This window comes from Staurois parvus, unplaced genomic scaffold (genome assembly GCF_062004578.1).
Source record: "Staurois parvus isolate SC_StPar_1 unplaced genomic scaffold, SC_StPar_1.0 ptg000409l, whole genome shotgun sequence".
Lineage (NCBI taxonomy): Eukaryota > Metazoa > Chordata > Amphibia > Anura > Ranidae > Staurois > Staurois parvus.
In genome coordinates this window covers 97,841-169,929 of record NW_028318205.1, presented here as the reverse complement: position 1 = coordinate 169,929, position 72,089 = coordinate 97,841, and the positions used below count along the sequence as shown (strand labels likewise).

Genomic DNA, 72,089 nt, shown 5'->3' with positions numbered 1-72,089 from the left:
TAATGCTCGTTCAGCAATCTTGGTCAAATGATCGGCCTATTTCTTTGTGAACCTCAAAAGTTTGACTAAAACTCTGGCCACTAGACTGAATGCGTTAATCCCTACTTTGACTGATAAAGATCAAGTACGTTTCGTACCTGGATGCCAGGCGGCTGATAATATCCGCTGCTCTGTTTTAATCAGTCACTTCGCTCGGATGCGATCCCGTGATCTTATGTTTTTGTCCTTGGACATGACTAAAGCCTTTGACACTCTTTCTTGGAATTATTTGCAGATTTCCTTGCGGAGATGGGGTGTAGAAGTTTATTTTCTTCGGTGGATTTATAGACTTTATAGTACTCCGTTCGCTACAGTTCGCTATCATGGGGTTGAATCCTCTCGGTTTCAAATTAGGGGTGGTACGCCTCAGGGTTGTCCCTTGTCTCCTCTTCTTTTTATCATGGCCCTAGATCCCCTAACTGTTCGTATTCGTCTTCATGCGGACATTTCGGGTCTTGTGTTGGTGTGGGTACATCATACGATTGTGCCTTTTGCGGACGATATCCTGATGTATCTCTCTTCAACATTTGTTTCTCTCCCTAATCTCCTTTTGCTTCTTACTTATTTTGCTCATCTCTCGGGTTTACATGTAAATCCTATGAAGTCAATGACTATGAATATTTCCCTTCTTCAATGGGCTGTGGCGCATCTTCAATCCCAATTTCCATTTCAATGGACCTCCGCTCTTCCTTATTGGGAAGTTAAATTTACACCTTCTTATGATTTGTTATACCCGGCAAATATTCCTCCCCTACTTTCTCAGCTTACCAAGTTGATCTCTTCTTGGCAATCCATGACCTTATCATGGTTCAGTAGGGCTCATGCGATTAAAATGACCTACCTTCTGAAATTATTGTATCCTTTTCAAGTGTTCCCTGTTCGGGTTCCACCTCATACACTCCGTATTTTACTACACCAAATTTTGCCTTTTGTTTGGGCTTCGGCACTATTCCTCCCACTGACACCAATGATGGGGCACTATTCTTCCCACTGACACCAATGATGGGGCACTATTCCTCCCACTGACACCAATGATGGGGCACTATTCTTCCCACTGACACCAATGATGGGGCACTATTCCTCCCACTGATACCAATGATGGGGCACTAGTCCTCCCTCTGACACCAATGATGGGACCCTATTCCTCCCACTGACACCAATGATGGGGCACTATTCCTCTCACTCTCTGGTCATCCCCTTTACTGTGTCCGCAGTCTCTGGTCATCCCATGTACTGTGTCCGCAGTCTCTGGTCATCTCCTGTACTATGTCCGCAGTCTCTGGACATCTCCTGTATTGTGTCCGCAGTCTCTGGCCATCTCCTGTACTGTGTCCGCAGTCTCTGGTCATCTCCTGTACTGTGTCCGCAGTCTCTGGTCATCTCCTGTACTGTGTCCGCAGTCTCTGGTCATCTCCTGTACTATGTCCGCAGTCTCTGGTCATCTCCTGTACTGTGTCCGCATTTGTTCATAGTTTTTTTTTTAAACTATAGTCCGGCACTCCAACGGTCTGAGGGACAGTGAACTGGCCCCCAGTTTAAAAAGTTGAGGACCCCTGGCCTAAACCATTGAAACCTGTTATGGCTCATTCTTTGAAAATCTGGGACTCATGTAAGTATTCGGCGGGACTACTCTCCCCACATTTACCTCTTCTACAGTTATTCAACTGTCCGCTTTTTCCCCCGGGGAATTCTGATGAGATGGCATTTCTTTGGTAAATAATCCATTGCTTTACATCTGATCACTCATTGGTCGGGGTCTGCATACATTCGCGCAACTTCCAGAGTCATGCTATTCCTCCCTCAGAGATATTTCCATATTTGGAAATATGTCATTTTCTTGCACCCTTGATTCGCAGACGGGATTCCCCCCGAACTTTATCTGGTTTTGAATCGCTTTGTAAGGCGTCGACTTCCACTAAAGGTGCCCTCTCTCATGTTTATTTATCAATCCAGAATCATATGGCTGAACCTTTACCTACCAATTGCGTACAATGGATTGTGGAGCTTCAGATGGAAATCTGCTGAGGATTGGGGGCCTATGTGACAAGCGGTTTCTCGATGCTCTCGGAATATACCGGCGTTAGAGAATTCCTTTAAGGTGATCTCGGGATGGTATTTTACCCCATCTCGATTAGCTAAATTTATACCAGATCATGACTCGCAGTGTTTTCATGGCTGTTCTCTAGAGGGTACGATGCTCCATATTTGGTGGACCTGTCCAGTGGCCCGCCGATTATGGACTAGGGTTTACAATCTCATATATTCAGCTACGTCTATTAATCTAAAAAAAGACCCTATTGAAGCGTTGCTTTTTAAGCCACTCCATGGCCTACCTCGTTGACCCTCTCGCTTGTCAACTTTTGTTTTGTTTATGGCCACTAAGCAGACTATTGCCAGCTCTTGGAAGTCCCCCACTTTACAATTTGAGGAGGTCAGGTCTAGGATCCAAGGCGTCTTTATTAATGAAAAATTGATGGCAGTTTTGGAGCATAATCATGATAGGTTTCTTTCAGCTTGGCAACCTTGGGTGGACTACCACCCAATTTCTCCTTTTAACACGAAGCTTACTAATCTTTGATGTGTTGGGATTTTCCCCTTCAATCCCCCTATGTGGGGGTCGTGTCTCCCGGCCCTCCCGTCAGACAAACTTCTTTTCTTTTGCTGGTCTGTTTCTTTCTTCCCTTTGTTCTTTTCCTCCTTTTTTTTCCTGTCTTTTCTGGAGTGGGGGGGTCTGGGGTTCCTGAATCCTTGGTCCTCTTTGGATTTTCTCTCACTTTTTTTCTTTCTTCCTTCTTCCACATGGTTTGTTCCAAATAGACCAATTGCTTGTCATTTGTTGTTGTTATCTGATAGTTCTATGATTCTCAGGGAAAATATTTCTTCAAGAGGACGAGGCTCTCTCTGTGTTTTTGATGCTTTTCTCGAAGGTATCTTATGTATTTTATAACGTGATTGTGGGCTTCGTAGCCCCCTGTCTTATAATGTGTCATCTGGATCCCTGTGTGGGCCTTATATGTCTATTCCTGTGTTTCTGTGTGGTGTTTCCTTGTCCTCTGTTGTCTGGTGCTGCTTTCTATCATATGATTTGTCATGATTTGTATGTTTCTTTCACTCTGTTCAATAAAACGTTTAGTACAAGAAATAATGCTCGTAATAGTGTATTAGCAGACGTTTTTTTAGGCAGAGAGTAGACGCTCTGCTCTTGGAGGTATAGGGTGATGACTAGCATCGTGTAGGTTAGCGTAGTGTAGTTCAGTGTAGGTCCTGCCCTGAAAGAGTCTACCTTGTCGTGGTGGGCAGGCTTGTCATCTTTTGGTTAAAAATGTCAAAACTGGAGAAAGAATGTATTGTCTCTGGGCAGTTTCATTTTTGACCATGAGATTCAACTAAAAGACTCCTAGATTTCATATAGACAGACCAGAAAAAAATAGTTATATCTCTATATAGAAAAAAAGATGCAGACAGTAATCTGTACAAACTATTTTAAAGTGGCTTTGTATGTTATCAGCATTTTTAATGCTACACGTTTATTCCTTCCATTTCATGCCGGCAACATTTCTCTGATCTAATGTTTACAGGGGTATACTCTCTGGCCACGACACGACTCTGGAGATTTCTCTGCTGACCCACGGATGTTGATCAGGTGTCCAGGTAGGGTGGCGGCTTTCTCTTTGGGTCCTCATGCTGTTAGGTCTGCTGTCATAGGACTGCCTTGGTCATTCTTCTCCTCTGATCAGTCCTCAGTGTTGCCAATATAGAAATAATGCTCGTTCAGCAATCTTGGTCAAATGATCGGCCTATTTCTTTGTGAACCTCAAAAGTTTGACTAAAACTCTGGCCACTAGACTGAATGCGTTAATCCCTACTTTGACTGATAAAGATCAAGTACGTTTCGTACCTGGATGCCAGGCGGCTGATAATATCCGCTGCTCTGTTTTAATCAGTCACTTCGCTCGGATGCGATCCCGTGATCTTATGTTTTTGTCCTTGGACATGACTAAAGCCTTTGACACTCTTTCTTGGAATTATTTGCAGATTTCCTTGCGGAGATGGGGTGTAAAAGTTTATTTTCTTCGGTGGATTTATAGACTTTATAGTACTCCGTTCGCTACAGTTCGCTATCATGGGGTTGAATCCTCTCGGTTTCAAATTAGGGGTGGTACGCCTCAGGGTTGTCCCTTGTCTCCTCTTCTTTTTATCATGGCCCTAGATCCCCTAACTGTTCGTATTCGGCTTCATGCGGACATTTCGGGTCTTGTGTTGGTGTGGGTACATCATACGATTGTGCCTTTTGCGGACGATATCCTGATGTATCTCTCTTCAACATTTGTTTCTCTCCCTAATCTCCTTTTGCTTCTTACTTATTTTGCTCATCTCTCGGGTTTACATGTAAATCCTATGAAGTCAATGACTATGAATATTTCCCTTCTTCAATGGGCTGTGGCGCATCTTCAATCCCAATTTCCATTTCAATGGACCTCCGCTCTTCCTTATTGGGAAGTTAAATTTACACCTTCTTATGATTTGTTATACCCGGCAAATATTCCTCCCCTACTTTCTCAGCTTACCAAGTTGATCTCTTCTTGGCAATCCATGACCTTATCATGGTTCAGTAGGGCTCATGCGATTAAAATGACCTACCTTCTGAAATTATTGTATCCTTTTCAAGTGTTCCCTGTTCGGGTTCCACCTCATACACTCCGTATTTTACTACACCAAATTTTGCCTTTTGTTTGGGCTTCGGCACTATTCCTCCCACTGACACCAATGATGGGGCACTATTCTTCCCACTGACACCAATGATGGGGCACTATTCCTCCCACTGACACCAATGATGGGGCACTATTCTTCCCACTGACACCAATGATGGGGCACTATTCCTCCCACTGATACCAATGATGGGGCACTAGTCCTCCCTCTGACACCAATGATGGGACCCTATTCCTCCCACTGACACCAATGATGGGGCACTATTCCTCTCACTCTCTGGTCATCCCCTTTACTGTGTCCGCAGTCTCTGGTCATCCCATGTACTGTGTCCGCAGTCTCTGGTCATCTCCTGTACTATGTCCGCAGTCTCTGGACATCTCCTGTATTGTGTCCGCAGTCTCTGGCCATCTCCTGTACTGTGTCCGCAGTCTCTGGTCATCTCCTGTACTGTGTCCGCAGTCTCTGGTCATCTCCTGTACTGTGTCCGCAGTCTCTGGTCATCTCCTGTACTATGTCCGCAGTCTCTGGTCATCTCCTGTACTGTGTCCGCATTTGTTCATAGTTTTTTTTTTAAACTATAGTCCGGCACTCCAACGGTCTGAGGGACAGTGAACTGGCCCCCAGTTTAAAAAGTTGAGGACCCCTGGCCTAAACCATTGAAACCTGTTATGGCTCATTCTTTGAAAATCTGGGACTCATGTAAGTATTCGGCGGGACTACTCTCCCCACATTTACCTCTTCTACAGTTATTCAACTGTCCGCTTTTTCCCCCGGGGAATTCTGATGAGATGGCATTTCTTTGGTAAATAATCTATTGCTTTACATCTGATCACTCATTGGTCGGGGTCTGCATACATTCGCGCAACTTCCAGAGTCATGCTATTCCTCCCTCAGAGATATTTCCATATTTGGAAATATGTCATTTTCTTGCACCCTTGATTCGCAGACGGGATTCCCCCCGAACTTTATCTGGTTTTGAATCGCTTTGTAAGGCGTCGACTTCCACTAAAGGTGCCCTCTCTCATGTTTATTTATCAATCCAGAATCATATGGCTGAACCTTTACCTACCAATTGCGTACAATGGATTGTGGAGCTTCAGATGGAAATCTGCTGAGGATTGGGGGCCTATGTGACAAGCGGTTTCTCGATGCTCTCGGAATATACCGGCGTTAGAGAATTCCTTTAAGGTGATCTCGGGATGGTATTTTACCCCATCTCGATTAGCTAAATTTATACCAGATCATGACTCGCAGTGTTTTCATGGCTGTTCTCTAGAGGGTACGATGCTCCATATTTGGTGGACCTGTCCAGTGGCCCGCCAATTATGGACTAGGGTTTACAATCTCATATATTCAGCTACGTCTATTAATCTAAAAAAAGACCCTATTGAAGCGTTGCTTTTTAAGCCACTCCATGGCCTACCTCGTTGACCCTCTCGCTTGTCAACTTTTGTTTTGTTTATGGCCACTAAGCAGACTATTGCCAGCTCTTGGAAGTCCCCCACTTTACAATTTGAGGAGGTCAGGTCTAGGATCCAAGGCGTCTTTATTAATGAAAAATTGATGGCAGTTTTGGAGCATAATCATGATAGGTTTCTTTCAGCTTGGCAACCTTGGGTGGACTACCACCCAATTTCTCCTTTTAACACGAAGCTTACTAATCTTTGATGTGTTGGGATTTTCCCCTTCAATCCCCCTATGTGGGGGTCGTGTCTCCCGGCCCTCCCGTCAGACAAACTTCTTTTCTTTTGCTGGTCTGTTTCTTTCTTCCCTTTGTTCTTTTCCTCCTTTTTTTTCCTGTCTTTTCTGGAGTGGGGGGGTCTGGGGTTCCTGAATCCTTGGTCCTCTTTGGATTTTCTCTCACTTTTTTTCTTTCTTCCTTCTTCCACATGGTTTGTTCCAAATAGACCAATTGCTTGTCATTTGTTGTTGTTATCTGATAGTTCTATGATTCTCAGGGAAAATATTTCTTCAAGAGGACGAGGCTCTCTCTGTGTTTTTGATGCTTTTCTCGAAGGTATCTTATGTATTTTATAACGTGATTGTGGGCTTCGTAGCCCCCTGTCTTATAATGTGTCATCTGGATCCCTGTGTGGGCCTTATATGTCTATTCCTGTGTTTCTGTGTGGTGTTTCCTTGTCCTCTGTTGTCTGGTGCTGCTTTCTATCATATGATTTGTCATGATTTGTATGTTTCTTTCACTCTGTTCAATAAAACGTTTAGTACAAGAAATAATGCTCGTAATAGTGTATTAGCAGACGTTTTTTTAGGCAGAGAGTAGACGCTCTGCTCTTGGAGGTATAGGGTGATGACTAGCATCGTGTAGGTTAGCGTAGTGTAGTTCAGTGTAGGTCCTGCCCTGAAAGAGTCTACCTTGTCGTGGTGGGCAGGCTTGTCATCTTTTGGTTAAAAATGTCAAAACTGGAGAAAGAATGTATTGTCTCTGGGCAGTTTCATTTTTGACCATGAGATTCAACTAAAAGACTCCTAGATTTCATATAGACAGACCAGAAAAAAATAGTTATATCTCTATATAGAAAAAAAGATGCAGACAGTAATCTGTACAAACTATTTTAAAGTGGCTTTGTATGTTATCAGCATTTTTAATGCTACACGTTTATTCCTTCCATTTCATGCCGGCAACATTTCTCTGATCTAATGTTTACAGGGGTATACTCTCTGGCCACGACACGACTCTGGAGATTTCTCTGCTGACCCACGGATGTTGATCAGGTGTCCAGGTAGGGTGGCGGCTTTCTCTTTGGGTCCTCATGCTGTTAGGTCTGCTGTCATAGGACTGCCTTGGTCATTCTTCTCCTCTGATCAGTCCTCAGTGTTGCCAATATAGAAATAATGCTCGTTCAGCAATCTTGGTCAAATGATCGGCCTATTTCTTTGTGAACCTCAAAAGTTTGACTAAAACTCTGGCCACTAGACTGAATGCGTTAATCCCTACTTTGACTGATAAAGATCAAGTACGTTTCGTACCTGGATGCCAGGCGGCTGATAATATCCGCTGCTCTGTTTTAATCAGTCACTTCGCTCGGATGCGATCCCGTGATCTTATGTTTTTGTCCTTGGACATGACTAAAGCCTTTGACACTCTTTCTTGGAATTATTTGCAGATTTCCTTGCGGAGATGGGGTGTAAAAGTTTATTTTCTTCGGTGGATTTATAGACTTTATAGTACTCCGTTCGCTACAGTTCGCTATCATGGGGTTGAATCCTCTCGGTTTCAAATTAGGGGTGGTACGCCTCAGGGTTGTCCCTTGTCTCCTCTTCTTTTTATCATGGCCCTAGATCCCCTAACTGTTCGTATTCGGCTTCATGCGGACATTTCGGGTCTTGTGTTGGTGTGGGTACATCATACGATTGTGCCTTTTGCGGACGATATCCTGATGTATCTCTCTTCAACATTCGTTTCTCTCCCTAATCTCCTTTTGCTTCTTACTTATTTTGCTCATCTCTCGGGTTTACATGTAAATCCTATGAAGTCAATGACTATGAATATTTCCCTTCTTCAATGGGCTGTGGCGCATCTTCAATCCCAATTTCCATTTCAATGGACCTCCGCTCTTCCTTATTGGGAAGTTAAATTTACACCTTCTTATGATTTGTTATACCCGGCAAATATTCCTCCCCTACTTTCTCAGCTTACCAAGTTGATCTCTTCTTGGCAATCCATGACCTTATCATGGTTCAGTAGGGCTCATGCGATTAAAATGACCTACCTTCTGAAATTATTGTATCCTTTTCAAGTGTTCCCTGTTCGGGTTCCACCTCATACACTCCGTATTTTACTACACCAAATTTTGCCTTTTGTTTGGGCTTCGGCACTATTCCTCCCACTGACACCAATGATGGGGCACTATTCTTCCCACTGACACCAATGATGGGGCACTATTCCTCCCACTGACACCAATGATGGGGCACTATTCTTCCCACTGACACCAATGATGGGGCACTATTCCTCCCACTGATACCAATGATGGGGCACTAGTCCTCCCTCTGACACCAATGATGGGACCCTATTCCTCCCACTGACACCAATGATGGGGCACTATTCCTCTCACTCTCTGGTCATCCCCTTTACTGTGTCCGCAGTCTCTGGTCATCCCATGTACTGTGTCCGCAGTCTCTGGTCATCTCCTGTACTATGTCCGCAGTCTCTGGACATCTCCTGTATTGTGTCCGCAGTCTCTGGCCATCTCCTGTACTGTGTCCGCAGTCTCTGGTCATCTCCTGTACTGTGTCCGCAGTCTCTGGTCATCTCCTGTACTGTGTCCGCAGTCTCTGGTCATCTCCTGTACTATGTCCGCAGTCTCTGGTCATCTCCTGTACTGTGTCCGCATTTGTTCATAGTTTTTTTTTTAAACTATAGTCCGGCACTCCAACGGTCTGAGGGACAGTGAACTGGCCCCCAGTTTAAAAAGTTGAGGACCCCTGGCCTAAACCATTGAAACCTGTTATGGCTCATTCTTTGAAAATCTGGGACTCATGTAAGTATTCGGCGGGACTACTCTCCCCACATTTACCTCTTCTACAGTTATTCAACTGTCCGCTTTTTCCCCCGGGGAATTCTGATGAGATGGCATTTCTTTGGTAAATAATCCATTGCTTTACATCTGATCACTCATTGGTCGGGGTCTGCATACATTCGCGCAACTTCCAGAGTCATGCTATTCCTCCCTCAGAGATATTTCCATATTTGGAAATATGTCATTTTCTTGCACCCTTGATTCGCAGACGGGATTCCCCCCGAACTTTATCTGGTTTTGAATCGCTTTGTAAGGCGTCGACTTCCACTAAAGGTGCCCTCTCTCATGTTTATTTATCAATCCAGAATCATATGGCTGAACCTTTACCTACCAATTGCGTACAATGGATTGTGGAGCTTCAGATGGAAATCTGCTGAGGATTGGGGGCCTATGTGACAAGCGGTTTCTCGATGCTCTCGGAATATACCGGCGTTAGAGAATTCCTTTAAGGTGATCTCGGGATGGTATTTTACCCCATCTCGATTAGCTAAATTTATACCAGATCATGACTCGCAGTGTTTTCATGGCTGTTCTCTAGAGGGTACGATGCTCCATATTTGGTGGACCTGTCCAGTGGCCCACCGATTATGGACTAGGGTTTACAATCTCATATATTCAGTTACGTCTATTAATCTAAAAAAAGACCCTATTGAAGCGTTGCTTTTTAAGCCACTCCATGGCCTACCTCGTTGACCCTCTCGCTTGTCAACTTTTGTTTTGTTTATGGCCACTAAGCAGACTATTGCCAGCTCTTGGAAGTCCCCCACTTTACAATTTGAGGAGGTCAGGTCTAGGATCCAAGGCGTCTTTATTAATGAAAAATTGATGGCAGTTTTGGGGCATAATCATGATAGGTTTCTTTCAGCTTGGCAACCTTGGGTGGACTACCACCCAATTTCTCCTTTTAACACGAAGCTTACTAATCTTTGATGTGTTGGGATTTTCCCCTTCAATCCCCCTATGTGGGGGTCGTGTCTCCCGGCCCTCCCGTCAGACAAACTTCTTTTCTTTTGCTGGTCTGTTTCTTTCTTCCCTTTGTTCTTTTCCTCCTTTTTTTTCCTGTCTTTTCTGGAGTGGGGGGGTCTGGGGTTCCTGAATCCTTGGTCCTCTTTGGATTTTCTCTCACTTTTTTTCTTTCTTCCTTCTTCCACATGGTTTGTTCCAAATAGACCAATTGCTTGTCATTTGTTGTTGTTATCTGATAGTTCTATGATTCTCAGGGAAAATATTTCTTCAAGAGGACGAGGCTCTCTCTGTGTTTTTGATGCTTTTCTCGAAGGTATCTTATGTATTTTATAACGTGATTGTGGGCTTCGTAGCCCCCTGTCTTATAATGTGTCATCTGGATCCCTGTGTGGGCCTTATATGTCTATTCCTGTGTTTCTGTGTGGTGTTTCCTTGTCCTCTGTTGTCTGGTGCTGCTTTCTATCATATGATTTGTCATGATTTGTATGTTTCTTTCACTCTGTTCAATAAAACGTTTAGTACAAGAAATAATGCTCGTAATAGTGTATTAGCAGAAGTTTTTTTAGGCGGAGAGTAGACGCTCTGCTCTTGGAGGTATAGGGTGATGACTAGCATCGTGTAGGTTAGCGTAGTGTAGTTCAGTGTAGGTCCTGCCCTGAAAGAGTCTACCTTGTCGTGGTGGGCAGGCTTGTCATCTTTTGGTTAAAAATGTCAAAACTGGAGAAAGAATGTATTGTCTCTGGGCAGTTTCATTTTTGACCATGAGATTCAACTAAAAGACTCCTAGATTTCATATAGACAGACCAGAAAAAAATAGTTATATCTCTATATAGAAAAAAAGATGCAGACAGTAATCTGTACAAACTATTTTAAAGTGGCTTTGTATGTTATCAGCATTTTTAATGCTACACGTTTATTCCTTCCATTTCATGCCGGCAACATTTCTCTGATCTAATGTTTACAGGGGTATACTCTCTGGCCACGACACGACTCTGGAGATTTCTCTGCTGACCCACGGATGTTGATCAGGTGTCCAGGTAGGGTGGCGGCTTTCTCTTTGGGTCCTCATGCTGTTAGGTCTGCTGTCATAGGACTGCCTTGGTCATTCTTCTCCTCTGATCAGTCCTCAGTGTTGCCAATATAGAAATAATGCTCGTTCAGCAATGTTGGTCAAATGATCGGCCTATTTCTTTGTGAACCTCAAAAGTTTGACTAAAACTCTGGCCACTAGACTGAATGCGTTAATCCCTACTTTGACTGATAAAGATCAAGTACGTTTCGTACCTGGATGCCAGGCGGCTGATAATATCCGCTGCTCTGTTTTAATCAGTCACTTCGCTCGGATGCGATCCCGTGATCCTATGTTTTTGTCCTTGGACATGACTAAAGCCTTTGACACTCTTTCTTGGAATTATTTGCAGATTTCCTTGCGGAGATGGGGTGTAGAAGTTTATTTTCTTCGGTGGATTTATAGACTTTATAGTACTCCGTTCGCTACAGTTCGCTATCATGGGGTTGAATCCTCTCGGTTTCAAATTAGGGGTGGTACGCCTCAGGGTTGTCCCTTGTCTCCTCTTCTTTTTATCATGGCCCTAGATCCCCTAACTGTTCGTATTCGGCTTCATGGGGACATTTTGGGTCTTGTGTTGATGTGGGTACATCATACGATTGTGCCTTTTGCGGACGATATCCTGATGTATCTCTCTTCAACATTTGTTTCTCTCCCTAATCTCCTTTCGCTTCTTACTTATTTTGCTCATCTCTCGGGTTTACATGTGAATCCTATGAAGTCAATGACTATGAATATTTCCCTTCTTCAATGGGCTGTGGCGCATCTTCAATCCCAATTTCAATTTCAATGGACCTCCGCTCTTCCTTATTGGGAAGTTAAACTTACACCTTCTTATGATTTGTTATACCCGGCAAATATTCCTCCCCTACTTTCTCAGCTTACCAAGTTGATCTCTTCTTGGCAATCCATGACCTTATCATGGTTCAGTAGGGCTCATGCGATTAAAATGACCTACCTTCTGAAATTATTGTATCCTTTTCAAGTGTTCCCTGTTCGGGTTCCACCTCATACACTCCGTATTTTACTACACCAAATTTTGCCTTTTGTTTGGGCTTTGGCACTATTCCTCCCACTGACACCAATGATGGGGCACTATTCTTCCCACTGACACCAATGATGGGGCACTATTCCTCCCACTGACACCAATGATGGGGCACTATTCTTCCCACTGACACCAATGATGGGGCACTATTCCTCCCACTGATACCAATGATGGGGCACTAGTCCTCCCTCTGACACCAATGATGGGACCCTATTCCTCCCACTGACACCAATGATGGGGCACTATTCCTCTCACTCTCTGGTCATCCCCTTTACTGTGTCCGCAGTCTCTGGTCATCCCATGTACTGTGTCCGCAGTCTCTGGTCATCTCCTGTACTATGTCCGCAGTCTCTGGACATCTCCTGTATTGTGTCCGCAGTCTCTGGCCATCTCCTGTACTGTGTCCGCAGTCTCTGGTCATCTCCTGTACTGTGTCCGCAGTCTCTGGTCATCTCCTGTACTGTGTCCGCAGTCTCTGGTCATCTCCTGTACTATGTCCGCAGTCTCTGGTCATCTCCTGTACTGTGTCCGCATTTGTTCATAGTTTTTTTTTTAAACTATAGTCCGGCACTCCAACGGTCTGAGGGACAGTGAACTGGCCCCCAGTTTAAAAAGTTGAGGACCCCTGGCCTAAACCATTGAAACCTGTTATGGCTCATTCTTTGAAAATCTGGGACTCATGTAAGTATTCGGCGGGACTACTCTCCCCACATTTACCTCTTCTACAGTTATTCAACTGTCCGCTTTTTCCCCCGGGGAATTCTGATGAGATGGCATTTCTTTGGTAAATAATCCATTGCTTTACATCTGATCACTCATTGGTTGGGGTCTGCATACATTCGCGCAACTTCGAGAGTCATGCTATTCCTCCCTCAGAGATATTTCCATATTTGGAAATATGTCATTTTGTTGCACCCTTGATTCGCAGACGGGATTCCCCCCGAACTTTATCTGGTTTTGAATCGCTTTGTAAGGCGTCGACTTCCACTAAAGGTGCCCTCTCTCATGTTTATTTATCAATCCAGAATCATATGGCTGAACCTTTACCTACCAATTGCGTACAATGGATTGTGGAGCTTCAGATGGAAATCTGCTGAGGATTGGGGGCCTATGTGACAAGCGGTTTCTCGATGCTCTCGGAATATACCGGCGTTAGAGAATCCCTTTAAGGTGATCTCGGGATGGTATTTTACCCCATCTCGATTAGCTAAATTTATACCAGATCATGACTCGCAGTGTTTTCATGGCTGTTCTCTAGAGGGTACGATGCTCCATATTTGGTGGACCTGTCCAGTGGCCCACCGATTATGGACTAGGGTTTACAATCTCATATATTCAGTTACGTCTATTAATCTAAAAAAAGACCCTATTGAAGCGTTGCTTTTTAAGCCACTCCATGGCCTACCTCGTTGACCCTCTCGCTTGTCAACTTTTGTTTTGTTTATGGCCACTAAGCAGACTATTGCCAGCTCTTGGAAGTCCCCCACTTTACAATTTGAGGAGGTCAAGTCTAGGATCCAAGGCGTCTTTATTAATGAAAAATTGATGGCAGTTTTTGAGCATAATCATGATAGGTTTCTTTCAGCTTGGCAACCTTGGGTGGACTACCACCCAATTTCTCCTTTTAACACGAAGCTTACTAATCTTTGATGTGTTGGGATTTTCCCCTTCAATCCCCCTATGTGGGGGTCGTGTCTCCCGGCCCTCCCGTCAGACAAACTTCTTTTCTTTTGCTGGTCTGTTTCTTTCTTCCCTTTGTTCTTTTCCTCCTTTTTTTTCCTGTCTTTTCTGGAGTGGGGGGGTCTGGGGTTCCTGAATCCTTGGTCCTCTTTGGATTTTCTCTCACTTTTTTTCTTTCTTCCTTCTTCCACATGGTTTGTTCCAAATAGACCAATTGCTTGTCATTTGTTGTTGTTATCTGATAGTTCTATGATTCTCAGGGAAAATATTTCTTCAAGAGGACGAGGCTCTCTCTGTGTTTTTGATGCTTTTCTCGAAGGTATCTTATGTATTTTATAACGTGATTGTGGGCTTCGTAGCCCCCTGTCTTATAATGTGTCATCTGGATCCCTGTGTGGGCCTTATATGTCTATTCCTGTGTTTCTGTGTGGTGTTTCCTTGTCCTCTGTTGTCTGGTGCTGCTTTCTATCATATGATTTGTCATGATTTGTATGTTTCTTTCACTCTGTTCAATAAAACGTTTAGTACAAGAAATAATGCTCGTAATAGTGTATTAGCAGAAGTTTTTTTAGGCGGAGAGTAGACGCTCTGCTCTTGGAGGTATAGGGTGATGACTAGCATCGAGTAGGTTAGCGTAGTGTAGTTCAGTGTAGGTCCTGCCCTGAAAGAGTCTACCTTGTCGTGGTGGGCAGGCTTGTCATCTTTTGGTTAAAAATGTTCAAACTGGAGAAAGAATGTATTGTCTCTGGGCAGTTTCATTTTTGACCATGAGATTCAACTAAAAGACTCCTAGATTTCATATAGACAGACCAGAAAAAAATAGTTATATCTCTATAATAGAAAAAAAGATGCAGACAGTAATCTGTACAAACTATTTTAAAGTGGCTTTGTATGTTATCAGCATTTTTAATGCTACACGTTTATTCCTTCCATTTCATGCCGGCAACATTTCTTTGATCTAATGTTTACAGGGGTATACTCTCTGGCCACGACACGACTCTGGAGATTTCTCTGCTGACCCACGGATGTTGATCAGGTGTCCAGGTAGGGTGGCGGCTTTCTCTTTGGGTCCTCATGCTGTTAGGTCTGCTGTCATAGGACTGCCTTGGTCATTCTTCTCCTCTGATCAGTCCTCAGTGTTGCCAATATAGAAATAATGCTCGTTCAGCAATCTTGGTCAAATGATCGGCCTATTTCTTTGTGAACCTCAAAAGTTTGACTAAAACTCTGGCCACTAGACTGAATGCGTTAATCCCTACTTTGACTGATAAAGATCAAGTACGTTTCGTACCTGGATGCCAGGCGGCTGATAATATCCGCTGCTCTGTTTTAATCAGTCACTTCGCTCGGATGCGATCCCGTGATCTTATGTTTTTGTCCTTGGACATGACTAAAGCCTTTGACACTCTTTCTTGGAATTATTTGCAGATTTCCTTGCGGAGATGGGGTGTAGAAGTTTATTTTCTTCGGTGGATTTATAGACTTTATAGTACTCCGTTCGCTACAGTTCGCTATCATGGGGTTGAATCCTCTCGGTTTCAAATTAGGGGTGGTACGCCTCAGGGTTGTCCCTTGTCTCCTCTTCTTTTTATCATGGCCCTAGATCCCCTAATTGTTCGTATTCGGCTTCATGCGGACATTTCGGGTCTTGTGTTGGTGTGGGTACATCATACGATTGTGCCTTTTGCGGACGATATCCTGATGTATCTCTCTTCAACATTTGTTTCTCTCCCTAATCTCCTTTCGCTTCTTACTTATTTTGCTCATCTCTCGGGTTTACATGTAAATCCTATGAAGTCAATGACTATGAATATTTCCCTTCTTCAATGGGCTGTGGCGCATCTTCAATCCCAATTTCCATTTCAATGGACCTCCGCTCTTCCTTATTGGGAAGTTAAACTTACACCTTCTTATGATTTGTTATACCCGGCAAATATTCCTCCCCTACTTTCTCAGCTTACCAAGTTGATCTCTTCTTGGCAATCCATGACCTTATCATGGTTCAGTAGGGCTCATGCGATTAAAATGACCTACCTTCTGAAATTATTGTATCCTTTTCAAGTGTTCCCTGTTCGGGTTCCACCTCATACACTCCGTATTTTACTACACCAAATTTTGCCTTTTGTTTGGGCTTCGGCACTATTCCTCCCACTGACACCAATGATGGGGCACTATTCTTCCCACTGACACCAATGATGGGACCCTATTCCTCCCACTGACACCAATGATGGGGCACTATTCTTCCCACTGACACCAATGATGGGGCACTATTCTTCCCACTGAAACCAATGATGGGACACTATTCCTCCCACTGAAACCAATGATGGGGCACTATTCTTCCTACTGACACCAATGATGGGGCATTATTCCTCACTCTGACACCAATGATGGGGCACTATTCTTCCCACTGATACCAATGATGGGGCACTATTCCTCTCACTGACACTAATGATGGGGCACTATTCTTCCCACTGACACCAATGATGGGGCACTATTCTTCCCACTTACTCCAATGATGGGGCACTATTCTTCCCACTGACACCAATGATGGGGCACAATTCCTCCCATTGACACCAATGACAGGACACTATTCCTCCCACTGACACCAATGATGGGGCACTATTCCCACTGATACCAATGATGGGGCACTATTCTTCCCACTGACATCAATGATGGGGCACTATTCCTCCCACTGACACCAATGATGGGGCACTATTCTTCCCATTGACACCAATGATGGGGCACTATTCTTCACACTGATACCAATGATGGGGCACTATTCCTCCCACTGACACCAATGATGGGGCACTATTCCTCCCACTCACACCAATGATGGGGCACTATTCTTCCCACTGATACCAATGATGGAGCACTATTCCTCCCACTGACACTAATGAAGGGGCACTATTCTTCCCACTGACACCAATGATGGGGCATTATTCCTCACTCTGACACCAATGATAGGGCACTATTCCTCCCACTGACACCTATGATGGGGCACTATTCTTCCCACTGACACCAATGACAGGACACTATTCCTCCCACTGACACCAATGATGGGGCACTATTCCCACTGATACCAATGATGGGGCACTATTCTTCCCACTGACATAAATTATGGGGCACTATTCCTCCCACTGACACCAATGATGGGGCACTATTCTTCCCATTGACACCAATGATGGGGCACTATTCTTCACACTGATACCAATGATGGGGCACTATTCCTCCCACTGACACCAATGATGGGGCACTATTCCTCCCACTCACACCAATGATGGGGCACTATTCTTCCCACTGATACCAATGATGGAGCACTATTCCTCCTACTGACACTAATGAAGGGGCACTATTCTTCCCACTGACACCAATGATGGGGCATTATTCTTCACTCTGACACCAATGATAGGGCACTATTCCTCCCACTGACACCTATGATGGGGCACTATTCTTCCCACTGACACCAAAATGGGGCATTATTCCTCACTCTGACACCAATGATGGGGCACTATTCTTCCCACTGATACCAATGATGGGGTATTATTCCTCACTCTGACACCAATGATGGGGCACTATTCTTCCCACTGGACCAATAATGGGGCACCATTCTTCCCACTGATACCAATGATGGGGCATTATTCCTCACTCTGACACCAATGATGGGGCACTATTCCTCCCACTGATACCAATGATGGGGCACTATTCTTCCCACTGACACCAATGATGGGGCACTATTCCTCCCACTGACACCAATGATGCTTCCCATTGAAACCAATGATGGGGCACTATTCTTCACACTGATACCAATGATGGGGCACTATTCCTCCCACTGACTCCAATGATGGGGCACTATTCCTCCCACTGACACCAATGATGGGGCACTATTCTCCCCACTGATACAAGTGATGGGGCACTATTCCTCCCACTGACACTAATGAAGGGGCACTATTCTTCCCACTGACACCAATGATGGGGCATTATTCCTCACTCTGACACCAATGATAGGGCACTATTCTTCCCACTGATACCAATGATGGGGCACTATTCCTCCCACTGACACTAATGATGGGGCACTATTCTTCCCACTTACACCAATGATGGGTCTCTATTCCTCCCACTTACACCAATGATGGGGCACTATTCTTCCCACTGACATCAATGATGGGGCACTTTTCTTCCCACTGACACCAATGATGGGGCACTATTCCTCCCACTGACACCAATGATGGGGCACTATTCTTCCCATTGACGCCAATGATGGGGCACTATTCTTCCTATTGACACCAATGATGGGGCACTATTCTTCCCACTGACACCAATGATGGGGCACTATTCTTCCCACTGACACCTATGATGGGGCACTATTCTTCCCACTGACACCAATGATGGGGCACTAATCTTCCCAGTGACACCAATGATGGGGCACTATTCTTCCCACTGAAACCAATGATGGGACACTATTCCTCCCACTGAAACCAATGATGGGACACTATTCTTCCCACTGACCCCAATGATGGGGCACTATTCTTCCCACTGAAACCAATGATGGGACACTATTCCTCCCACTGAAACCAATGATGGGACACTATTCCTCCCACTGACACCAATGATGGGGCACTATTCTTTACTCTGACACCAATGATGGGGCACTATTCTTCCCACTGATACCAATGATGGGGCACTATTCCTCCCACTGAAACCAATGATGGGGCACTATTCCTCTCACTCTCTGGTCATCCCCTTTACTGTGTCCGCAGTCTCTGGTCATCCCATGTACTGTGTCCGCAGTCTCTGGTCATCTCCTGTACTATGTCCGCAGTCTCTGGACATCTCCTGTATTGTGTCCGCAGTCTCTGGCCATCTCCTGTACTGTGTCCGCAGTCTCTGGTCATCTCCTGTACTGTGTCCGCAGTCTCTGGTCATCTCCTGTACTGTGTCCGCAGTCTCTGGTCATCTCCTGTACTATGTCCGCAGTCTCTGGTCATCTCCTGTACTGTGTCCGCATTTGTTCATAGTTTTTTTTTTAAACTATAGTCCGGCACTCCAACGGTCTGAGGGACAGTGAACTGGCCCCCAGTTTAAAAAGTTGAGGACCCCTGGCCTAAACCATTGAAACCTGTTATGGCTCATTCTTTGAAAATCTGGGACTCATGTAAGTATTCGGCGGGACTACTCTCCCCACATTTACCTCTTCTACAGTTATTCAACTGTCCGCTTTTTCCCCCGGGGAATTCTGATGAGATGGCATTTCTTTGGTAAATAATCCATTGCTTTACATCTGATCACTCATTGGTCGGGGTCTGCATACATTCGCGCAACTTCCAGAGTCATGCTATTCCTCCCTCAGAGATATTTCCATATTTGGAAATATGTCATTTTCTTGCACCCTTGATTCGCAGACGGGATTCCCCCCGAACTTTATCTGGTTTTGAATCGCTTTGTAAGGCGTCGACTTCCACTAAAGGTGCCCTCTCTCATGTTTATTTATCAATCCAGAATCATATGGCTGAACCTTTACCTACCAATTGCGTACAATGGATTGTGGAGCTTCAGATGGAAATCTGCTGAGGATTGGGGGCCTATGTGACAAGCGGTTTCTCGATGCTCTCGGAATATACCGGCGTTAGAGAATTCCTTTAAGGTGATCTCGGGATGGTATTTTACCCCATCTCGATTAGCTAAATTTATACCAGATCATGACTCGCAGTATTTTCATGGCTGTTCTCTAGAGGGTACGATGCTCCATATTTGGTGGACCTGTCCAGTGGCCCGCCGATTATGGACTAGGGTTTACAATCTCATATATTCAGTTACGTCTATTAATCTAAAAAAAGACCCTATTGAAGCGTTGCTTTTTAAGCCACTCCATGGCCTACCTCGTTGACCCTCTCGCTTGTCAACTTTTGTTTTGTTTATGGCCACTAAGCAGACTATTGCCAGCTCTTGGAAGTCCCCCACTTTACAATTTGAGGAGGTCAGGTCTAGGATCCAAGGCGTCTTTATTAATGAAAAATTGATGGCAGTTTTGGAGCATAATCATGATAGGTTTCTTTCAGCTTGGCAAGCTTGGGTGGACTACCACCCAATTTCTCCTTTTAACACGAAGCTTACTAATCTTTGATGTGTTGGGATTTTCCCCTTCAATCCCCCTATGTGGGGGTCGTGTCTCCCGGCCCTCCCGTCAGACAAACTTCTTTTCTTTTGCTGGTCTGTTTCTTTCTTCCCTTTGTTCTTTTCCTCCTTTTTTTTCCTGTCTTTTCTGGAGTGGGGGGGTCTGGGGTTCCTGAATCCTTGGTCCTCTTTGGATTTTCTCTCACTTTTTTTCTTTCTTCCTTCTTCCACATGGTTTGTTCCAAATAGACCAATTGCTTGTCATTTGTTGTTGTTATCTGATAGTTCTATGATTCTCAGGGAAAATATTTCTTCAAGAGGACGAGGCTTTCTCTGTGTTTTTGATGCTTTTCTCGAAGGTATCTTATGTATTTTATAACGTGATTGTGGGCTTCGTAGCTCGCTGTCTTATAATGTGTCATCTGGATCCCTGTGTGGGCCTTATATGTCTATTCCTGTGTTTCTGTGTGGTGTTTCCTTGTCCTCTGTTGTCTGGTGCTGCTTTCTATCATATGATTTGTCATGATTTGTATGTTTCTTTCACTCTGTTCAATAAAACGTTTAGTACAAGAAATAATGCTCGTAATAGTGTATTAGCAGAAGTTTTTTTAGGCGGAGAGTAGACGCTCTGCTCTTGGAGGTATAGGGTGATGACTAGCATCGTGTAGGTTAGCGTAGTGTAGTTCAGTGTAGGTCCTGCCCTGAAAGAGTCTACCTTGTCGTGGTGGGCAGGCTTGTCATCTTTTGGTTAAAAATGTCAAAACTGGAGAAAGAATGTATTGTCTCTGGGCAGTTTCATTTTTGACCATGAGATTCAACTAAAAGACTCCTAGATTTCATATAGACAGACCAGAAAAAAATAGTTATATCTCTATATAGAAAAAAAGATGCAGACAGTAATCTGTACAAACTATTTTAAAGTGGCTTTGTATGTTATCAGCATTTTTAATGCTACACGTTTATTCCTTCCATTTCATGCCGGCAACATTTCTCTGATCTAATGTTTACAGGGGTATACTCTCTGGCCACGACACGACTCTGGAGATTTCTCTGCTGACCCACGGATGTTGATCAGGTGTCCAGGTAGGGTGGCGGCTTTCTCTTTGGGTCCTCATGCTGTTAGGTCTGCTGTCATAGGACTGCCTTGGTCATTCTTCTCCTCTGATCAGTCCTCAGTGTTGCCAATATAGAAATAATGCTCGTTCAGCAATCTTGGTCAAATGATCGGCCTATTTCTTTGTGAACCTCAAAAGTTTGACTAAAACTCTGGCCACTAGACTGAATGCGTTAATCCCTACTTTGACTGATAAAGATCAAGTACGTTTCGTACCTGGATGCCAGGCGGCTGATAATATCCGCTGCTCTGTTTTAATCAGTCACTTCGCTCGGATGCGATCCCGTGATCTTATGTTTTTGTCCTTGGACATGACTAAAGCCTTTGACACTCTTTCTTGGAATTATTTGCAGATTTCCTTGCGGAGATGGGGTGTAGAAGTTTATTTTCTTCGGTGGATTTATAGACTTTATAGTACTCCGTTCGCTACAGTTCGCTATCATGGGGTTGAATCCTCTCGGTTTCAAATTAGGGGTGGTACGCCTCAGGGTTGTCCCTTGTCTCCTCTTCTTTTTATCATGGCCCTAGATCCCCTAACTGTTCGTATTCGGCTTCATGGGGACATTTCGGGTCTTGTGTTGATGTGGGTACATCATACGATTGTGCCTTTTGCGGACGATATCCTGATGTATCTCTCTTCAACATTTGTTTCTCTCCCTAATCTCCTTTCGCTTCTTACTTATTTTGCTCATCTCTCGGGTTTACATGTGAATCCTATGAAGTCAATGACTATGAATATTTCCCTTCTTCAATGGGCTGTGGCGCATCTTCAATCCCAATTTCCATTTCAATGGACCTCCGCTCTTCCTTATTGGGAAGTTAAACTTACACCTTCTTATGATTTGTTATACCCGGCAAATATTCCTCCCCTACTTTCTCAGCTTACCAAGTTGATCTCTTCTTGGCAATCCATGACCTTATCATGGTTCAGTAGGGCTCATGCGATTAAAATGACCTACCTTCTGAAATTATTGTATCCTTTTCAAGTGTTCCCTGTTCGGGTTCCACCTCATACACTCCGTATTTTACTACACCAAATTTTGCCTTTTGTTTGGGCTTCGGCACTATTCCTCCCACTGACACCAATGATGGGGCACTATTCTTCCCACTGACACCAATGATGGGGCACTATTCCTACCACTGACACCAATGATGGGGCACTATTCTTCCCACTGACACCAATGATGGGGCACTATTCTTCCCACTGACACCAATGATGGGGCACTATTCCTCCCACTGATACCAATGATGGGGCACTAGTCCTCCCTCTGACACCAATGATGGGACCCTATTCCTCCCACTGACACCAATGATGGGGCACTATTCTTCCCACTGACACCAATGATGGGGCACTATTCTTCCCACTGAAACCAATGATGGGACACTATTCCTCCCACTGAAACCAATGATGGGGCACTATTCTTCCCACTGACACCAATGATGGGGCATTATTCCTCACTCTGACACCAATGATGGGGCACTATTCTTCCGACTGATACCAATGATGGGGCACTATTCCTCTCACTGACACTAATGATGGGGCACTATTCTTCCCACTGACACCAATGATGGGGCACTATTCTTCCCACTTACTCCAATGATGGGGCACTATTCTTCCCACTGACACCAATGATGGGGCACAATTCCTCCCATTGACACCAATGACAGGACACTATTCCTCCCACTGACACCAATGATGGGGCACTATTCCCACTGATACCAATGATGGGGCACTATTCTTCCCACTGACACCAATGATGGGGCACTATTCCTCCCACTGACACCAATGATGGGGCACTATTCTTCCCATTGACACCAATGAAGGGGCACTATTCTTCCCACTGACACCAATGATGGGGCATTATTCCTCACTCTGACACCAATGATAGGGCACTATTCTTCCCACTGATACCAATGATGGGGCACTATTCCTCCCACTGACACTAATGATGGGGCACTATTCTTCCCACTTACACCAATGATGGGTCTCTATTCCTCCCACTTACACCAATGATGGGGCACTATTCTTCCCACTGACATCAATGATGGGGCACTATTCTTCCCACTGACACCAATGATGGGGCACTATTCCTCCCACTGACACCAATGATGGGGCACTCTTCTTCCCATTGACGCCAATGATGGGGCACTATTCTTCCTATTGACACCAATGATGGGGCACTATTCTTCCCACTGACACCAATGATGGGGCACTATTCTTCCCACTGACACCAATGATGGGGCACTATTCTTCCCACTGACACCTATGATGGGGCACTATTCTTCCCACTGACACCAATGATGGGGCACTAATCTTCCCACTGACACCAATGATAGGGCACTATTCTTCCCACTGAAACCAATGATGGGACACTATTCCTCCCACTGAAACCAATGATGGGACACTATTCTTCCCACTGACCCCAATGATGGGGCACTATTCCTCCCACTGACACCAATGATGGGGCACTATTCTTTACTCTGACACCAATGATGGGGCACTATTCTTCCCACTGATACCAATGATGGGGCACTATTCCTCCCACTGAAACCAATGATGGGGCACTATTCCTCTCACTCTCTGGTCATCCCCTTTACTGTGTCCGCAGTCTCTGGTCATCCCATGTACTGTGTCCGCAGTCTCTGGTCATCTCCTGTACTATGTCCGCAGTCTCTGGACATCTCCTGTATTGTGTCCGCAGTCTCTGGCCATCTCCTGTACTGTGTCCGCAGTCTCTGGTCATTTCCTGTACTGTGTCCGCAGTCTCTGGTCATCTCCTGTACTGTGTCCGCAGTCTCTGGTCATCTCCTGTACTATGTCCGCAGTCTCTGGTCATCTCCTGTACTGTGTCCGCATTTGTTCATAGTTTTTTTTTTAAACTATAGTCCGGCACTCCAACGGTCTGAGGGACAGTGAACTGGCCCCCAGTTTAAAAAGTTGAGGACCCCTGGCCTAAACCATTGAAACCTGTTATGGCTCATTCTTTGAAAATCTGGGACTCATGTAAGTATTCGGCGGGACTACTCTTCCCACATTTACCTCTTCTACAGTTATTCAACTGTCCGCTTTTTCCCCCGGGGAATTCTGATGAGATGGCATTTCTTTGGTAAATAATCCATTGCTTTACATCTGATCACTCATTGGTCGGGGTCTGCATACATTCGCGCAACTTCGAGAGTCATGCTATTCCTCCCTCAGAGATATTTCCATATTTGGAAATATGTCATTTTGTTGCACCCTTGATTGAGGATTGGGGGCCTATGTGACAAGCGGTTTCTCGATGCTCTCGGAATATACCGGCGTTAGAGAATTCCTTTAAGGTGATCTCGGGATGGTATTTTACCCCATCTCGATTAGCTAAATTTATACCAGATCATGACTCGCAGTGTTTTCATGGCTGTTCTCTAGAGGGTACGATGCTCCATATTTGGTGGACCTGTCCAGTGGCCCACCGATTATGGACTAGGGTTTACAATCTCATATATTCAGTTACGTCTATTAATCTAAAAAAAGACCCTATTGAAGCGTTGCTTTTTAAGCCACTCCATGGCCTACCTCGTTGACCCTCTCGCTTGTCAACTTTTGTTTTGTTTATGGCCACTAAGCAGACTATTGCCAGCTCTTGGAAGTCCCCCACTTTACAATTTGAGGAGGTCAGGTCTAGGATCCAAGGCGTCTTTATTAATGAAAAATTGATGGCAGTTTTGGAGCATAATCATGATAGGTTTCTTTCAGCTTGGCAACCTTGGGTGGACTACCACCCAATTTCTCCTTTTAACACGAAGCTTACTAATCTTTGATGTGTTGGGATTTTCCCCTTCAATCCCCCTATGTGGGGGTCGTGTCTCCCGGCCCTCCCGTCAGACAAACTTCTTTTCTTTTGCTGGTCTGTTTCTTTCTTCCCTTTGTTCTTTTCCTCCTTTTTTTCCTGTCTTTTCTGGAGTGGGGGGGTCTGGGGTTCCTGAATCCTTGGTCCTCTTTGGATTTTCTCTCACTTTTTTTCTTTCTTCCTTCTTTTACATGGTTTGTTCCAAATAGACCAATTGCTTGTCATTTGTTGTTGTTATCTGATAGTTCTATAATTCTCAGGGAAAATATTTCTTCAAAAGGACGAGGCTCTCTCTGTGTTTTTGATGCTTTTCTCGAAGGTATCTTATGTATCTTATAACGTGATTGTGGGCTTCGTAGTCCCCTGTCTTATAATGTGTCATCTGGATCCCTGTGTGGGCCTTATATGTCTATTCCTGTGTTTCTGTGTGGTGTTTCCTTGTCCTCTGTTGTCTGGTGCTGCTTTCTATCATATGATTTGTATGTTTCTTTCACTCTGTTCAATAAAACTTTTAGTACAAGAAATAATGCTCGTAATAGTGTATTAGCAGAAATTTTTTTAGGCGGAGAGTAGACGCTCTGCTCTTGGAGGTATAGGGTGATGACTAGCATCGAGTAGGTTAGCGTAGTGTAGTTCAGTGTAGGTCCTGCCCTGAAAGAGTCTACCTTGTCGTGGTGGGCAGGCTTGTCATCTTTTGGTTAAAAATGTCAAAACTGGAGAAAGAATGTATTGTCTCTGGGCAGTTTCATTTTTGACCATGAGATTCAACTAAAAGACTCCTAGATTTCATATAGAGAGACCAGAAAAAAATAGTTATATGTCTATAGAGAAAAAAAGATGCAGACAGTAATCTGTACAAACTATTTTAAAGTGGCTTTGTATGTTATCAGCATTTTTTATGTTACACGTTTATTCCTTCTATTTCATGCCGGCAACATTTCTCTGATCTAATGTTTACAGGGGTATACTCTCTGGCCACGACACGACTCTGGAGATTTCTCTGCTGATCCACGGATGTTGATCAGGTGTCCAGGTAGGGTGGCGGCTTTCTCTTTGGGTCCTCATGCTGTTAGGTCTGCTGTCATAGGACTGCCTTGGTCATTTTTCTCTTCTGATCAGTCCTCAGTGTTACCAACATAGAAATAATGCTTGTAATAGTGTATTAGCACAGGTTTTTTAAGCAGAGAGTAGACACTCTTCATCTGAAGGAATGGAGTGAGGCTACCTCTCGGGGAAGCTCTGAAACTGTGGCAGGACAGGAATGTTGGTGGCGCATAGCTCTCAGGAAGCCTCGGCCTTCTTGTTGGGTTCACGAAGTTCAGGATTGATTGCACCTCCTCCCAGTTGAGTGCGGTCTGGTGGGATAACTGGGGTGTTATGCATGGCCTGATAGGTGGAATATGGGTGGGGTGTCCTCCTTCAGGGGGTGACCACAATACCCTGAGTGTTGTCATTTCCCCTGTTGCTGCCATGGGCTCTATTCAGATGTTTTGGAATTTTAATTCTAAATAAAAACTTTTTTTTATTTAACATACAATTATTTATTGTAATACACTATTGTGAGCATTTTTCTATGTCAGTAAAACTGGGGACTGGTGAGATGAGGAGGGCGACAAAGGCAGTTCTCTGTGAACAAACTTCACTATAATTTACCACTTGCCCTCCTGAGGATTTACCCCCCTTCCTGACCAGGCCTCTTTTTTGCTACTGGGCGCTGCACTAAATCAACTGATAATTGCGCGGTCATGCAATGCTGCTCCCAAACGAAATTTGCGTCCTTTTTTTCGCACAAATAGAGCTTTCTTTCGGTGGTATTTGATCACCTGTGCGCTTTTTATTTTTCACGCTATAAACAAAAATAGACCAAAAATTTTGAAGAAAAACAATGTTTTTTACTTCCAGCTATAAAAAATATATAGTAAACTCAAAGTTAGTTATACATTTAGGCTAAAATGTATTCTGCTTCATGTTTTTGGTAAAAAATCCCAATAAGTGTATATTGATTGCTTTGTGTGGAAGTTATAGCGTCTACAAACTATGGTATAGATACTGCAATTATCGCCATTTTATGCTATACAGCGCTGCGCTAGTTTAACGGACAATTGCGCGGTCATGCAATACGGTACATAAATGAAATTTACATCTTTTTTTTCCCACAAATTGAGCTTTCTTTCGGTGGTATTTGATCGCCTGTGCGTTTTTTATTTTTTGCGCTATAAAAAAGAAAAGGCTGATGATTTTGACAAAAAACATGTCCAGTAAAAAAAATGTAAAAATCAAATTTAGTTATAAATTTCTGCCAAAATGTATTCTGCGACATGTCTTTGCTTAAAAAAAATCCCAATACGTATAAATTAATTGGTTTACGTGAAAGTTATAGCGTCTACAAATGGCGGGAAAGATACTGGGATTTTTTTTTTTATTATACTAATAATGGCGGCAATCAGCGACTCATGGTGGTGATCAGCGATTTATGACAGTGATTAGCGACTTATGGCAGGACTGCGGCGGACATTTTGACACTGGGGGTGAACTGACTAGGGGCACTGACATCCCCAGTGACACCAAAAAAAAAAAACACTGACACAGTACTAATGGCACTGGGGAGGAAGGGGTTAACTTTTATTAGGTAAAGAAAGGGTTAAATGTGTGAGGGGAGTGTTTTACTAGGGGGCGGGGGTGTGTACTTCACAGGAACACGCTGATCCCGAGAGATAAAGTCTCGTGCGCTACTCCTACCTGTTTTGCACAGTGACGTTAAAAGACGGCACTGTGCGTACAGGTGCCGCCCTGCCGCAGTAAAAACACTGCGGGGGGGTCGGCAAGCGGTTAAACTGCTTTAGACCTTTGAGACTGAAGGTCAATTATTTTCAATTAGTGTTTTGTACAGACATCGATGCTTGGTCAGAGAGTGACGTGTGGTTCATTACACAATGGTGTGTACATTAAAACCTGAAGGAAAAAGTGGACTCTTTGTTTTATTCTATTTCAGTATGCTAGAGATATGAATATGTGTGGGAGATTGGGGACAATACCCCTAGTGTCTTTCCAAGTCTAATCAGGTAATAGACACATCTTGGGGAGTCTCCCATCTTGTACACTTCACCTGCCTTATTGCGGGCTAATGTGGATGTATGTATGTGGAAGAGAGCTCAGAATTGATCAAAGAAGGGGAAATGTGCCATTACAGGTGACCATTGCTGACCACTGCATCACCCGTCATATAATACCAGCAACAGCCATTTTAAATTTGTTCTCCGTTTTGTGAATGAAAAGGATTGTTCTTTTGTAGATCTCGGTAAACAAGTCTGGAAAGGAAGAAGGCAGGTTCTAGGTTGAGGCATATTACATACAGGCATCTAACACTAAAAATACGATGACTAGCATGGAGTAAGTTAGCGTAGTGTAGTTCAGTGTAGGTCCTGCCCTAAAAGAGTCTACCTTGTCGTGATGGGCAGGCTTGTCATCTTTTGGTTAAGACCAGAAAAAAATAGTTATATGTCTATATTTATAGAAAAAAAGATACAGACAGCTATAGTTCTGAAGAAGTCCCCGAAGTGGGCGGGACAAAATGCGTAAGCTGACACGTGCCTACCCACTCTCTCTGACATCCACATGCCATCTCCACATGCTGTGGTTCATATCTAGACCTTTCACAGCCATACATCTATTCTTGAGCCGTTTGCTAGGCTTGAACTTGAGGACTGGCCACCATCCATGTTAGTGCAGGCAGATTTTTTGCTGGACTTGGAGGTACCATTGTTATTTCAGCCTTTATCATCACAGGACCCAGGGGTCCTATCAGACTGTGAGTTATAGCGATTTGTGATGCTACTTTAATCATATCAGTTGTACAGATCATGGGCTGGACTGGTCATACGAGTTCATGTTGCTTATTTACTCCTACAATATCCTCTATCGCATAGGCTGGCTACTGTGTACTATAGTACTGAACTCCCAGTTACAAGCTGACCATCCTCACTCCATGGCTGTCATTGCTTCTCTGGCTATCAGCTGATTGATTTCAGCAGGCTGCACCAGTTTTATCCATTTTTCTCATGCAATACCTTCCATTGCCTTACCTTCATTACGGCCTCCATCCATCTGGTTCTGGTCACACAAGAGTTTATTTATACCACGTCTTGCATGGACTTTGAGGCTTTTGCCCTGTACAGTGACTTTATACCTTGTGATCCTCTTTGGCCAATGGCCATGTCCACACTGGCCTTTGCATATTGCTATATATTCTAATGCTATATGTTTATGCATTGATGTTTGTTGTTTAGCTGTGTAATATATCTATATGGTTGGCACTTCCAGGAACCCCCGGTGTGTGCAGTAGGCTTACTCTCCATCTAGTGGGTTTTGGGGGGTTGGGGGTGTCAGTGGGCTGGTACTATCTCCCTCAGCTCCTCCTCTCTCTTTTGTGAGTGGGATGGTGCGATGTGAGGGTCCTCTATCTAGGGGAGGAGTTCCTTGTGGAGGTATTGGGGGATTGGTTAGGATTGGTGGGGTGGTTTGGGTCAGGGATTGGGTGTTGGGTCAGATTAGTCCCAAAGGACCGACTCCATCCTTTGTCCATCCCTGATGGTTCCCTCTTGATATCTCGGGGGGTAGAGTCCTCTGTCATGCAGGATTATCATGTCTCCGATGGCCTATTACTGTTTATGGTGCATAATAAATTTCTTTTGAGGTTAGTTTTTTAGGTGTGCGGCCTTTTTTCTTCTCCTTTTTTTTGCAGGTTCTAGGTTGAGGCTTATTACAAACAGGCATCTAGCACTAAAATTACGATGACTAGCATGGAGTAGGTTGGCGCAGTGTAACACAGCTGATCACATGACAGAGCCGACGTTATCTGCTCTTTACAGTGATCGGTGATCCACTGTGTCCATCCCGAGGGTGCGCATGCGCAAGTAGAGTGGGAGGACGTCACCCTATTGAGCATCTGTGGGGCATCCTCACATGGAAGGTGGAGGAGTGCAAGGTCTCTAACATCCACCAGCTTGGTGATGTCGTCATGGAGGAGTGGAAGAGGACTCCAGTGGCAACCTGTGAAGCTCTGCTTAATTCCTTATCCAAAAGGGTTAAGGCAGTGCTGTGAAATAATGGTGGCCACACAAAATATTGACACTTTGGGCCCAATTTGGACATTTTCACTTAGGGGTGTACTCACTTTTGTTGCCAGCAGTTTAGACATTAATGGCTATGTGTTGAGTTATTTTGAGGGGAGGGCAAATTTACACTGTTATACAAGCTGTACACTTACATTGTAGCAAAGTGTCACTTCTTCAGTGTTGTCACATGAAAAAGATATAAAAAATATTTACAAAATGCGAGGGGTGTATATTTTTTTTTACAAAGTCCATACTTCTCTTTTAAAATAGTTACAGTTGTGACCAAAATTATTCAACCCCCACTGAAATTGAGTGTTTTGGCCAGTTTGACATTGCTTTTGATCATTCAGTCATCTTGCTTACATTTACATTAAAGAGGCACTTGTAGGTCAGACAAATATAACATAACAGTTATAATGAAATAACCACAAATGTCTTTTCTGTGCTCACAGCATTATCAGTTTTATTCAACCCCCAAGTGACATTCAATCTTAGTACTTAGTACAGCATCCTTTTACAGTTATAACAGCTTTTAAACGTGAAGCATAGCTTGACACAAGTGTCTTGCAGCGATCTACGGGTATCTTCGCCCATTCTTCATGGGCAAAGGCCTCCAGTTCAGTCACATTCTTAGGCTTGCGCACTGCAACTGCTTTCTTTAAGTCCCACCAGAGGTTCTCAATCGGATTTAAGTCTGGTGACTGCGATGGCCACTCCAAAATGTTCCAGCCTTTCCTCTGCAACCATGCTCTAGTGGACTTGGAGGTATGCTTGGGATCATTGTCCTGTTGAAAGGTCCAACGTCTCCCAAGCCTCAGGTGTGTGACGGACTGCATCACGTTTCCATCCAATATCTCCTGGTACTGAAGAGAATTCATGGTACCTTGCACACGCTGAAGCTTCCCTGTACCTGCAGAAGCAAAACAGCCCCAAAGCATGATTGACCCTCCACCATGCTTCACAGTAGGCAAGGTGTTCTTTTCATCATAGGCCTTGTTCTTCCTCCTCCAAACATAGCGTTGATCCATGGGCCCAAACAGTTCTAATTTTGTTTCATCAGTCCACAGAACACTATCCCACAACTTTTGTGGTTTGTCCACATGGCTTTTGGCATACTGCAGTCGACTCTTCTTATTCTTTGGAGACAGCAAGGGGGTACGCCTGGGAGTTCTGGCACGGAGGCCTTCATTACGCAGTGTGCGTCTTATTGTCTGGGCTGAAACTTCTGTACCCACATCTGACAAATCTTTTCTCAGTTCCTCAGCAGTCACACGGGGACTTCTCTCCACTCTACGCTTCAGGTAGCGCACAGCAGTCGAAGTCAGCATCTTCTTTCTGCCACGACCAGGTAGCGTTTCAACAGTGCCCTTTGCCTTGAATTTGCGAATGATGCTTCCTAAGGTGTCTCTTGGTATGTTTAACATCTTTGCAATCTTCTTATAGCCATTGCCCTTCCTGTGAAGAGAAATCACCTCTTCTCTTGTCTTCCTGGACCATTCTCTTGCCTTCACCATGTTTGTAACCACACCAGTAAATGTCTAGAAGGAGCTGAGTATCACAGTCATTTTAAAGCTGCCTAATTGGTGCTTATTATGCTTGATTGCTGCTCGGTGACATCCACAGGTGTTTTCAATACCTGATGGAAAGCACCTGTATGAACCTCTGTTCTTCAGAGTGGTAGTCTTTAAGGGGTTGAATAATTGTGGCAATGAAGAAACCACATAAGAACCATTTACTACTGTATTACATAAACAATTGATGTCATTTTAGTTGCATTTGGGTAGTTACAACGTCCTTGTAGGATTTGATTCTGAATACAATTCCAAATGTACACTATAGTCCCTAAACCCCTTTACAGCATTGGGGGTTGAATAATTTTGGTCACAACTGTAATTTGATTTCTTCAAAGGTTACACTGGAAACAAACAAGTTACTACATTTTACTTTTGCTCACCACTTTCTGCAAAAGTTCTCTGTATATTTTGATGACACATTTACCTAAATGTCATATTACTTCACTCAGTTTTAGAAAAACGGGACTTTAATGGTATCTATCAGGTGTGTAACTGCAGATCATGGTGCCCCAATGCAGAATTTTGATGCAGCACCCTGGTGGCCTCCCTGCTATTGTTGATCTTAAAGTTGTTCTAAAGGCTTAAGGTTTTTTACCTTCATGCATTGTATGCATGAAGCTAAAAACCCTTCAGTGTGCAGCAGCCTCCCAGCTCCCCTAATATTCACCTGAGCCTGATCTCTGTATAGCGATGTACATAGGAGACTCAGCTTTCCTGGGCCTCTCCATCCTCATTGGCTGAGACACAGCAGTGGGAGCCATTGTCAATCACAGCTTGTGAGGAGGGAGCGGGGGGTTCGGCTGAGTCCGGCTCTGCTGTGTCTGATGTAGCGCTCTCTAGGTAGCTAGGTTGTTATTTCTGTAAGACAGAGGCTGGGTAGCAGCCTGGGATGAGTCAGCCTGGGAGTGAGGTAGTGAGTTCACCTCAGGACAGGCTGGGAGGTACTACAGGTCAGGGCTTCTGGAGCCCTCCCACCATTCCAGAAACTTATAGAATTTTCTGGAAGAGGGGTGGAGGAGGCCTAGGTCTGCATGTTTAGGGGAACTTGGCTAATCCCCTGGCAGAAGGCCAGGCAAAGTGACCATGGACAACCCTTAAATGTGGCAGAGTTAGTGCAGCAGTAGTGTGTTTGATGGATGGAGAGGAAGGTGGGAGTGTGAATCCTAGGAGGGGGCCCCAGGGAGGGGAGCCTACCTACAGGCTGTTTGCTGGACAAAAGTATCTCCACTCCACCATCTCCAAGGGAGGACAACCTGTCAGCTGGGAAGCAGCCAGCCCAGGGTAAGGCCTGAAAGCAGCTTTAACTCATCAAACTGACAGGACAGTGTGAGTACTTTTACACCCCCTGGGCTAGATAAAGGGAGAGAGTGGTCAGGTGCAAGACCCAACTAGTTAGTCAGTTTATTTATTTATTGCAAGTACTTATATAGCACAATCAATTTACGCAGCGCTTTACATATATATATATATTGTACACTCACATCAGTCTCTAACCCTCAAGGAGTGTACAATCTAAAATCCCTGAGATTCATACATACACATACTAAGGCCAATTTAGACAGGAGCCAATTACCCTACCAGCATGTCTTTGGAGTGTGGCAGGAAACTGGAGTACCCAGAGGAAACACACGCAGGCACAGGGAGAACATGCAAACTCCAGGCAGGTGGTGCCGTGGTTGGGATTTGAACCAATGACCCTAGTACTGCCAGGCAGAAGTTCTAACCATTTACCCACTGTGCTACTAGATCTTGGAATCTTGCCCAGGGATACCCTCAGTGGAGCTGGGTCAAGAGGGGGACTCATCCTTTGGTCTGAGGAGGTACACCAAGGGGACTTCAGTGCTCCTTAACAGAGACAGTGCTATTTTTGGATGCACAGCTTTTGTACAGTGTACACGTTGTTAAGACATTTGTCCTCAAGTTTGCAGTTCCTTGGGCATCCAATATACCCCTAGACCCCATCCAAGTTGCTAAGTCCTTAATTAAAACAATTAAAAACAAGCTCAAAGACTGAATTACTAACTCTGTGCATGTGAAGATTATTATTTTATTATTATTATACAGTATTTATAAAGCGCCAATAGTTCACTCAGCGCTGTACATTACAAAGGGGGACAGAACATGTGACAGAACAATACCAATACAATGCAAAACATGAGGGGATTGAGGGCCCTGCTCTTTCGAGCTTACAATCTAGGAGGGAGGGGATAGGGGCACAGGAGGAGATAGCTGTGGGGGATGGAGTGGTAGGAAGAGTGGAGGAGGTCGGCAAGTTAGCAGGGGGTGGGATAGGCTTCCCTGAAGAGATGGGTTTTCAGGGTGCGCCTAAAGGAGAGGAGAGTAGGTGATAATCTGATGGGTTAGGGCAGGGAGTTCCAGAGGATGGGTGACACCCTGGAGGCGGGCATGGGAGGAGGAGACCAGGGAACTAGAGAGAAGGAGGTCTTTTGAGGAGCGGAGTGTGCGTGCTGGGCGGTACTTTGATATTAGGTCAGTGATGTAGTTTGGGGCAGTATGGTGGACGGCTTTGTACGTCAGTGTTAGGATTTTGAATTTGATCCGTTGCGCAATCGGAAGCCAGTGGAGGGATTGGCAGAGGGGGGTGGCGGAAACGGAGCGGTTGGAAAGATGAATGAGTCTGGCAGCCGTTGTCGGGGATCGCCGCAGCACTGGGCTCGGCGCAGGTGCAGTGCACTGCCCTGTGCAGGGACGCAGGCACTGGGACCTGGCCGAGCGCGGCAATCGAGTTCGCACATGCGCGGTAGAGACCGCGGGCGCGCGCTTGGCACCAATGACAGCGCAGGGCGGGATATTTAAATGGCCCTGAGCTGTCATTCAGTGCCTTCTGGTCTTCTAGTATCCTGTATCCTGTGAACCTGTGTATAAGTGAGTTGCTGACCCGGATTGTGCCCTGACCTTGCTGTTTTCCCCTGTCCTGACCCTTGCTTGCCTGACCTCTCTCCTGGATGCACCCTATTGGACCTGACCTGCTGTTGTTGACCTGGCATGTGACCCGACTACTCTCCGCCCGCTGCCTTGTACCGCACCGTCCCCATAGTTACCGACCCGGCCTGCCTGACCTCACACTCGCTCAGCCATCCATCCCGTCGGAATCTCCCAGCCTTCTCACATTAGGCTCTTCCTCTGCGGGAGCCCCTGGCGGATACCCCTCTCAGTGGTGAGTGTGCCCAGTAACTGCAACCTGGTCTCAGAGCGCTACAAGTCCATCCCCACCATCAGGGGCCCTGGTGAACAAGTGCTCTGGGACTTAGATACGCTGGAAGCACCTCACCGGTGGGTTGCTGGAGGTACAGCTGGGTGGTCCCTTACAGCCGTATTCAGGATCGACTGAAACGGGGATAACCAGCGGCGAGGCAGGCCAGTGAGAAGGGAGTTGCAGTAGTCGAGTCGTGATATGATGAGGGAGTGGATGAGCTGTGTAATGGTTTTTGGGGTTAGGAATGCGGGAAAAATGCATGTTGCCTGACCGTGCAAAGCTTACGGGACCCAAAACTCAGCAGCCCCTGAGGATGTAGTGCTACACTCATGAACGCAGAGAGTAGGACTGGGGAGCGAGCTTGTACCAGAGCCCCTATAGCAAACAGCTTGCTGTGGTGGCACTTCTCAGGTGGGGAAAGCCAGAAGTGCCGACAGGGAACCCAGGAAGAGGAGGATCAGAGCTGCTCTGTGCAAAACCACTGAGTAGAGCATGTAAGTATTTTATTAAATATATACAGTCAGGTCCATAAATATTGCGACATCGACACAATTCTAACATTTTTGGCTCTATACATTACCACAATGGATTTGAAATGAAAATAACAAGATGTGCTTTAACTGCAGACTGTCAGCTTAAATTTGAGGGTATTTACATCCAAATCAGGTGAACGGTGTAGGAATTACAACAGTTTGCATATGTGCCTCCCACTTGTTAAGGGACCAAAAGTAATGGGACAATTGGCTTCTCAGCTGTTCCATGGCCAGGTGTGTGTTATTCCCTCATTATCCCAGTTATAATGAGCAGATACAAGGTCCAGAGTTCATTTCAAGTGTGCTATTTGCATTTGGAATCTGTTGCTGTCAACTCTCAAGATGAGATCCAAAGAGCTGTCACTATCAGTGAAGCAAGCCATCATTAGGCTGAAAAAACAAAACAAACCCATCCGAGAGATAGCAAAAACATTAGGTGTAGCCAAAACAACTGTTTGGAACATTCTTAAAAAGAAGGAACGCACCGGTGAGCTCAGCAACACCAAAAGACCCGGAAGACCACGGAAAACAACTGTGGTGGATTACCGAAGAATTCTTTCCCTGGTGAAGAAAACATCCTTCACAACAGTTGGCCAGATCAAGAACACTCTCCAGGAGGTAGGTGTATGTGTGTCAAAGTCAACAATCAAGAGAAGACTTCACCAGAGTGAATACAGAGGGTTCACCACAAGATGTAAACCATTGGTGAGCCTCAAAAACAGGAAGGCCAGATTAGAGTTTACCAAACGACATCTAAAAAAGCCTTCACAGTTCTGGAACAACATCCTATGGACAGATGAGACCAAGATCAACTTGTATCAGAGTGATGGGAAGAGAAGAGTATGGAGAAGGAAAGGAACTGCTCATGATCCTAAGCATACCACCTCATCAGTGAAGCATGGTGGTGGTAGTGTCATGGCGTGGGCATGTATGGCTGCCAATGGAATTGGTTCTCTTGTATTTATTGATGATGTGACTGCTGACAAAAGCGGCAGGATGAATTCTGAAGTGTTTCGGGCAATATTATCTGCTCATATTCAGCCAAATGCTTCAGAACTCATTGGACGCCGCTTCACAGTGCAGATGGACAATGACCCAAAGCATACTGCAAAAGCAACCAAAGAGTTTTTTAAGGGAAAGAAGTGGAATGTTATGCAATGGCCAAGTCAATCACCTGCCATGAATCCGATTGAGCATGCATTTCACTTGCTGAAGACAAAACTGAAGGGCAAATGCCCCAAGAACAAGCAGGAACTGAAGACGGTTGCAGTAGAGGCCTGGCAGAGCATCACCAGGGATGAAACCCAGCGTCTGGTGATGTCTATGCGTTCCAGACTTTAAGCTGTAATTGACTGCAAAGGATTTGCAACCAAGTATTAAAAAGTGAAAGTTTGATTTATGATTATTATTCTGTCCCATTACTTTGGTCCCTTAACAAGTGGGAGGCACATATGCAAACTGTTGTAATTCCTACACCGTTCACCTGATTTGGATGTAAATACCCTCAAATTAAAGCTGACAGTCTGCAGTTAAAGCACATCTTGTTCGTTTCATTTCAAATCCATTGTGGTGGTGTATAGAGCCAAAAATGTTAGAATTGTGTCGATGTCCCAATATTTATGGACCTGACTGTATGTACAAAAAAAACAAGCCTTTAGTTTCACTTTAAAGTATGTCTATATTGAAGGGAGGTAGTAGGACTAGGGACCAGTTCTGTGGACAGAAGTTGTCAGGTAAGAGTGGTATCAGTACATGTCATCAATTACAAATATTGTAGCTGCTGACTTTAAGTAAGTCCCTGGCTTATTAACCCTGGCTGGTTCTTCACCAGTCTTTGGGCCCCAGGCACCTCCATGCTAACTGTGGGAAGCCGGGTGTGACTCTGCAGCTTTGCAGGCAGCTCCCCACTACACATGCTTGTGCCATGCTATGCCCTAGAGATGGTCCTGCAGCCTTTTGGGACCTGTGATGTATTCCAAAAGGTTGCATGCAGAGAGGGTGGGAAGCTGAAGTGGGAAGTGTTAAAACCAAGTCCCCACAGCCCCTAAAAAAAGGAAAGTGTCTGAAAGGTGAGGAGGGCAGGAGGAGGCATAAAAGTGGAACTTCTTTTTAGGAGTTAAGTTCTGCTTTAACTTTTAACTTTCATTTTTCAGCCAACTATCCTGAATGCAGCAGCTCACTAGTCTTTTTCAGTATCTCAGATCTCAGGGCCTCAGTGTAAATTTTAAGCCCTTGTAACCCTTCCACCACCACAACAAGCAAGTGCTGAAAGAGAAGGCCTACTAGTAAGTAAAAAAAAAAATCTAAAACACAAGATTTGTAGTAGCAACACTAATGACCATTATAATATTCTATATTATGGAATAATTGTTGGTATTAAATCACACTACACACATTTGCAAATACTGTATATGTGAAAGCCACAGTGCCTTGCAAGGCTCCTCTGTATACTGTGGTCTTAACTCATCATTTTGAGGTTCTGAGTTGGAACAAATATAGCAATGAAAGAATGAAGGGTAGGTTTGCCTGGAGGGAGCCAACTCCTTAAAGGTACAGGAACACATCAGACACCCAGCAAGCGCACAATGGCAGCTGAAAGCATTCAATGTGTCCCGGCATTAAATTCAATTGTGCAGATAAATGGCAACCACCTCAGAAGAGGTTTGGCACTGCGGCTTTCACATACATTTGCACGTGTGTGCAAGAAAAGCTTCTCTTTCCGTGCAAACTGTTAGACAGGGCTAAATTGGTTTTGTTGCAGGCTAGCTGGTAAGTGTGCTGGAAATTTTCTGTTTGTAATGTGCAAAGCACCTTCCATGTGCTCCTTACTGTAAAGGCTAGTTATAGATTGGGATGGTTGTCATTCATCTGCACATCTTGCCAGTTTTTTCCTGAGGAGACACTCTGGAATGCTTGCTTTAGACATAAAGAGTTAATTACAGTGCTGACCCGCAGTGGCGTCCCGAGACAGGTGCGGGGGTTGCGCGCCACACCAGGTGACACCTACCGCATGGGGTGACACCGGACCCGCTCCACGAAAAGGTAAGTTGTAAGCAAGTTGACAATCCCCACAGGATGGATCGGATCTGCAGATTGGGGAGCATAATGGATAGGACTCCGATCCATTATGCTCAATCCACAGATCCAAACCATCCTGAGGGGATCGTCGGCATGCAACCTATACGGGGTGACACCAGACCCGCTCCACGAAAAGGTAAGTTGTAAAGAAAGCCGACGATCCCCACAGGATGGATCGGATCTGCGGTTTGGGGAGCATAATGGATTGGAGTCCGAACCATTATGCTCCATCCGCAGATCCGATCCTTTCTGTGGAGATTGTCGGAGGGGGTCTCACCAAGTGTTATCGCACCGGGTGACACCAACCCTAGGACGCCCCTGCTGACCCGGTTTCTCCTTACTGCACAGCCTGCAAAGGGGGATTTGTTACTAGCAACAATAATACTTAAATCTCCTCCTGTGTGTCTGATGTCAGCTCTTTTAACTGGAGACATCACAGGGGATACAGAGTCGGTGTCAACAGAAACCTCTGCAATCCTTAATAATAAAGTACTGGGTTTGTGGTATCTTCACATATACACCAATTTTTAATGTTGAATTTGACTTAAGGACCCCCCTAATAGGTCCCCTTTTACTCCCAGGCCCCATATCAGCAGCATGGGCTAACATGGCTATTGTAATACCATTGGTGCCCACAACTTTATAATCCATGGCATTATTTGAAATTCATAACCCACAAAAACAGTAAAAATGTTTGGCTGATAATTATTGCGATCTTTCCTTTTTTCATCAATGCCAGCACTGATTTTCTGAACTACTTTATACAGTGCAATATGTTTCACCAAGGCTTTTCACCCATTTTGTATGTGTATTAGGCTGCTGAAAATCATCTTCTCATTCAGTGAGTATTGTGACAAACGCGGTGCCCGACCCCTGCCCTTCTCACCAACTTGTGACAAAGGACCAGCCGATCTCACACCGCGCTGTCACTTGCGTAACAATGCCACTCTCAGCTGCACCCTGCACAAAGATTTTCCAGCTCGCAGGACCACAATCAGGGGCGGACTGACAACTCATGGGGCCTCCGGGCAATAGGGGATCATGGGGCCCCTGTGTCCTTGCCCAAACTCAAAGAAGCCTATGAAAAAGGTACCAGGGGCATCTCATGGGGCCCCCTACTGACCCCGGGCCCTCGGGCAGTGCCCGAGTTTCCAAATGGTCAGTCCGCCCCTGACCACAACCTAGGTGCCAGCAGCCTCAGAGCGATGGCCACTGGGTTAAGTTAATTATGCAATTAACCCTTCAAACTCCAAACTGCCACCAGATAGCTTTGGGACTATCAACCCTTCACAATGTTAGCAAGAACAAATATGAACAATAAATGTCTGTAACACACACTGTCACCAGAGACAGGTATATTAAGAGGGTTATTATATACAGTAGCACTTTTCAAGAGACAGGGATTCTTTAGTTTGCATTAAAAGTCTTAGATATAATTTTAACACTTTTCAAAATAGAGTTTATTAATGAAAAAGTCAAATGGTGCAATTAAATTATTTACAGAAAAAGATGTTACAAAGAAATAAAGAGTACAATAAAGTAACAGAGAAAAAGGAAAGGAGGTAAGAAAGCAGAATACTTGCAAAGTCCTTGGTTTTAGCAGAGTCCAATTGTCCAAGCAAATAACGTTGCCTTGGCTCTCTTGGGTGTTTCTTGGTTGATGGTAAATGAGAGCTCCCCTACTAGATCTGGTCAGTCCCTTTTCTATGATATCATAGAGGTGTTGCCTGAGAACAACTGACCAATCATCCGGTTTAGGGGATGGGTGCTAGGAGGTCACCAAATTTATTACCAAGTTCCAACTACAGTTTCATACTAATATTAACAACTTCCAATACGTGCAGGTGGTATTCTAGCAACTGGCAGATTATTATTCAGAATTATATTTAGATCCCAGGGATACCAAACACAGCACAGCGTACCTTTGTCACCCAGGAGGGAGGAGACTGCTTTCTCCTTTTTCCTATGTGCTACCATAGTCATGTATGACCTTGATTTGTTCAGTATGATATTCCCCATTCAAATATATACCTAAAATTAATGTGCCCTGTTCCTGTTGAATTCTATTAATTGTATGTGGAATCGTTACGTTGTGGGATAGACGTTTTATGGCATGCTCTGTATTCCTAGAGCCTTAAAGGTCACATGTGACGGCTTGACTGAGTTATTATTGTTTTTCGATAGGGCAGTGGAAAGTGTTTTTCATGGTCTGTGGAAATAGACATCCTGCCAAGACTAATTAGCTGTTTACAGCTCTGGCCAGGTCTGGACACTGCATCTTTTTGTGTTTTAATTAAGATAAGAGGTTCTTTTGAAGTTTGTTAAAAGTTTAAGCTACAAATTCCATAGTTTGCAAAGGGGGGGGGGAGGCAGTAGGAACACTGCTCATGAGACCTTCACACGATGGCTGTTGAGTACAACTTCCATGTCTTTATTGCACACAATTGTTACAGGTATCACTGTGCAAATTCATAGAGCAACCTCTTTGTCAACACTCAGAGCCCATTCACATTAGTGCGTTGGGTTAACGCTCAGTAATGCACAATTATCTGTGTTGGTGCAATGTGGTGCCATTCATTCTGAATAAAGCAGTGAATCTTCCTAGTGCATGTGTTTTAAAATATATGGACTAATTAAAGTATAACTAAAGGCAAAATGTTTTCTTTAGTTTTAGATTAGAACACTTATCAGTTTCTATTGCTGCCTGTGCCCCCCATTAAAGAGATTCACCCTCTTTATTTTTGCTGTTTATCATTATCATTGAAAGTGAAAATAAAAGAAAATCCCAAATTTTGGGTTGTCCCCAGAAAAGTAGAAGAGGGGAAATCTTCCAATAGGGACACTAGTTCTGGTTACCTGGGGGTCCCAAAGGAATTCCCTTAAATTGCATGGATTTCCTTTTACTTCCTGTTTAGCTATGGGACAGGAAGTGAAAGTAAATCTTTGCAATGGGACACAGATGTCGAAAAAAAAAATCTGACAGAGGTTATTCCTCCCTTGCTTTATCCAGTATGAAAAAAAAGTTGTGCCTATAGTTCTACATTAACCTTTTATAAGTGCATGGTGCATGTCACATTATGCAAAAGAAAGTTATTTAGTCTGAATAGCATCCCATTTTACATGGAATAATTAACCACCTGTAAATTCTCACTGAATGTCACATTGTGTGTTAGGTAGTCATTCATTCTGAATGGCACCCGATGCACCTTGTCAAAGGGCAGTGCCTGTCTGTCAAGCACCTTTTTTGGTTTGGTTTGGTGTGTTAGGCCACCCATTTCAATGAATGGACTGCCTTAACCTCCCTGGCGGTATTCCCGAGTGTAGCTCGGGGTAAAATATCTGTACCAAAAGCGGTAACCCCGAGCTACACTCGGGCTTACCATGCGGCGCTGCATAGGGAGTCCCTGCAGCACTTACCTTGTCCTTCGCTCCCACGATGTGTCCCCTGCAGCGTCCCCGGCCATCTCCTCCAGCTGATGCCGGCATCCGGCTCCTGTGTTCTGGTCCCTGTGACATCGGGACTTACGGGCGCCGCCAGCCCTGTCTGCATTTTGACTGTTCTTTCTGCCTGGAAACTTAGAAAAGTCCATGGCGTCCAAAAAGTGTCCCTTTAGGTCAAAAGCGGGTTTAGATCAGCTAGAGAACAGCGATAGTGAATCAGAACCACTTGCAGAATTGAGTGATAATGATTCGTGGAGAAATTTGTCATCAGACACTGAAAACAATTTTGCAACTTTACTCAAATTTCAGTGTTTTTGGTTTGATTATATTATTGAATTAAATGTATTATTATATTATTATTTTTTATGATTATTTATTAAATTATAATTTATGATTTTGTGTTTCAAATTTTTATCCTACCCGGGATGTTTAATAGACTCTTGTTCGGACAGATTTCAGTGAGTTATTCCTAAATATTACAGCCTACAATAAAAAAACTACATATTTCCATGCAAAATAATGGTACCGCTTTCAGCACCAAAAATCTGAAAAAATCATACCGCTAGGGAGGTTAATGCACCACACATTAAGACATGTGCACTGTGACACCTCAATGGTGTGAATGAGCTCTTGGGGACATATTGGCAAAGCACTGAATGTGACACTCCAAGCATTTAATGATGGTTAATCATTCCCTGTACTTTTAGGCGCTTGGACTAGGGAGAATGACTGCTTATTGTATAGGTCACTAGATCTTAGTTTCGAGCTAAGTAAAGCCCTGTATACACATAGAAAATATCGGACGAATGATCGTCCGTTTTTTTTTTGCATGCTAGTATCATATCGAAAGTGAAGAGGTTACTAAAGTTACGAAAATTCTTGAATAAAAATTCAGAAGTGATGTAATAGAATGTAGCACTACCCTCTTAGGAGTTGCTATAGATTTGGGTCCCCCTATAGTCCTGCACAGCCAGGCAACAAGCATTTTCTTCAGACCTTGCACACTGGAGTTAATAAACAGTCTTTGAGCTTGGTTTTTAGGTTTTATTAAGGGGTTTGAACTTCGATGGAGTTGAGAGGTGTATGGGATGCCCAAGGAACTACAACTTGAGGACAAACTCCTTAGCAACTATGTACAAGTCTCTATACAGCAAAATCTCTTCTTGGAGAGTTCTCCTGGTGTATCACCCCAGACCCAAGATTAAATCTTTTCTTCACCCAGCTGCCTGAGGGAATCCCTGGGCAAGAATACAAGAAGCTGCCACTTTAGATGAAAGCAGTTCCAGATGAGGAGCTAGTCAGGTTTCCCACCAGAATGCTCTCTCCCCTTATCAGGCCCAGGGGGTGTAGGATTACTCCCTAAATCCTCTCCAGTAATACATGAACATAAAATATGCAGCACTAAAAATTGGATATTAAAATAGATAATAAAATGTACATGATATACGTGTGCAAATGAGCAACATAACTTAGTGCTGAAACCAATGATCTAAAGCAATATCAAATATCCTGAAGGAAAAAGGTGCATATAGTGACAATAGTGCCAAAGTCAGTCTATTCGGTCGTATTGCAAAATGATAAAAACAATCCGTGACATCTGTGGCTTAGAAAGTGAATGTTGATTGCGCTAACCAGATAGTGCGATTTATTGCGCATTGGAGTTAATAGGACCTACTCCTGGTCATCTGGATCTGGAGCACTGCAACGTGGATCATCACCAGGTCACCAGCATTCAGGTACTATGCATCTGAAGGTAGAAAGCTCATCACCAGGTATTCCGTCATCAGCCACCAGAGAAATGTTACCCACTCTCATATGTCATGAATCACCTTAGGGGGGGCTCGCAGGACAAACAAGCCCAGAAGAGAGGTATCCGATAGTGTAGCATTTTTATTAAAGGATGTAATTTAAAAACAGGTAAACAACTTACATAAAATATCAAGATGGCCACCGGTCGTTCATAAGGACCGTGCGGGCTAAGGTCACTGTGTGGGGGCACCTCCCTGATGCGTTTCGTGTAAGTACACTTTTTCAGGTGCCCATCTGACCACAACACTTTCTCCCACTCCTTCTCTGAATCATTTAGATGTTTACTGACAAACGTCAGACTTTCACATTTACATGTGCCTTCTTGAGGAGGGGGACCTTGTGGGCGCTGCAGGATTTCAATCCATGGAGGCATATTGTGTTACCAATGGTTTATTTGGTGACTGTGGTCCCAACTGCCTTGAGCTCATTCACAAACTACTCCCAAGTAATTCTGGGTTGATCCCTCATTTGTCTCACCATCCTTACCCCATGAGGCGAAATCTTGCTTGGATCTCTAGACCGAGGGCAATTGATGGTTATTTTGTATTTCTTCCATTTGCGAATAATCACTCCAACAGTTGTCTCCTTCTCACCAAGCTTCTTGCTGATGGTCTTATAGCCAATTTCAGCCATGTGCAGGTCTACAATCTTGTCCCTGATGTCCTTTGACAGCTCTTTGGTCATTTGCCCATAATGATGGTGAGGTTTGAATGGAAGAAAGATTCTGTGCACAGGTGTCTTTAGGAGCACCTTCTTAAATTGACAGGACTAATCTGTGGCCCACATGAGCACAAAGCCAGTCTGTAGGAGCCAGAATTATTGTTGGTTGGTAGGGAGTCAAACGCTTATTTTACTCACTGAACTGCAACTCAATTTATAACATATATTTTTTTTCTGGAGTTTTGGTTGATATTCTGTCTCTATCATTTAAAATATACCTATGATAAAAAATTATAGACCCTTCATTTCTTTGTAAGTGGGAAAACTTACAAAATCTGCAGGGGATCAAATAATTGTATTCCCCACTGTATACCCAGGTCCAGCCAACAATTAAAGTGATCACTTAAAAGTGTCTGGAAACCTATATTTTGTTTAATAAAAACATGCCACCAACTTACCTGCTCTGTGCAATCATTTTGCACAGAGTAGCCCCAATCCTACTTTTCTGGGGTCCCCTCTCCCCTCATGCAGGCTCACTCCTAAGACACATCTGTGCGTCCATTGACACACAGAGTAGAGTGTTGCTTGGCTCTGCCCCCTGCTCTCTCCGCACTGGCTGCGATTGACAGTTGCCAATGGCTCCTGCTACTGTCTCTGAGGGAGAGAGCCTCAGTGCTGGATCGAGATTGGACTTAGGTAAGCATGTTGGGGGGGAGCTGCACTCGGAAGGTTTTTTTTACCTTTATGCAGTAAAGGCATTAGGTTAAAAAAAAGACATTCAGCCTCTAGAATCATTTTAAGGAGAAAGAAAAGATGATTATTAATTTTTAATTTTATAGCCACCGTTTAAGTTCCAGTTTCCAGAAACTGTTAGTAAAAAGCCGCATAGAGTGTCTTAGTGCCCATGATTGGACTTTATTACTATTGCAGCCATTACTAGCACCTGAGGAGCTTCTTTTGAAAACCCAGGGACTATTGATTCTAATGGGAAACAAAGAGGTGCTGATTTGGTGCAGACTGAAGAGTGCTGTAAATGCTGACTATTATTATTAAGGTAGGCATACATGGATGGGCTGAATCAGTCTACATTTAGGCTGTGAGTGGCCCTGACAACACCACCCAGGTTGATCAAATCAACTGAGCTAGGTGGAAAATATTCCATCAAAGAGTGACTGCATCCTATCAGATGCATGCACTATTCAGGTATTCAGACAGCCGCGGTTGCTGTTGCTGTCTGAATACTATGCTTGGCATGTAGTGTGGAAGTAGAAATCTATTGCTTTTCTCTCATTCAATCTATGGAATGAATGAGAAAAATCTAAATGTGTATTGCTAGCTTTAGTGGAGGGGGATTTTGCTTATACCAGCTACTGTACCTAAATAAAGCAGAGAGTGATTTAAGATCTTTTGAGGTTTTAAAGACCTGTATATTAGAACACTCAGAGCAGCTAGCTGTACTGTGTCATTATACAGGTGTGTAAGTCTGATAACCAGTGACTAAGTAGTAAGTGTTTCTGCTTCAGAATGCAAAAACAGATCCTCTCTGAATGTAGCAACCAGCCCAGAAAACCACATCTGGAATATTACTTCCCTCTGTATTTTATTGTATGAGTAAAGCAAGCCTTAAGATTTCTTTAAAAACTTTTATGATAAAGGCCAACAGTCTAAAAAAAGAAATAAAGATTTCAAGAAATAAACTACAAAACACAGCAACCTATAACAACTCAACTCATTAAAATTAAAATGACTAAAGTAGGGCCAACATAAGCTAGATTCTGATCGGTTATCAGTTGGCAATTGCATTTATTTCTTTGCTTCTTGCGTTGGTTTATTGGATAAAAAGGTTAGTCTAGCAGGATGTTAGGACAGAAACCTCAAAAGCTGGTGTTGTTTTACTGCAGATAACCAGGGGCGTATCTGCCGCAAGGCAAACAAGGCGTTTGCCTAGGGCAGCAGTTTTCAGGGGGGCGGCCCTGCACCCAGGCAGAAGGGACAAGGGACCAGGGCTTGGCAGGTTAGGAGAGCTTGGCAGGGCTCGGGCAGGAGGCAGGCTCTCTGTGCCTTCCCAGAGCTCTGATTCCCAGTTGTACCCACTGCCATCATTAAGATCCGGCAAGAAGCCCAGGGCCGGACTGACCATTGCAGCTATGCTCCGCTTACCCGGCCTCTCTGCAGCCAGCCGGCTGTCTATTCCATTCACTGCATAGGGCTGGAGAGCGGAGCCTAGAGGTCAGCTGACCGTGCAGAGGGGGTGCAGAAGAGGAGACCATCGCTGCATGGCAGGTATCAGTGCAGCCGCAGACACCACGGACCCCAGATAAGGCCACCTTTACTTGTCAAATAGAGGCTCCCCCTCTCTTCTCTCCCCCCTCCCTACCCCCCTCTCTCCCTACCGCTCCCTCCCTCTCTCTCTCGCTTTCCCTCTCTCTCTCACTCTCTCTACCCCCCTCTCTCTCCACTCTCACTCCCCCCTCTCACTCTCCCCTCCCTACCCCCTCTCTCCCTGTCGCTCCCTCCCTCTCTCTCTCTCTCGCTCCCCCCTCTCTCTACCCCCCTTGCTCTCCACTCTCACTCTCTCTCCTCTCTCTCACTCTCTCCCCTCTCCCCCCCTCTCTCTCTCTCTCACTCACTCACTCTCTCTCTCACTCATTTTGCACAAGATAAAAGTAGTCTGGGGGCTAACAAGCCTCTGGATTACTTTTACAGGCAGCGGAAGGGTGTCCCTCCCCCTCCTGCTACCGACACCTTTACCAGGCTCTACCATGCAGTCCCAATGCAAATGATCAGACTGATCTGTGTCTGATCGCATGCATTGGGAGGCCAGAGGAGAGATTTGGGGTCTAATAGACCCTAGATCTCTCCATAAACAGGAACTGTCATGGCGTATGCTATCACAAGGGATGTTGTTCATCCCCTGTAATAGAAATAAAGCTGATCAAAAAAAAGTTAAAAAGGTACAGTGTACAAAAAAATGTATATAAAGAAATAATAAAATAAAAAATTAAAAATGAAAGCACCCCCGTTCCCCCATGCTCACAGGCACATAGGTCCCTCACGCATATGTAAATGGAGTTCGCACCACACATGTGAGGTACTGCCATGAAAGTCAGAGTGAGAGTTCTAGCACCAGACCTCCTGTGTAACTCTAAACAGGTAACTTGTAAAGGCTTTTAAATTTTGCCTATGCAGATTTTTAGGTACCATAATTTGGCACCAAATGGTATACCATGGCTGGAGTGGGACAAATTCAGATGGTGGGGGTTGCCCGATTTTAGTCTTTCTGGGGAAGGAGGAGACGCCCAATTTTAGTCTTGCCTAGGGCAACACAAATCCAAAATACATCACTGCATATAACAGTTCATCTTATAGAATGAAATATTGAAATAACAAAACATTTTTTTCTCTGTACTTTCCATTAAAGTACTGAAGTATTAAGTAAAGTATTAATAAATAATCCAGTTTTACCTTGAACCAGTGAATAAGGTATTGTCTTCATAAATATGACAAAATACATACATTTATTAACAAATACAAACTAAAAAAATCGAGTAAGGAATTACATTTGCATTGCAGTACAGATACAATCCCAGCATGCATTCAAATGACAATACCTTTTTTTTACCACAGTGCAAAAAAATGAATGCATCTACCTTGCAGCAAATTGATTCATACATGTTGACTGCCAACAAGTGTATATCTTGCTTACTAAATTGTGATTGGCTTTCTCAACTGCCTTGTAATTTTTACTAGGATTATAAAACAGCCCATCACAATAGATTGACAATGAAACTATTCAGGCAAGGGGAATTAAACAATAAATGCAAGGGGAATTCTGACAACTGCCATACAGAGGCTATTGTCAAGAGATACTTTGAACCTGTTTTGAGTTGTAATTAAGCTGGGTAAAATCAATGGTGGAGTTAAATAGAGAGAATAACAAAAATCATAATTGGTTGTAACAATATCAACTTCCTGTGTGCTGATTCTCCAGTTGATTTTTCATGTCTTAAAACAGACAAAATGGTCGTTTCAATAAAAATAAAGATGTTTCAGTACACAAAATGGTAAAATGATGTAAAACAACTTCCTAAAAGTGTCATATGAAGTGATCTACATTAGCGATTAAAGAATGCTGAACTAACTTAGCTATAATGGCGAGGGGAATGTGCAAAGTGCTGGTGATAAATTAATTATTACGCTTTGGCCACTCCCAATTACATTGGAAACATTACTAACTGCTAGAGGCACAGAGGGCAGGACAGCATACCATGAGCTAGGACGGCAATGCTTACAAAGTATTGGCATCCTCTTACCATCACTACAGCAGTCTGCTTGTTGGGATATTACCCTAATAAGTGACATGCTCAGGAAGGCATAGCACTATTCATATCTTGCTGCAACTAAATACATTTCACAATTAAATTAACATATTAATTTGCTAATTATGATGAGCAAAATACTCAGGAAAAATTACATTAAACCAGGAGAAAAAGTAAAAAAAAAAAATGAAAGTACAAGGGTCTGAAATATGGAAAAAAAAAATATTTTCATATTTCAGTGCCGCTGGAAGAAACATATGTCAAATTGCTCTGGGTGACACAATTTTATACACGAAGACCATTATAAGTGGTTTCAGAGCTAAACTATTTTACAGTACATGATACTGTAAAAATAATACACATTCATAAATCACAACTCTAACTACACGTACATACAATTAATTTTGCACTCATTTAAATCACACAAATAAATTACTAGAATTAAAGTTAAATACCTATTAATTGAACGCCACATAGTTCAACTAGAGACATCGCTTTTGTCATTGAGGTTCTCCTTAGTTTTGTTCATACTAATTAGCATGGGAATACCCAGTGTTTCTGTCATGGTCATCATTTTCTTTATTTTGTTGTGCTTCTTTTCTTTACCTTTAAAAAAAACCAAAAAAAACCAAAGGTTAAAATATAAATATGACATAATGCATCTTGGGAGACTTGTTTGTAAAGGCCATGTTTGAATCATATTTATAATTGCAGTGCGTTTGACACAGTCTAAATAAGCCCCAACTTCTATTCCACATGTGCCGAATCCATCCCTCCAGGTCATTTCATGTGGCCGTCAGCTGCAGCACCCCCCTAGTCATTGCCCCCACCTTGCCTGAGCAGTCAGCAACTGGAAGGGAGGCAGAACTCCTCAGCCAGATCCTCCGTCACTCTGTACAGCCACGGACAGGCTCATCTCCATCCCCTCCTCTCCTGTCTCAGCAGTCAGTAGTAAAGAAGAGGATTGAACTCTTCCTACAGATCCTGTGTCTCTCTTTGCAGCTTAGGACAGGCCATCTCCACCCCCCACCCCCTTTCCTGTCCCAGCATTCAGCAGCAGAGAGGAGTACAGACCTTCTTTGCCAGATCCTGCATTTCTCCATGCAGCCATGGACAGGATCGTCTCTGTACCCCCTTTCCCATCTCAGCAGTCCACAGTAGAGAGGATGACAGAACTCCTACGTATGCTGTGCCTCTCTGTGCAGTTGCAGCATTCCCTCGTTTCTGCCTCCCCTGGTCTCAGCATTCAGCAGACTCCAGTCCTTCTCCAGACCCTACCCTTTCTGCTTCCAAGCTCTGCCCCAAGTTTATTCCCTGCAGCAGCAGTAAGGGGGGTGCACTGTAATGCAATGGAGAGTGGGGGCTCTTGACTTCTGATGGTGGGGGGCTCTTGATATCTGATGTAAGGGAGGGTGGGGAGCTCTGCACATCTAGTCTTACAGGTACAACTGGCCCTTTGAGGGCAACCATAATGCTGGTGCAGCTAGACATGCTGATGCGGTTAGACACCCCTGTTCTATTCTATTTTCTCTCACTACAGAAGCCTTGGCATTGGTGTAAGACATGAATTAGGGCAACACTTTGGTTAGCATACATATTGAACCACTTGATTTTCATCTAGGCTACAGGTACTCAGTGTGTAACAAATCTGGCCATTCATGGCAATGGCCAAGTTAGGTAGATGTAGACAAGCCAGGAGGCTACCAAGAGTCTACATTTGTTCAGATGTTTCTGGATGCCCTCTAACCATAAATAATTTATTCAGACAGTTCTGTATCTGCTTGGCAAGCTCTTGCCCTGGAAAAGCAGTCATTAGCCTACAAATAGACCAGTTAAAGACAGAGGGCCTAAAATGAGCTTGCCCTGTGATCATCTGCACGTACAAGAGGCTTTTTAAATACTTAAAACGAAACTTGACTCTCTCAATCAGCATGGACTATTTCTAATCCTTATGCTGCTAGCATTAGTAAAGTATATCATATTTACTTGTTTTAACCTTTTCTTTTTTTGTATTCCTTCATTAACTTCCTGGTTTCCGTGCCTAAGGAAATGATGTCATGCATCCCAGGAGTCTTCAGGAGGGGAGGGTTCTCATCTCAGCCAATGCCTGAGCTAAGGGCAGATGGATTCCAGGAAGTTACTGCTATATGAAACACCTGTCCTTACTCAAGATGACCACTGCCAGAAATGCCAGGAGGTGTTTTTCAAAATGTTTTCTTAGCAAAATAAAGCATGGAGACATGAATGGATGGAGGAGTTTGTTTTGAATATTAAAAATAAATTGTATAGCATTTTTGGTTTGTGGTGCTCAGATGCAGTGCAGTTCCACTTTAAGTTGGAATCTAAGCATTTGAATCTGAGGTTTAAATCGTCTTAACTTACCCAATCTCCTTCACCTTCTGAATAACCCAGGGCAAGTTAGGTCTGGAGTAAAGAATCTTGCCTTCTTTTGTGATGAACCTGGAAGAAATACATAGTATTTGAGAACACTTCATAAGTGTTTATTAGCATTAAGATATAAACAGCAGATATGCATATAATCAGAAACTGGCTAGTTTTTGCTCATATCAATGTAAACATTTATTTCTACTGTGCAGAGAGATACAAAGCAGCATGTCCATATTGACAGGAGAGAGATCTGTGTTTACACACAGATCTCTCCCCTCTCAGCCCTGCCGACAATCACCAATTCCCGGCTAGGAATCGCCGGCTGGGAACCGGAGCTTGACATATCCAGCAGCCAATGACCTCCTTTATTGTATACTCTTTGTAAAATCAATGACAGTGCAGCAGGATGAAAGACTACCCCTAACATGTTTTATGCCAACCAGTGCTCTATGAGTAAGCGTTGGTTGGCGTGAAGCAAGCTAGAGTAGTCTTGTTCATCCTGCTGCATTGTAATTCATTTATGAAGAGTCTACAATCAAAGTTAATGTTGTTTACCGGTCATGCAGTCATCTGATTTTCTCCATGCCTCAAATTTACAGTGGAGAACTGGATTAGCAGCTGGGATTTTGGGCAGAGAGAGGTGGACGGACCCGGAGCAGGATTGTATAGTAAATATGGGAGCGCTGTGCAGAATATGAGCCCTGTTTACATTAGGTGAACAGAAGCTTGCTGGTGGGTGAAAGTGACCAGGACCGTTCATGAAGCGCAGTGCTACTCGCACTTGTGCAGCAGGTACCCGGATGTGAAGCCGCAAGCTGTCACAGCCGGGTGCCCAATCTGAAGATGCCGGCGCCTGGAACACAGGACGGCCGGTGAAACGGGCTACAGGGGACACACAATGGGACCAAGGGACAGGTAAATGGCTGTTTTTTAAAAGTCAGCAGCTATAGTTTTTGTAGCTGCTGACTTATTTTTGGACCGGGTGAGTGGAACTCCGCTTTAATGCATAAAATCCATTAAGTTAAAAACCCTTGAGGATTTAGAAGTACTTTAATGCCTGAACTCAGCTGCTGCAACTAGAAAATGAGGCAGAACACTGCACATGCACGTAGATTGAACCTTGTAGCACCCATGCTACAACTGTGCGCCCACTATGGGGTGCGCACATGTAGCATGCAGCCAGTTCTGCAAACAGCAGGATGGAGGGGGATCAAGGGGCCACAGGTTTCTGTAGAAAAGACCCCTAATGTATATGTAAAGGAAACCAAGAGCAGCATTTTAAAATGAGGACCACTGGTAGGTTCCATTCAAGGAATCTGGAATTGCATACAGGAGAATTGTTCAAAGTTACTAAAGGCGAACATTCACTTTATTAGACTTTCAGTTTGATGACAGGTTTACACCATGCCCAGAGCTGAATTGCACAAGAAAGCGCTCTGCATTCCTGTGCGGTGTGAATTCAAGGCCATGAATTTTGAATGGGCTAAAGTCGCACTGCACTGTGCCACACTGGGGTATATTTACTAAAGCTTGGGAGTGCAAAATCAGGCTCACTTCTGCATAGAAACCAATCAGCTTCTAACCTCAGCTTGTTCAATTAAGGTTTGGCAATAAAACCTGGAAGCAGACTGGTTTCTATGCAGAAGTCAGCCTGATTTTGCACTCCCCAGATTTAATAAATAAGCCCCACTGTAACCAGATCACATGGTACAAAAGTACCATGCAATCTGGTGCGGGCAAACACAATGCATTTGTGACCGGCACTTGGGGTGTCATTAAATTTCTATTGACACCCGCTGCAGATTGCAAAAGCTGTATGTTTTGCATCTAGGTTTAATTGCAAAGGAAAGCACAGCACGTTCCTGCGTGATTCAGATGTGGGCATGTGTGGTGTAAAATACGTATAAATTCTAGGTCAGCCGGACAGTAATGGTTATTACCTGTACAGAAAGGTCAGTGCGGTAACGCACGTTTGATGTTACAGTTAGAGATGAGGGCTTCTCAAAAAAGGCAAAAGCAAAATTCACAAATATGGTGACATACAGGATCCTTAAAAAGTTAGCAATAATAGATAATAAAATAAATACAACTTTACAGCGGAGATGTGTTATTCATTGGAGGGATTAGATAAAAGTCAAATGTCCCCAGACATCCCAGGATGTAGAAAACACCTCCAGAGGCTTTGCTTCTGGTATTTCAAATTAAAATCCAAGGACAGGCAGAAGAGGCAGTTCTACCTTCTACCATGGACTGCACTACAGGGTTTTCAAATCCAGTTACTGGAAATATCCCACTTTTTATCAACTAAAATAAGAGTTAAAAGGCAAACGTTACCTGTGTCTTTTGACAGATATACCCAGTAAATATTTTACCATTGCAGTACCTCTAGCATCTCCCCTGCAACCTTCATACAGTCTATAGCCCCTTTAGAGTCTCCCTGCCTGCCACCCACAGATTATAGCCCCTCTAGTTTCTCCCTTCGTGCCACCTACACCCTCTATATACTCTCTAGCATCTCCCTCCATGCCCCATACACCCTCTATATTCTCTCTAGTATCTCCCTGCCAACCCACCACCTTCAGGGAAGTTTGCCTGTCATTCTAGAACCGTGGCCACTCTGCACCTCCTTCCCACCACCACCTACAGGAGGTCACACAGAGGATGGCTCTCTGATCCAGTTTGCCGTTGTGTTTTGCACTGCAGACCCTATGCAAATCCAGGTCTGCCAGGATTGCCTCCATGTAACAGGATTTGAGAATGGTGACTCGCTCATGATAGCAAATAATGCATTGTGGGAAGGCAGGGGGTATAGCCATGTGTTTTTATACCTGGAAGTACTGGGATTTTCACTGGTGTGGATATGGGAGGTGGACAGGAACTAGGAAGGTAATTAATCACTTCCCGTGCGGCCCATGTATATAAACGGCCAGACGGGAGCAGTGCAGGGGTGGGTGGCCGACTATAATCGTCCTCCCCGCTCCCTACTTGTGTGCACCCAGCACCGCGATTGTTGTACAGGACGTCTGTGTGACGATCACGTGATCACTGATTGGCCAATCAGTGATCACATGAAGAGTAGTAAGCAAGATGTCGTTTCTGACATCATTGCTTAATACGTGTGAAATCTGTGAATGATCACAGAGGTGACATGGTACAAGGCTATTCACAACAGCCTTGTACCATGTGACAAGCTGTGACCAATCACAGCTCACACAGTATTTCTCAATGGCTGCAAGAATGCAGCCAAAGAAGAGTAGAAATTATTGCTTTTACAGCCTTTATGGGTGTAAAAGCAATCAGTGTAAAAAAAAAAATCTTCACCACTCCCCACAAGTAGTGACACTGTACTACTTGTGGGGGGTGATGAAGATTTTTTTTTTTTTTTACTGCTAGAGTGACAGTATGTTGACAAAAAAAACATAAATAATAATATAAAGAAATAAAATAAAAATGTAAAAAGAGTTTTTGAAAAGTTATAATAATTTTTGGTTATAAACTAATTTGGGTTATTTTTTTTTTACTAAAAAGATAACTGAATAAATTTTGGCCAAGATTTATGAAGAAAGATTATTTATTTTTTCAAAATATTTGGGACTTTTTCATTTATATAGCAAAAAAAATAAAAATCCCAGTGGTGAATAAATACCACCAAAATAAAGTTTTATCCATCTCAAAAAATGCTAAAAAATTCATATGGGTACAGTGTTGCATGACCGTGTAATTGTCATTCAAAGTGTGATAGTGCTGAAAGATGAAAATTGGCCTGGACGGGAAGGGGGTAAAAGTGTCCAGACTTGAAGTGGTTAAAAGACATTTACCTGGGCGTGTTTTATTGCCTCTCTTTTATACTGTTTAAAAATAATAAAAACCATTGAAATAGAAAAGGCATTTACCAGAATTTTTTTACTATTTAACTATCTTAAACTAGGAAAAAGTGTTATTCCTGCCAAAACCTTTTTTCCAAAGAAGGTGGGATGCAGTTAGGATCTCTGTCTGTGCTCACTGCAGGGGAGATTCCTCCTCCCTACATGTTCAAAGGAACAGGAAGTGAACAGAATCTCTCTAGGTACGCATCAGCAAATAAAACCACTTTATTCATAGAAGGGGAAGTGTTAGAACCTCTGTGATTTTTTTTTCTTGCCTTTCATATAGTGTAAACGTTAGCTGGGTATACACAGTCTTTCTTCAAGCAACCAGTTGATTGAATGGGAAGAAAAAAAACAAAAGAAAAACCAAAAAACAACTTCCCAAATCCCAGCATGCACACAAGTGAGGGATACACACGTACTGAGATATGGGCAGTTCCTGCTGGACAGGAGGAATTTCAATACGCATATACCCTGCTTTACTCTCCTCATTTCCTATGTGGGTTAAGTGAAATTTCCTTGATAAATGTCAATAGAAACTCAACAGATGTCCTAACACTTCCACTTGCAAAAACAATAGAAAAAATGATTTTGTTTGAAGATTCACCTAAAATCCATCTCATTTATTACTGTGCCGGAACCCACAGCCCACAGAGGATGCCAGTGAATAATGGAGATGTGGACATGGAAGGATTGTGTACCATGTATTGCCTATAGCCAACACACAGCAAGTATTTATACAGCAATAAATGAAAAATAAAAGCTTACTTACTACTGGCACAGATCAGAATAATCCCAGCAATAGAGCTGCAGAGAATACAGATCAACACGATGGTCTATGGAGCGATTCTGCGAACAGAAAGAACACAGCCAGGTCATAAAATAAAGACTAACAAAGCATTCCCATTCCACCAATACAAAAGCAGTTACTCATACGCATTCTTATAACCACTCAATGCCGTCATCTTTCTCATCATCTTAAAATATGTAGGGATGGTTACCTGCAAAAGACACCTGGCAATTAGACCCCTGATGTCTCCCCTGCCCTTCACTGAAGCCAATGAAGCGCAGATCGCGCAGTGCGAGTCTGAGGTTCAAAGGTGGAAAACTGGAACCTGGGAAACATAGTGGGAGGTGGTAGGGGAATTGGATGGTGCATTAACGGGGGCCCATGAAAGTGATCCATCAGCTGTACATCCACCAGATCGCTTCTACCTGACAGCTGAAAATCGGCTTGTTAAAGATGCATGCTACAGCACCTGGGAAACTGTGTAAAACCCTCTGCTGCTGCAGACATATGCCATACATCAGGGGAAGCAATAGGATTCAATAAAGTCCTAAAAGGCTACGTTCACCTTTCTGACCAGATTTCATATTAAATCTATATTTAAGGTGTAACATAACATATGGTCACCTTCTCCAACCCCCCCATCCTGAAACTGCACCCCACATCACCGGAACCACAGAGTGCTTCTACATGCACAAAAAAAAACAAAAGATACAAATATCCAGGGATTGTGTTTCCAAGTGCAATTAACACAATACTATGCACCTCACATTTTGGGGGCCTGACCCCCTTTTCCAAGTCTTGAAAAAAGACATGAAACAAGGGGGCCAACACTGTCCCAGAAACAGGCCTCAGCGATTCAACCGTGGCCTCCACCCTCTCTTCCGCTAGCAGTGCCAGCTTTGTCCATAGCTGCGGCACATGCAGGGTCCCCGGCACCTTGAGCAAGCAGGCGCTGAGGACTGAACTGGTGTTCTGGTCCTCCCTCTGCCCCACTGGTGTCACACTTTGGATAGGACACTTCATGTGCCAGCATGGGTACCCCCAGACAAGTGTGGATGCATAAGGAGGCACAAGGCACGGGAGTTCCTCACAGAGATCTGCGATTTTGATATTGTATTATGTAATATGGTTCATTATTAAAGGATTCATTGCACTAGGGCACATGTGTGCTTTGTCTATTTTTTGTTTATGCTTCTACCTGAGGCTGTTTGAGTTTGATTTAGGTGCAGCTGTGTATGGCTCTGCTCACACAGCCATGTGACCAATTCACAGGGATCAGTGATTGGAAAGACTACAAGTCCCATCTGCCACAAGAGCAGAGGAACTCACAGATCTAATTAGAGCGCTGTGTGGTGGTGTCACTATACTTGTAATCCATTGATATTTTCCTCCACTTCCAAAACAGTATGTGCATACCTCCAGAGAGACTGGGGGCTGGGCTGGGGACGATGCAGGAGCCTATGCACTGCACCAGCAATAAACTGATTGTAACTGCCATGCTCTGCAGGCTTCAATGCACTTTATTCTGACTCAGATTGTTGTGATAGCAATTTATCCCTTGTGAGACCTCTCTGCCTAGCCTGTATAAACGGATATCATCACTGTGGACAATCCTTATCAGATAGCTGAACTAACTTATCAAAGAGGGGGATAAGATAGCCAGTTCAACATGCCAGCCAGCCAACAACCATCCATGTTCACTGCTGTAAAAGCCAGTTACTTGATTGGATTGCGATCTAGAGAACTGGAGGCCAAGTCAACACCTCAAACTCCCTGTACCCCTCCAACCATTTTTGCAGTGTGGCGGGGAGCAGTCTCCTGCTGAAAGAGGCCACTGCCATCCAGGAACAGCGTTTCCATGAAGGGTTGGACTCCATCAGCAGCAATGCTTAGGTAGGTGGTCTGTAGAAAGTAACTTCCACATGAATGGCAGGAGCCAAGGCTTCCCAGCAGAACATTGCCCAAAGCACCACCCTGCCCCCACCGACTTACCTTCTTCTTATACTGCATCCCACAGCCATCTCCTCCCCAGGTAAGTGAGACACACCCAACCATCCACATGATGTAAGAAAACTAACGTGATTCTTCAGACCCGCCACCTTTTTCCATTACTCCGTGCTCCAATTCTGATGCTCATGTGATCATTGTAGGGGCTTTTGTCTGTGGAGCTGGGTCAGCATGAGCACCGACTAGTCTGCAGATATACAACCCCCATAGACAACAAACTGTGATGCCTATTTTTTCTGCTTTCAAAACTTCAACTTCAGAGACAACATGTTCACTTGCCGCCTAATATATCTCAGCCACTTTCAGATGTCATTGTAAGCAGATAATCAATGTTGTTCCCTTCACCTGTCAATGGTTATAATGTTCTGGCTGATCAGTGTCCTGTATACAGATCCCAGTATACAGGATTATATTATATACAGATCCCGATATTATTGTATAGAATATAAAACCCTGTCTGATATTCTGCAAATAGAGACGTCATGCCGGGTGTAGCTGATCTCTCCGGGATAATGGCCTCCAATCGCATCCCCCCTCCGATCGCACAACCCCCTCCTATCGCATCCCCCCACGCGATTGCATTCTGCCCTCCAATTGCACATCCCTTCCTACAATCTCATCCTGCCCTCCGATCGCATCCTGCCCTCCAATCATGCATCCCCTTCCGATCGCATCCCCCCCTGCGATTGCATCCTGTCCTCCAATTGCGCATTCCGCCCTCCGATCCCATCCCTTCCTACAATCACATCCCGCCCTCTGATCGCACCCTGCCCTCAGATCGCACACCCGCCTTCTGATCGCATCCCGCCCTCTGATCACACACCTCCCTCCGATCGCACACCCCCCTCTGATCGCATCCCCCCCTCCGATCGCACACCCCCCTCCAATCGCATCTCCCTCCGATCGCCTCCCGCCGTCCGATCGCACACCCCCCTCCGATCGCATCCCGCCCTCCGATCGCACCCTGCCCTCAGATCGCACACCTGCCTTCCAATCACATCTCACCCTCCAATCGCACACCCCACCTCCGATCACATCCACCCCCCTCCGATCGCATCCCTGTCACCCATCACACCCCCACCTTCCAATTGCATCCCCACCCTCCGATCGCATCCTCCCCGATCGCATCCAGCCCTCTGACTGCACACCCCCCCCACACCTCCGATCGCATCCCGCCCTCCGATTGCACCCCCCCTCCGATCGCATCCCCCACCCTCCAATTACACCCCCCTCCGATTGTATCCTCCTCCCCCATTGCACCCCTGCCTTCTGATCGCATCCCCCCCCTCCGATCGCATCCCCCGTCCAACCACAGGGCCGCTCTCACCATTACTGTCCAGGGCCCTCCATGCACCAAGACCCCCCCTCCAGAGGAAGAGGGTCCGGTGTAGCGGCAAGATCTGTCTCCCATGAAGATCTGTCCCCCTTGAAGCAACTGCGCATGTCCCTATTTCAGGCACGATCATTCCATTACAGAACTACTGCATCTGACCATGTACCTTTGTTGAAGTAACCCCTTCATGCCAATCTGTTGGAACATCACAGAGGTACTCAGAAAAGATCGGCGTGTCTGCTGGGCAAAGCAGGACACAGACAGGATTGGAAGGATGAGTCATTGAACCCTTAGATGCTGAGTGATCTGCACAGTATACAGGCTGATTCATTTATTGTGTACATGATAAATCCTCTGCAGCACACGGACACAATATTTAACCCTTTACACGCTACGCCATTCGCATGGGTACACGCCAATGTAGGATGTCAGTGCGGTTTGCAGTTCTGTCACTGGAGGGTGTTACTTTGGTAGGGGTGCTGTTTACGGCAGAAGGGGCTGTAGTGCGAGGGGTCACGATGTATCTGTGGCTGTTGAGGTGGTACTTGTGGGGTGGAAGTCTGTCAATATTTGTTCGGGGTAGTTTTGGTGTGGAGGTCTGTGGGTGGTAGGCGGTGTGACAGCAATTTCTGTATCCCTTGAACATCTGTAGTGGTAGGGAGTGGGTGCTCATCACTAGGGGGACCAGGCGTAGTTAGTTGAGGGGTGACAGCTGGCCCAGTGATATTTCAGTGGATACAATTTCACATTCTGCATTATGAATCAAAGTGATACATCATTTCATGGCCTCCATGATTATCAGAGGATAAATCGAATGGATACCTAATTCCATTAACCACTTGCCTACCGGACACTTATACCCCCTTCCTTACCAGGCCAATTTTCAGCTTTCAGCGCTGTCGCACTTTGAATGACAATTGCGTGGTCATGCAGCATTGTACCCATGTGAAATTTTTATCATTTTTTTTCTCACAAATAGAGCTTTTTTTTGGTGGTATGTACTCCCCGCTGGGTGTTTTACTTTTTGCGCTATAAACAAAAAAAGAACAAAAAATGTGAAAAAAAAAAGTTTCTTTGTTTCTATTATAAAATTTGGCAAACAGGTAATTTTTCTCCTTCACTGATGTGCGTTGATGAGGCAGCACTGATGGGTGCAGATAGGCGGCACTGATGGGCACTGATAGGCAGCACTAATAGGCAGCACTGAAGGGCACTGATAGGCAGCACTGAAGGGCACTAATAGGTGGCACTGATAGGCAGCACTAATGAGGTGGCACTGATGATGGGTACTGATAGTCAGCACTGACTGCTGGGCTCCACTGATGGGCACTGGTGGGTGGCACTGATGGGCACAGGTGGGTGGCACTGATGGGCACAGGTGAGTGACACAGGTGGGTAGACAGTACTCCATTTTATAATCTGAAGATCTGCCAATCAGACCGCTGGGCGGGACAACCACTGCCATACTAGCGTAGTCAGAACGGTAACTAGGCAACCCTAGCGTCGGACTCGCAGTGAAAACAAGCCTGTTTTCCACAGACCCTATAGATCACAGAGCAGTACTTCTTAATGTCACTATATAGTATATATCCCTTAATGGCTCCCAACATCATTATTGGACAGTATAAATTGGACATCCTCAAAAAACCTTTAATAATCTAAATAATTATAAATTTGATCGGGGAAGCTCTGAAACTGTGGCAGGACAGGAATGTTGGTGGCGCATAGCTCTGAGGAAGTCTCGGCCTTCCTGTAGGGTTCACGAAGTTCAGGATTGATTGCACCTCCTCCCAGTTGGGTGTGGTCTGGTGGGATAACTGGGGTGTTGTGCATGGCCTGATAGGTGGAATATGGGTGGGGTGTCCTCCTTCAGGGGGTGAACACAGTACCCTGAGGGTTGTCATTCCCCCTGTTGCTGCCATGGGCTCTATTCAGATGTTTTGGAATTGTAATCCTAAAAAAAAACTAATTTTTTATTTAACATCCAATTATTTATTGTAACACACTATTGTGAGCATTTTTCTATGTCAGTAAAACTGAGGACTGGTAGGATGAGGAGGGCGACAAAGGCAGTTCTCTGTGAACAAACTTCACTACAATTAAATTGCTTTAGACCTTTCAGACTGAAGGCATCTATGTGGAAGAGAGCTCTGCATTGATTAAAGAAGGGAAATGTGTCGGGACATTACAGGTGAGCATTGCTGACCACTGCATCACCCACCATAAGATAACAACAACAACCATTTCAAGTCTGTTCTCTGTTTTGTGAATGAAAAGGGTTGTTCTTATGTAGATCTTAGTAAACAAGTCTGGAGAGGAAGATGGAAGGTTCTAGAATGAGGCTTATTACAATCAGGCATCTAACACTAAAAATACGATGACTAGCATGCAGTAGGTTAGCGTAGTGTAGTTTAGTGTAGGTCCTGCCCTGAAAGAGTCTACCTTGTCGTGGTGGGCAGGCTTGTCATCTTTTGGTTAAAAATGTCAAAACTGGAGAAAGAATGTATTGTCTCCGGGCAGTTTCATTTTTGACCATGGGATTCAGCTAAAAGACTCCTAAGATTTCATATAGGCAGACCAGAAAAAAGTGTGACCAGGGGTCTAACGAAGGGCAGCAAAAACAGCAAATCCCCAAAATTAAGCAAGTGCAGCACCACCCATAAATGAACATAATTAACAATGTGTCTCATTTATAAAATCATACAATAAAGTTCTGTGACTATTTGTAAAACTGTAATGTAACAATGTGAATAAATGCAATAAAGAAAAAAATATAGAAAAAAATAATTAAAAATGAAAATAATAATTAAAAAATATATTATTAATATATATTTTAAAGTTTTTTTTATCATTTTAATCTTAATTTATTTTTTTCCTTTATTGCATGTATTTATATTGTCATGTTACATTGTTACGAATAGTCATAGAACCTAAGGCCTTGTTCATGCCATTTTTTTCTGTATACCTTTCTGAGTTTTTCTGCATACGTTCTGCAAGGGTACAAAGAAAACAATAGTTCTCAATGTGCCCTATTCTCTGTATAAAACTCACTGATATGCGTATGAAAACAGATGTAAACTTGTGCTCTGCGAGTGAAATCTTTTACATCAGTTTTTCTGCACGTATAGTGTGAACGAGGCCTAACTTGTATGATTTTATTAATGAGACACATTGTTAATTATGCTGATTTATGGGTAGCACTGATTTTAGCTTTAATAACTGTTGATCCTTCAGTTGAGAGGAGATACACGTTTTTTGGTGTAAGCAGCTTCCTTAATTAGGATACCTATACCACATAATAGGCACGGGATACCTATTACTCGCCCGCCCGGCAGTATCATTCAGTCACAGAATTCTGTGAATGGGAAACGACACTCTCGGCTTGTAGTCCTCAGTGAACTACCACAGCACTGTTGAGCACTGTGATAGTTCATTGTCTCTTCCCGTCAGTGTGTATCTGCTTGCCCGTACGGAGTAAAAGCACACATACACTGACAAGTCTGCAGAAGTTCTGCATAGCACCTGCGATCTGCTGATTGCAGGAGCAATGCTTTCTAATAAATGCACATTTTCTTACCTGCAAAAAGATGTGCATGTATTATTTATTTTTTTATTTTTTTAAAGGTGAACTTATTCTTTAAAACTAGCTATAAAATGGGACAGTTGCCATTTTTGTAAACGTAAGAAACAGGCACAACAATGTGTCACATAGAGGCATGGTGAGGGGTGCAGCAATGAGGCCACAGTGTACAAACTGTGGACACCCTGTCCTCAGTCCATACTGAGCTCCTGAGCCGCACAGTGCCATTGGTTGGTAAGATGCTGTTAGGTGTGCAGTAGGCAGTGCCTTAGCAAATAATTACGCATCCCTCGCCCCATTCAGCTGATGATTGGAATGTTCCCCAGCCTACAATTGAATGTAAACAAAGGGTTGGGGTGCTGGGGATGCTGACTGATGTCATTGTTCAAAAAGTGCCATAGCCATGTTTGGTTTATTACATCAGCCGGCATTCTTAGCCCCTTCATTTACAATCAGCTGTCACCTGGAGAATCTCCTGGTTGTCAGCTGAATGGAGCCAGAGATGCATCCTTGGTTGCTAGGATAGCAGCAGCCTCCAGCATTCTAGCAACCAGCAAGCCCTAAGGAGGAAGCGTAACATCCACAACAGCTTTGCAGCGCAAACATGGTCTGGCCTGTCTCTGTACACCAAATTGGAGGTGGTTTTAATTACCTCCTGTTACGTTATCTACAAACTGTCAGTAATTCTTACATTTGAAAATTCCCAAAATAGGAACTACCCAAGTCTGTTGCATGTTTTGGAACTTTACGAGCAAGGCTTTCCTTAATTATGTGCAGATGATTTAAAGGCAATCTGGATCTCCCCAATGTGCCTAACATTGATGTCAGTGGGAAAATAATTCCTCATACATTGATGTCAGTTAAAATATAATGCCTGCTTGTACATTTGACTTACATCGATGTCACTGGGAATATAATGCTCTCAAGTTGCTGTAGATGGGAAAATAATTCCTGTTTCACTGGTGTCAGTGTGTTGCTACATAAGTGTACAGCCGGTGGGAAGGGGTTTATTTGGTGTGGATGGGAAACCTCACATTGGAAGGAAGACCACATGAAATCACCACACACTGACAGCGCAGCAATGAAGAACTCCCTTTAACACGTGTGTGCGTGTGCGTGCGTGTATATAACAAGTTTACTGCTACTTTAAATTGGTAAAGATTGTAAAATAATGCCCTTTATACTGGTGTCAATGGGAAAACTATTCCCCACCAACATACCAGTGACAGTGTGCAAAAAAAAAAAATAATTACATTGGTGTCAGTGGGAAAATAATTCCCCTTATGTGAGCATCCCTTTGGTAATATTTTTCACATACGTGGATGTCAGTGGAAAAATTGCCAGTAAGGCTACGTTCACACTAGCGTTGTGTGCAGGCGGAAGAGAGGCGTTTGGGAAGCGTTTTTACCGCTTCCCAAACGCCTCGGACAATTCTGCACATTGCAGCACATGGTGCTGTTCTAACAGGATCGTTAGCATCGAGGCAAAACGGACACCTCTGGTCGAGTCAGGAGGCGTTGAAGCCTCCTATTCTAGTCTATGTTGCCGCTCCGCAAACGCCTGATTGGCGTTTGCGGTGCGGTTGCGGGGCGTTTGCGGAGCGGTCACACTATTCAAACTTCATTATAGGCGTTTGTGGGGCATTTTTAATGCTCGGCAAACGCCTAGCAAACGCCGCTAAACCGCGCATGAGGCATTTGCCGAGCGTTAAAAAACGCTCCGCAAACGCCGGACCAACGCTTGCCAAACGCTATATGGGCGTTTGGCAAGCGTTAGTAAAACAGTCAAGTGTGAATGAGCCCTAAAATTGGAGTCAAAAATAATTTCCATTACACTGGTGTCATTAGGAAAATGATTTCTCTTTTCTTTTGTTAGTTCATCCTGGGACAAACCGGTTCAATCTCGGGACAAACTGATGCACCTGTCACCAAACACCAGGTTTTCTCTGGCCTGGTGGATCATCATTCAAGCTTTGGAGTTGGGAAAATCCTTCCTATTGATCTCTTAAAAGATCCTCACAATGGAAGCAAGTCATGGGTTAGATTCCCTATGAAATTGTTATTGTGATCTGTGTTTCCCTGGGGAGATTCACCTTCTATGTCCTGGTAACAGTAAGTGACATATAATGAGGGATTTTGGTTGCAGGGATGGGACTGTGTTAGTGTTGGGGGGTAGTGAGGAGGCAGGGGTGTATTTGCCATGAGGCAAATAAGGCGTTTGTCTAGGGTGGCAGTTTACAGGGGGGCGGCACGCCCCCCAGGCAGAAGGGACACTGTGTGTCAGCAACAGTGCTGCCATGGGTGAGTGTACAGCCAAGCCGACACACAAGGAGGGTCACCCGGGCTAAGGGACCGGCTGCAGAGGAGAGCAGAGTGGTGGGCGGATCCCTGGTGTGCGCTCGGAGTGCGTGAGGGCGGGGCCCACTGTCAGTGTGCGCTGGGACGTGCAGGATGGCCAGAAGGTGCCAGCGGAGGAGGAAAAAGAAAAGAACGAGGTCAGGGTGTAGGAGCCCCCCGCTCTTTTGCAGCCGCCGCCGGAGATCCTGAGGGAGATGGGACACAAGCGTCCCTCCTGGAGTGATCCTGACACTGTCTGGAGGAGCCCCTGCTGGACAGGTAAGAGCTTGGAGGACTGATGCTTCCCCACTCCTGTCCCCCCGACACACAGCCCCCCACCTGTCCCACTTCCCTCCCCCGTACCATTGCCCCCTCTCCGTCACACTGCCCCCTGTCGCGCTGCCCCCTCCTGTCACCCTTTCCCACACCTGTTCCACTTCCCCCCTCCTGTCCCCCCACATTGTCCCACTACCCCCCATCTGTACCCACTGCCCCTCACCTGTCCCTCTGTGCTCCTCCTGTCCCACTGCCCCTCACCTCTCCCTCTGTGCTCCTCCTGTCCCATGCCCCCTGTCACGCTGCCCCCCACCTGTCCCTCTGCGCTCCTCCTGTCCCACTGCCCCTCACCTGTCCCTCTGTGCTCCTCCTGTCCCATGCCCCCTGTCACGCTGTCCCCCACCTGTCCCTCTGGCTCCTCCTGTCCCACTGCCCCTCACCTGTCCCTCTGCGCTCCTCCTGTCCCATGCCCCTGTCATGCTGCCCCTCACCTGTCCCTCTGCGCTCCTCCTGTCCCACTGCCACTCACCTGTCCCTCTGTGTTCCTCCTGTCCCACTGCCACTCACCTGTCCCTCTGCGCTCCTCCTATCCCGCTGCCCCGATCCTGTCCCATGCCCTCTGTCACGCTGCCCCCCACCTGTCCCTCTGCGCTCCTCCTTTCCCACTGCCCCTTACCTGTCCCTCTGCGCTCCTCCTGTCCCGCTGCCCCGATCCTGTCCCATGCCCCCGTCATGCTGCCCCCCACCTGTCCCTCTGTGCTCCTCCTCCTGTCCCACTGCACTCCTCCTGTCCCTCTGCCCCCACTTGTCTCCCCACCCATCACGCTGCCCCCCATCATGCTGCCCTCCCCCTGTCATGATGCCTCCCTCTTGCCCTGCTACCCTCCTACCTGTCTCGATGGCCTACTCCTGTCCTGATCTCCCCCTTCCTGCTGCCCCCCTCCTCTCCTGCTGCCTCCTTCCTGTCCTGCTGCCCCCCATCACGCTGACCCCCTCCTGTCCCACGACCTCCCCCTGCCATGTCACACTGCCCTCCATCATGCTCCTGTATTGAAGAGGTGGATCTTAAACAGCAAGGGGAGAGATAAATGTAGATGGGGGGTGGTCGATTTTAGTCTTGCCTAGGGCATCAAAAAAGTAAAATACACTACTGTGCGGAGGGTCGATGCTGGGACTGCAGGGATGGGTCAGTATGTGGGGACTGCAGGGATGGGTCAGTGTGTGGGGACTGCAGGGATGGGTCAGTGTGTGGGGATCGCAGGGATGGGTCAGTGTGTGGGGATCGCAGGGATGGGTCAGTGTGTGGGGACTGCAGGGATGGGTCAGTGTGTGGGGATCGCAGGGATGGGTCAGTTTGTGGGGATCGCAGGGATGGGTCAGTATGTGGGGATCGCAGGGATGGGTCAGTATGTGGGGATCGCAGTGATGGGTCAGTATGTGGGGATTGCAGGGATGGGTCAGTATGTGGGGATTGCAGGGATGGGTCAGTATGTGGGGACTGCAGTGATGGGTCGGTATGTGGGGATTGCAGGGATGGGTCAGTATGTGGGGATTGCAGGGATGGGTCAGTATGTGGGGACTGCAGTGATGGGTCGGTATGTGGGGATTGCAGGGATGGGTCGGTATGTGGGGATTGCAGGGATGGGTCGGTATGTGGGGATTGCAGGGATGGGTCGGTATGTGGGGACTGCAGGGATGGGTCAGTATGTGGGGATTGCAGGGATGGGTCAGTATGTGGGGACTGCAGGGATGGGTCAGTATGTGGGGATTGCAGGGATGGGTCAGTATGTGGGGAGTGCAGGGATGGGTCAGTATGTGGGGATTGCAGGGATGGGTCAGTATGTGGGGACTGCAGGGATGGGTCAGTATGTGGGGACTGCAGGGATGGGTCAGTATGTGGGGACTGCAGGGATGGGTCAGTATGTGGTGAATGGGAGGATAGGTCAGTATGTGGGGATTGCAGGGATGGGTCGGTATGTGGGGATTGCAGGGATGGGTCAGTATGTGGTGAATGGGAGGATAGGTCAGTATGTGGGGATTGCAGGGATGGGTGGGTATGTGGGGATTGCAGGGATGGGTCGGTATGTGGTGGATGGGAGGATGGGTCAGTGTTGTCTGTGATGGATACTACCAGCACTGATCTCCTGCCACTTCCAGCTCATACATGGGTATGGGGAGCCCTCTCTGTATATGGGCGACACACCATTCCTTCCCACAGTGAGGACCCCTTTGCTCCCATCCTCACCCACCTACCTGTCTTCTGGATGAAGTACTGACAGCGCCTACTGCTCACTGCACCCATCATCTGATACTTCATGTCCGTCTCCTCGCCCTTCACTTGCCGACATCGTTCCACCACCTTTACGCATTTGGCGTCCATGTTGGCGGCTCACGGCTCTTCCACTATGAGGCTGACGGTACTTCAAGTCCAATCAGATTGCCAGCATGGGGGAGGGGCTCTGAAAGACATAAACAGTGAGTTGTATGACGATTCGCCATGGTTAGCGCCCACCCAAGCAATCATGTGACAATCATGGTGTGGGGGGAAAGTCAGATATGATTGCACAGCGATCTCCACCAATCTGATCTGACAATGTGTGCTGTGCTCATACAATCCTCCACAATTTGACCTTTCTATTACATCCGGGAACACCTAGTAATGGCGGCTGTATTGTAGGCAGGTTCCTTTAATGGGACCTGGGGGGTCAGAGGTCACTGGCAATCTGCACAGGCCGGCTCCCTGCTTTGAATCTGCAGCATAGAGGTGACCCTTCTGATAAAAAACACAGACTGCCCGGACCCTCAGCCATTTGTTATCTGATTGACCGACATGAAGCCGCCCCTACCCCTTACATGGACTGTTCCGATTGGAGAGCCTTTTTACATGGACTCATCCCATCGGAGTGCCCCCTTACATGCACTGATCCCATCAGAGTGCCCCCTTACATGCACTGATCCCATCGGAGTGCCCCCTTACATGCACTGATCCCATCGGAGTGCCCCCGTACATGGACTTTTCCCATCGGAGTGCCCCCTTACATGCACTGATCCCATTGGAGTTCCCCTTTACATGGACAGATCCCATCGGAGTGCCCCCTTACATGCACTGATCCCATCAGAGTGCCCCCTTACATGGACTGTTCTCATCGGATTGCACCCTTACATGGACTGTTCCCATCGGAGTGCCCCCTTACATGGACTGTTCTCATCGGATTGCCCCCTTACATGCACTGATCCCATCGGAGTGTCCCCTTACATGGACTGATCCTATCGGAGTGCCCCTTTACATGCACTGATCCCATCGGAGTGCCCCCTTACATGGACTGATCCCATCGGAGTGCCCCTTTACATGCAGTGTTCCCATCGGAGTGCCCCCTTACATGCACTGATCCCATAGGAGTGCCCCCCTTACATGGACTGTTCCAATCGGAGTGCCCCTTTACATGGACTGTTCCCATCGGAGTGCCCCCTTACATGGACTGTTCCCATCGGAGTGCCCCCTTACATGCATTGTTCCCATCGGTTTGCTCCTCTGCATGGACTGATCTCATCGGAGTGCCCCCTTACATGGACTTTTCCCATCGGAGTGCCCCCTTTACATGGACTGTTGCCATCGGAGTGCCCCTTTACATGCACTGATCCCATCGGAGTGCCCCCTTACATGGACTGTTCTCATCGGATTGCACCCTTACATGGACTGTTCCCATCGGAGTACCCATTTACATGGACTGTTCCCATCGGAGTGCCCCCTTACATGGACTGTTCTCATCGGATTACCCCCTTACATGGACTGATCCCATCGGAGTGCCCCCTTACATGGACTGATCCCATCGGAGTGCCCCCTTACATGCACTGATCCCATCGGAGTGACCCTTTACATGCACTGATCCCATCGGAGTGTCCCCTTACATGGACTGATCCTATCGGAGTGCCCCTTTACATGGACTGTTCCCATCGGAGTGTCCCCTTACATGGACTGATCCTATCGGAGTGCCCCTTTACATGGACTGTTCCCATCGGAGTGCCCCCTTACATGCACTGATCCCATCGGAGTGCCCCCTTACATGGACTGATCCCATCGGAGTGCCCCTTTACATGCAGTGTTCCCATCGGAGTGCCCCCTTACATGCACTGATCCCATCGGAGTGCCCCCCTTACATGGACTGTTCCAATCGGAGTGCCCCCTTTACATGGACTGTTGCAATCGGAGTTCCCCCTTAAATGCACTGATACCATCGGAGTGCCCCCTTACATGCACTGATCCCATCAGAGTGCCCCCTTACATGCACTGATCCCATCAGAGTGCCCCCTTACATGCACTGATCCCATCAGAGTGCCCCCTTACATGCACTGATCCCATCAGAGTGCCCCCTTACATTCACTGATCCCATCAGAGTGCCCCCTTACATGCACTGATCCCATCAGAGTGCCCCCTTACATGCACTGATCCCATCGGAGTGCCCCCTTACATGCACTGATCCCATCGGAGTGCCCCCTTACATGCACTGATCCCATTGGAGTTCCCCTTTACATGGACAGTTCCCATCGGAGTGCCCCCTTACATGCACTGATCCCATCGGAGTGCCCCTTTACATGCACTGATCCCATCGGAGTGTCCCCTTACATGGACTGATCCTATCGGAGTGCCCCTTTACATGGACTGTTCCCATCGGAGTGCCCCCTTACATGCACTGATCCCATCGGAGTGCCCCCTTACATGGACTGATCCCATCGGAGTGCCCCTTTATATGCAGTGTTCCCATCGGAGTGCCCCCTTACATGCACTGATCCCATCGGAGTGCCCCCCTTACATGGACTGTTCCAATCGGAGTGCCCCTTTACATGGACTGTTCCCATCGGAGTGCCCCCTTACATGCACTGATCCCATCGGAGTGCCCCCTTACATGCACTGATCCCATCGGAGTGCCCCCTTACATGCACTGATCCCATCGGAGTGCCCCCTTACATGCACTGATCCCATCGGAGTGCCCCCTTAAATGGACTGATCCCATCGGAGTGCCCCCTTAAATGGACTGATCCCATCGGAGTGCCCCCTTACATGCACTGATCCCATCGGAGTGCCCCCTTACATGCACTGTTCTCATCGGAGTGCCCCCTTACATGCATTGTTCCCATCGGTTTGCTCCTCTGCATGGACTGATCTCATCGGAGTGCCCCTTACATGGACTTTTCCCATCGGAGTGCCCCCTTAAATGCACTGATCCCATCGGAGTGCCCCCTTACATGCACTGATCCCATCGGAGTGCCCCTTACATGGACTTTTCCCATCGGAGTGCCCCCTTACATGCAGTGATCCCATCCGAGTGCCCCCGTACATGGACTGTTCCCATCGGAGTGCCCCCTTACATGCAGTGATCCCATCGGAGTGCCCCCGTACATGGACAGTTCCCATCGGAGTGCCCCCTTACATGCACTGATCCCATCGGAGTGCCCCCTTTACATGGACTGTTCCCATCGGAGTGCCCCCTGACATGCACTGATCCCATCGGAGTGCCCCCTTACATGGACTGTTCCCATCGCAGTGCCCCCTTATATGGACTGTTCCCATCGGTTTGCTCCTCTGCATGGACTGTTCTCATCGGAGTGCCCCCTTACATGAACTGTTCCCATCGGAGTGCCCCCTTTACATGGACTGATCCCATCGGAGTGCCCCCTTACATGCACTGATCCCATCGGAGTGCCCCCTTACATGCACTGATCCCATCGGAGTGCCCCCTTACATGCACTGATCCCATCGGAGTGTCCCCTTACATGAACTGTTCCCATCGGAGTGCCCCCTTACATGCAGTGTTCCCATCAGAGTGCCCCCTTACATGCACTGATCCCATCAGAGTTCCCCCTTACATGGACTGTTCCCATCGGAGTGCCCCCTTACATGCACTGATCCCATCGGAGTGCCCCCTTACATGCACTGATCCCATCGGAGTGTCCCCTTACATGAACTGTTCCCATCGGAGTGCCCCCTTACATGCAGTGTTCCCATCAGAGTGCCCCCTTACATGCACTGATCCCATCAGAGTTCCCCCTTACATGGACTGTTCCCATCGGAATGCCCCCTTACATGGACTGTTCCCATCGGAGTGCCCATTTACATGGACTGTTCCCATCGGAGTGCCCCCTTACATGCACTGATCCCATCGGAGTGCCCCCTTACATGCACTGATCCCATCGGAGTGCCCATTTACATGGACTGTTCCCATCGGAGTGCCCATTTACATGGACTATTCCCATCGGAGTGCCCCCTTACATGCACTGATCCCATCGGAGTGCCCATTTACATGGACTGATCCCATCGGAGTGCCCCTTTACAGGCACTGATCCCATCAGAGTGCCCCCTTACATGCACTGATCCCATCGGAGTGCCCCCGTACATGGACTCTTCCCATCGGAGTGCCCCCTTACATGCACTGATCCCATCGGAGTGCCCCCTTACATGCACTGATCCCATCGGAGTGCCCATTTACATGGACTGATCCCATCGGAGTGCCCCTTTACAGGCACTGATCCCATCAGAGTGCCCCCTTACATGCACTGATCCCATCGGAGTGCCCCCGTACATGGACTCTTCCCATCGGAGTGCCCCCTTACATGCACTGATCCCATCGGAGTGCCCCCTTACATGCACTGATCCCATCGGAGTGCCCC

General features: G+C 45.5%; 1 long non-coding RNA gene across 2 annotated transcripts; it reads right to left on the bottom strand.

Annotated features, from left to right (window-relative positions):
* Window positions 1–44,604: 44,604 nt before the first annotated feature.
* On the bottom strand, window positions 44,605–59,334 carry LOC149455032 (uncharacterized). Of its 2 annotated transcripts, XR_016314114.1 has the most exons (5): window positions 59,226–59,334; window positions 55,874–55,950; window positions 51,230–51,307; window positions 49,303–49,453; window positions 44,605–44,669 (listed from the first exon to the last, which is right to left on the bottom strand). It is a non-coding gene; the product is annotated as an uncharacterized LOC149455032 (long non-coding RNA). The 2 variants fall into 2 exon arrangements; XR_016314113.1 differs by lacking the exon at window positions 44,605–44,669 and having other exon boundaries at window positions 48,080–49,453.
* Between the last annotated feature and the right edge of the window lie 12,755 nt (window positions 59,335–72,089).